Below are 60,948 nucleotides of genomic sequence, written 5' to 3'. Positions count from 1 at the left end.
CTTCCTGACTGATGTCTAGAGATGTTGCTTCAATATATCCACATAACTTTCATTTCTCATGATGCCATCAATTTTGTGAAGTGCACCAGTCCCTCCTGCAGCAAAGCAGCCCCACAACATGATGCTGCCACCCCCGTGCTTCACTGTTGGGATGGTGTTCTTCTGCTTGCAAGCTTCCCCCTTTTTCTTTTTTTATTTGTTTGACACTTTTTTGGTTCCTACATGATTCCATATGTGTTATTTCATAGTTTTGATGTCTTTACCATTATTCTACAATGTAGAAAATAGTAAAAACATAGAAAAACCCTTGAATGAGTAGGTGTGTCTGTGTACTGTATATGTTATATATTTTGGGCTCCCGAGTGGGGGCCCATCTCAGTGCTAGAGGCGTCACTACAGTCCCTGGTTCGAATCCAGACTATTCACATCCGGCCGTGATTGGGAGTCCCATAGGGCGGCACACAATTGGCCCAGCGTCGTCTGGGTTTGGTCGTGGTAGGCCGTCATTGTAAATAAGAATTTGTTCTTAACAGACTTGCCTAGTTCAATAAATATTTGTCTAATAAATATTTGTCTAAATATTTGTCTAAATGTTCAATAAACATTTGTCTAGTGTTTAGATATAAGCCTATACTTATCATGTCACATGTCCTCTTTGAAGCAAACATTTGATCAAATGTCCACTAATAAAAGCATTTATTACTGTTTTTAGATCGATTGTAGATCTTTTAAGATGTTCCAAAAAGGACAAAGAAAGAACACAATCGCCGTCGTTTAGTCAAAGCTGCTGTGCTGTTGCACTGGTTTTGACTCACAGGTCAACTTGGATGGGCCTTGTATTTTCAGTACACTGCACAAAACTAGTGCACTATATAGGTAATCGGGTGCTGTTAGGGACGGAATCAGTGTTTCTGTTGCTTTTTTTTAAAAATATTGAGGGGTGGACAAGTTTTACCTCCTGTTTACTGATCCATGTTTTGTGTGCAGTTGTGCAGCCTATAATGACCGAGGGCTACATGATTGTAATAATAGAACATAACAAAATAAATGTTGTTTTCTTCCTTACCTGACCCCATTCCACTTTCCTAATTGCATCTGATCTCCTCCTTTAGGCCTACCATCACATCTGTCACAATCAAGTCGGTGTCTGAAATGGCATTCTGTTCTCTATGTATTGTAGTGCACAACTTTTGACCAGGGTCACTAGTGGCTGGTAGCCTGGCAGGTAGCCTAGCAGTTAGGAGCATTTGGCCAGTAACTGAAAGGTCTCTGGTTCGAATCCCTGAGCTGGCAAGGTGGAAAAATCTGCTGTTCTGCCCTTAAGGAAGGCAGCTAACCCCCAACAACAACTGGTCACTGTCAATTAAGGCAGGTAATTAATTGCATCCACCTGGTGTCCCAGATCTATATCAGTCCCTGATTAGAGGGGTTAGAATGAAAAAACTGGCTTTGAGGTCCAGAGGGAATAGAGTGCAGTTTTGAACATAATCTCCTTTGTGTGAAAATACAAAACAAACTTTGAGCAAATGTTTGATCCTCACATTGTTGCAGTGTAATATCAAACTACAGGTACAGTGCCTTGCGAAAGTATTCGGCCCCCTTGAACTTTGCGACCTTTTGCCACATTTCAGGCTTCAAACATAAAGATATAAAACTGTATTTTTTTGTGAAGAATCAACAACAAGTGGGACACAATCATGAAGTGGAACGACATTTATTGGATATTTCAAACTTTTTTAACAAATCAAAAACTGAAAAATTGGGAGTGCAAAATTATTCAGCCCCTTTACTTTCAGTGCAGCAAACTCTCTCCAGAAGTTCAGTGAGGATCTCTGAATGATCCAATGTTGACCTAAATGACTAATGATGATAAATACAATCCACCTGTGTGTAATCAAGTCTCCGTATAAATGCACCTGCACTGTGATAGTCTCAGAGGTCCGTTAAAAGCGCAGAGAGCATCATGAAGAACAAGGAACACACCAGGCAGGTCCGAGATACTGTTGTGAATAAGTTTAAAGGCGGATTTGGACAAAAAGATTTCCCAAGCTTTAAACATCCCAAGGAGCACTGTGCAAGCGATAATATTGAAATGGAAGGAGTATCAGACCACTGCAGATCTACCAAGACCTGGCCGTCCCTCTAAACTTTCAGCTCATACAAGGAGAAGACTGATCAGAGATGCAGCCAAGAGGCCCATGATCACTCTGGATGAACTGCAGAGATCTACAGCTGAGGTGGGAGACTCTGTCCATAGGACAACAATCAGTCTTATATTGCACAAATCTGGCCTTTATGGAAGAGTGGCAAGAAGAAAGCCATTTCTTAAAGATATCCATAAAAAGTGTTGTTTAAAGTTTGCCACAAGCCACCTGGGAGACACACCAAACATGTGGAAGAAGGTGCTCTGGTCAGATGAAACCAAAATTGAACTTTTTGGCAACAATGCAAAACGTTATGTTTGGCGTAAAAGCAACACAGCTGAACACACCATCCCTACTGTCAAACATGGTGGTGGCAGCATCATGGTTTGGGCCTGCTTTTCTTCAGCAGGGACAGGGAAGATGGTTAAAATTGATGGGAAGATGGATGGAGCCAAATACAGGACCATTCTGGAAGAAAACCTGATGGAGTCTGCAAAAGACCTGAGACTAGGACGGAGATTTGTCTTCCAAAAGACAATGATCCAAAACATAAAGCAAAATCTACAATGGAATGGTTAAAAAATAAACATATCCAGGTGTTAGAATGGCCAAGTCAAAGTCCAGACCTGAATCCAATCGAGAATCTGTGGAAAGAACTGAAAACTGCTGTTCACAAATGCTCTCCATCCAACCTCACTGAGCTCGAGCTGTTTTGCAAGGAGGAATGGGAAAAAATGTCAGTCTCTCGATGTGCAAAACTGATAGAGACATACCCCAAGCGACTTACAGCTGTAATCGCAGCAAAAGGTGGCGCTACAAAGTATTAACTTAAGGGGGCTGAATAATTTTGCACACCCAATTTTTCAGTTTTTGATTTGTTAAAAAAGTTTGAAATATCCAATAAATGTCGTTCCACTTCATGATTGTGTCCCACTTGTTGTTGATTCTTCACAAAAAAATACAGTTTTATATCTTTATGTTTGAAGCCTGAAATGTGGCAAAAGGTCGCAAAGTTCAAGGAGGCCGAATACTTTCGCAAGGCACTGTAACTGCCAAAATAATTAAAACACTTGAGTAAATAAGGGATACAAAGTATATTGAAAGCAGCTGCTTCCACATAAGTGTGGTTCCTGAGTTAGTTAAGCAGTTAACATCCCATCACGCTTAAGATCATGTATAAAAATGCTGGGCAGGCCATTATTTTGGCTACCATGGCTATGCCACATAGGATGACAATGCCTCCATTCACAGGGTAGGACTAGTCACTGAATGGTTTGATGAGCATGAAAACTATGTAAACCATATGCTCAGTCACCAGATCTCAACCCAATTGAACACTTAAGGGAGATTCTGGAACGGAGCCTGAGACAACGTTTTCCACCACTTTCAACAAAACATCAACTGATCAAATGTATCATGAAAGAATGGTGTTGCATCCCTCCAATAGTTTCCAGACACTTATATAATCCATGCCAAGGTGCACTGACGATATTCTGGCTCGTTGTGGCCCAACGCCCTATTAAGGCATTTTATGTTAGTGTTTCAATTATTTGGGCAGTTACCTGTTCTATAACTATGCTCGCAGGAAAACTGAAAATATATTCCAAACATCAGAGTAGTAGAACAAAACTGTTAATCACAATATTTATTGTCGCTTGGACAATACAAAACTAATCACAGTAATAAATATTAATTGGAATGGAAGCACATTCATTGTGTTCTAGCATTGCCGTGACATTAGTTCATGTGTAATTCTCTTTAAACGGATAGTTCAACTAAATTCCAAAATGACATATTGGTTTCCTTGGCACTTAGCCTGTATGCAGTCTAAGGACAAGATGGGGCGAAAAATGCAGGGATATTGACTTGCATTTGGAGACCAGTTAATCCAAATTAAAGCATGGATTGCTTTCTTAATTTGTCCATAGACTGCTTATAGGGTAAGGAAACCAATATGTAATTTTGTAATTTGGGTGACTATCCCAATGTGTGATTAATACCTGTATGTATTTACATGGTAGTTACATAGGCAGTTGTAGTATAATTACAGTTTTAAGAAATTACGTGAATCTGGTGAGGTGAATAAACCAGTGAAAGCATACAAAATGTACATCTAGCGATTTTGTAAGAGAATAATCAACATTTCTACATCCCCTAAAGAAATCTACAGCAACGGGTGCTAGCTGTATTTAGACCTGGATACAAATATTAGTTTTCTTTCAAATACTCTACTCGATTGAGCTTGCATGGCACGATGGAAGCAATGGAATATTGCTAAAAGTGCAAACTCTGCCAATTTGGCGCTCCAGGCAGGCTCAATCAAACGCTCAAAGATTTCAAATATTAATTGAACCCAGGTGTGGCTGTGTCTCATCATCTATCTATGTTTTCTCAACCATGAAGTTTGTATTGCTGTAGCATGGTTCAGTAGTCTCACAGTCACTTGTGGTTTTGACCGACCATTGATCAAAATCCTCCAAGAAGTAACAAACACCAGGAATATCCGACGGAAAGTTTGGCGGAAGATCCTGTCTGGTCCGGGGAATGAAGACGAACTCTGGACAATCTTTCAGCAATCTGGAAACTCAAAAGAACAAATGAACCATTATGAATGTAAATATAACGTTTTAGTGTGTGCTGCAGATAGAAATGGGGGCTATGGGGCTCTCTATTCAATCAACATTGGATCCTGTTTCCTGTGCAAGGCCACATAAACTATTTATCTTGTACTGTGAGAACGTGTGTATGAATGTATTGTATAACACAGTTGCTGAAACCAAAAAGCAACTCAACTGGATAGGAAGTTATACACGTTCTCTTGAAACACACGAACAATGTTGTTTTGCCTTTCTTACAAAAAATATACAGTAACATATCAACCAATTACACTGTAATTACACTATAACATATTGTTACAGCTTACTTTAGTAACTGCATTATAATAATAAAGAGCACCGCAGTTAATATGTAACAATGTTGTTAATGTAGTAATTACAGTGTTATTACACAGGTGCAAGAAGGACTTTATGGAAGTGCTACCAAATACCCAGGTAATGTTTGGACACACTTTTTAGAGGCCCCAATGCCAGGGCTATTCTATTACAGTCCGAGAGAACAACCATACACCTTCTGGTTTTCATTCTTTCCTTTCAATCGGGGACAGATTCAGACTTGGGAATGCAGGTGGGTGAACTTTCTGGCCAATCAAGTGTTTTGTGAAACTGTTTTCAACTGTGTCCATAAAGAGACCACACTGAACATCCAATAATGTTTGTAGTAAAGACCTTGGCTTTAGTGACTATGACAAATGTTGGGCAGCCAAATTAGGGTTCAAATTCTATGACCAAATAGTACAGATTCAGGCAAGACCTGTAGACAACATAGGGTTTAATGGTCTATCTTATGATGAATGCCAGTGCATCTTTTATTATCACAGTGAGTCAGGTAGTTTGTCATTTGAAGAGCACCACACAAAACATAATTTACTGTGTGACTTTTGTGATATACAGTGTGATTCAAGTGAATGAGACATTAAAATAATACATTATAAATACATACATGCTAATGACAAGTCCAATGATGCATTATAACCACATCATAATGATACATGTGATCATCAATGCAAAGTGTAAACACAAGACTTTTCAAAATATAATATTTTTTAAATGTAAAACATTAGCTAGTGTCTGAGCTTAGGGAGATCTGGCAGTGAAATTGACTATAAAATATTTTGGAATTGCAGAAGTTTTAAGTCACCTGTGGGTTGTGGGGCTAACGTTGATTCTTCCAGGTACGCTACAGGACTCAAACTTATTTGCCAATGTGACGTTGTTGCCAAACAGACAGTAGCGCGGCATCATCACGCCAACAACACCGGCCAGAACTGAGCCAGTGTGCAGGCCAATTCGCATCTGTAAATAAAAATATATAATTTGTGCTGAGGGGAAAAACTACAACATTAAATCAAAGCTTTGTTGATTATATTAAGTTTTCCTTTGAAGTGACAGCTATAAGGTGAAATCAACTAAAATCCAATATAAATATTTGTATATTCGAAAAGTAAGATTTCCAAGACACTCTTTAAAGAACAATCAAGTCATTGCAACTCATATCTTTTCGGGAAATCACATTTATATAGCAATTTTCCAGATGCTCAAAGCGCTTTCATAGTAGGGAGGAAACTCACCTCATCCACCACCATGTGGCACCCACTTTGGTCATGCAAGGCAACCATTTGTGCCGGAAGGCTCAGCACACATCAGAAAGCATGGTGTAGAGGTGAGGGGTGACATATGCCAATTAGGAATGACAGGGATGATTAGGTGGCCATGATGGAAATGGGGTCAGGACACCCCTACTCTTTCGAGTGAAATTGTAATGACCGTAGAGTCAAGATATCCGTTTAACATCCTCTCCGAAGGAGTAGGGCAGTCCCATGATAGACAGCAGAGAGCGTTGGATTGCAGCATTATATGTGTGTGTTCTGTGTGTGTGTTCTGTATGTGTGTTCGAGAGGCAGCGCCTTCTTGACCACACAGGGCACAAAGTTGTGTTTTAGAAGTTACCTGAATGTGATTTAGGCCTGCTTTTTGGAGCATGCTAACCAAAGGGGTATACAAAGTAGAGGTCAACCGATTATGATTTTTCAATGCTGATACCGATTATTGGAGGACCAAAAAAGGCCGATACCGATTAATCGGACAATTTTTTTATTTATTTGTAAAAATGATAATTACAACAATACTGAATGAACACTTATTTTAACTTAATATAATACACCAATAAAATCAATTTAGCCTCAAATAAATAATTAAACATATTCAATTTGGTTTAAATAATGCAAAAACAAAGTGTTGGAGAAGAAAGTAAAAGTGCCATATGTGCCATGTAAGAAAGCTAACGTTCAAGTTCCTTGCTCAGAACATGAGAACATATGAAAGCTGGTGGTTCCTTTTAATATGAGTCTTCAATATTCCCAGGTAAGAAGTTTTAGGTTGTAGTTATTATAGGAATTATAGGACTATTTCTCTCTATACCATTTGTATTTCATTCATCTTTGACTATTGGATGTTCTTATAGGCACTTTAGTATTTATTGCCAGTGTAACAGTATAGCTTCCGTCCCTCTCCTCACCCATACCTGGGTTCGAACCAGGAACACATCGACAACAGCCACCCTTGAAGCATCGTTACACATCGCTCCACAAAAGCCGCGGTCCTTGCAGAGCAAGCGGAACAACTACTTCAAGGTCTCAGAGCGAGTGACGCTTGAAACGCTATTAGCGCGCACCACGCTAACTAGCTAGCCATTTCACGTCGGTTACACCAGCCTAATCTCGGGAGTTGATAGGCTTGAAGTCATAAACAGCAGAACTGCTGGCAAAACGCACGAAAGTGCTGTTTGAATGAATGCTTACGAGCCTGCTGGTGCCTACCATCGCTCAGTTAGACTACTCTATCAAATCATAGACTTAGTTATAACATAATAACACACAGAAATACTGGCAACTGCTGGCAAAACGCACGAAAGTGCTGTTTGAATGAATGCTTACTAGCCTGCTAGTGCCTACCATCACTCAGTCAGACTACTCTATCAAATCAAATCATAGACTTAGTTATAACATAATAACACACAGAAATACGAGCCTTAGGTCATTAATATGGTCAAATCTGGAAACTATCATTTCGAAAACAAGATGTTTATTCTTTCAGTGAAATACGGAACCGTTCCGTATTTTATCTAACGGATGGCATCCATAAGTCCAAATATTCCTGTTACATTGCACAACCTTTAATGTTATGTCATAATTACGTAAAATTCTGGCAAATTAGGCGGCCCAAACTGTTGCATATACACTGACTCTGCGTGCAACGAACGCAAGAGAAGCTACACAATTTCACCTGGTTAATATTGCCTGCTAACCTGGATTTCTTTTAGCTAAATATGCAGGTTTAAAAATATATACTTGTGTGTATTGATTTTAAGAAAGGCATTGATGTTTATGTTTAGGTACACATTGGAGCAACGATACGCACCGCATTGATTATATGCAATGCAGGACACGCTAGATAAACTAGTAATATCATCAACCATGTGTAGTTAACTAGTGATTATGATTGATTGATTGTTTTTTATAAGATAAGTTTAATGCTAGCTAGCAACTTACCTTGGCTTACTGCATTCGCTTAACAGGCAAGCTCCTCGTGGAGTGCAATGTAATCAGGTGGTTAGAGCGTTGGACTAGTTAACTGTAAGGTTGCAAGATTGAATCCCCCGAGCTGACAAGGTAAAAATCTGTCATTCTGCCCCTGAACGAGGCAGTTAACCCATCGTTCCTAGGCTGTCATTGAAAATAAGAATGTGTTCTTAACTGACTTGCCTAGTTAAATAAAGATTAAATAAAGGTGTAAAAAAAAAAAAAAAAATGGGCCAAATCGGTGTACAAAATTACCGATTTGCGATTGTTATGAAAACTTGAAATCGGCCCTGATTAATCGGCCATTCCGATTAATCGGTCGTCCTCTAATACAAAGCAGGATCTATGAGTTAGCCAGCTACTTTGGATAAACAACCAGAAATAACTATTGATTTTCTAGTTCATTAGGAAAGCTAAACTTCTCCTAAAGAGCGGGCTAACTCCTTGATCCTGCTTTGTAGTGTACCCCTTGTTTTGTGTTCAATGACGCTAATGATTAACTGTAGCAAAGTGAACGAATCCAATTCATGGATCACTGACTCTTTGGGTCCATAATCTGTGTTTTTATCCCCAATTTCGTGGTATCCAATTGGTAGTTACAGTCTTGTCTCATCGAAACACTGTACACTGCAATGGGACAAGGACATCCCTGCCGGCCAAACCCTCCCCTAACCCAGACAACGCTGGGCCAATTGTGCTCCGCCCCATGGGTCTCCCTGTCACAGCCAGCTGCAACAGAGCCTGGACTCAAACCCAGAATCTCTAGTGGCTTTAGACCACTGCCCCACTTGGGGGGCTGGGAAGTAATCTTATACAATGTGTGACTCTATCGCGATCAATTGATCTAATCAATTTCTGAAAAAGAGAATATGTATAATTAAATTGAGAGTTTATATAAATTGTCATAATAAAACATATTTGGTAGCGGAAGAACCTTTGGGGAAATCGAGTCTAGAGTTCCAAAATTATTATTATTATAATTAAATAGCCTACCTAAAAGATGTAATGAGTTCTGTCAAGGTCTGTCAAGTTAAACAAAATAATAAAATCAATTATAAAAGCTGGTGGTGTATTTAATATAGGCTATCTCAATAAACAATAACTAATCAAATGTGAAAAGGGGAAAATGGGGAAAAAGGGGAAAATGTTGGAAACCCTTATTGTATTGTGTACATTGTATCCATTACCTCTATTTCTCCTGTTTCAGAACCATTACCATTCTTCAGCCCCATGTACATCTCTGTCTGTGTGTGTGAATAAAATTACTCTGAGGTCGCCTCATTCCCCTCTTAATGGGGCAGGTGCTAGCGTGTCATAGATCAGCCCAAATGGAGAGTTGCTCTCTTTCAGATGAAAATATTGTCATTCTTGATATAAATAAAAACCAGCTACCAGGGAACAACTTTATCTACATTTTGAGCAAATTGCATAACAGTAGAAAAGCGTGAAAATCTATTTTGTGTACAAAACTGTCCAGGCAACTTCCTGTGCTACTCAGTGCCGTTCTGAAAGGGTCTTTCCATTGATGGTTTCACACTGTGAAGAAGGTAAGCCGTAACACTCACCTTGATTGGCTCGCCAGTGGGCGTCCTGACCTCATCGGACAGCTCCATCATCTTCAGCGCCATGAGGGCAATCTGCACTGCGTGAGTCTCGCTCTCCTTGTGCAAGCCACCAGCCACACAGTACGCATCACCGATAGTCTCCACCTAGATACAGTAGAATAGAATAGTTTAATATCCCATAGGCAAACTACATGACATACAGTTGACTTCATCACAAGACTTGTATAATATCTTGTTTAATACTATTAAACTTTTTTTATTTAAGACCTGCCCCCATGGTCTACAGACCCTGTTCTTAATTTATACATTGACTGTATAGAGAGAGAATAATAGTTGTATGGTGTATGCATAGTACTTTATGTTGAAGGATTGTTTTTTTTAGCCCTTTTAATTCCTTGATTTGTGCGCGTTAGACCATTCCAATTCATAACCTCCTAATGAGAAGCACAAGTAATGGAAAACACGTCAAATCAAGTGAGCAAAAACTACTGTACCTATTTTAATTTGTCACACAGTCTTCCCCTACGGGTAGAGATGTTGACACATTCGAACACTAGCACATTAAAACAATCAACAGGGCCAATTTAATCAGTGTGAATTAGCATCAAAATAGTTCTTCTGGGAGGTGTTTTACTCTGGAGCAGGAGAGCACTCGACAGTTGTGTGGTAGTGGTTGAGGTGAACAAAGTCGAATGTCCCAAATGGCATTCTATACAGTGTTTGTAGTGCAATATAAAGGGACTAGAGTGCCATTTGGAAAGCAGACAAAATCTATTTTTGGATCGGGAGTGGAAACAGAGGTCCTAAAGGAACCTCTGACTTCCCAGTACTTTACGAAAGATCTGTCAGACATGCTGCTCTCCTCTGTTATACTTCAGTGACACACTGATTACATTAACCAAGCTCCCCGCAGATTACAAGACAGTTGGCTGAGAGCAAGCAAGTTTGGCCATGAGACAAGTACAGTCTGTTCTTTAAGAAATAATAAACCCAAATAAAATGGTGGAATTGTGTCATTTTTGTCCAATACTTGTGGAATCTATGAGAGAACGCAACGAAAATTACTTTTCTACCATGAACTTAAAGTACTTTTGTGCCTAAATCACAGAAGAAGAAACAACCATGATCTTTCCCCTTTTTGGAGCCTGTGCATCTGTTTTATATGGATCCTACTCTTATTCTGGAGTAGACCTTTTAATTATTGATGACTTAAGAATACACAACTATTATTCTCTCTAAATTGCTTTGGTCAAGACATAACTGTTGAGTATTGTCTATATTAATACATTGATGAATTATTGCTAAATTATGCAAAAGCATGAGGTAGACAAGCCTCCACTCTCAAATGATTCATATCAGTAAACACGTTCTTATGAAACGCTATCGAAGAGCAACATGAAGCATATCTTACCTTAAGACCTCCATGGCTAATTCAATTCAAATGAAGCTGTATTCATGATGGGATCAACATAATATGGGAATGCCAGCAAGGGTCTGTAGTCAACAACATAAATTGTTGTTCTAAAAATAAACGGTTGATATTAACATAAGATTATATAGAGGGCCTTATTCATTCAATCCAAAACCGGTAACAAGGGTTGTGGAATAAGACTATAGCAACATTTGGGCACATTTGGAGTCCATTTCTCAATAATGTAAATTTTTGCTGTATAAAAAACCTAATCTTGCTTTCTTACACTGTAAGGCCATTTTTGCTGTTCCATTTTAACTGCTGTTTTACTGAGTAATTATATTATAACCTGGTACTTTCTGGTACTTAATTGGGAGGAATTCCACACACTACATTGTACCAAATGGTGGGTGGTGCATAGTGTTTCAATTAATTCAATCTATCCCCATAAACAAATGTATTCTGTGGTTATTATTATGAATTTAATTTCACCTTCATCATTCCAAGTAATTACCAGGCACTTTGTAAAATAAAGCATAACCACAATGTTTAGTTGTATCCGGTAAATCTGATTTTGATTGAGTTTCCTTGGGCCTTGCTGTAACACACCTTGTATACATCCAGCTCCCCGCAGTGGTGGTCAAAGCGTGTGTACAGCTCATTGAGCATGGTGACCACCTGCATAGGCGTGCATCGTGAGCACACGGCCGTGAAGCCTACGATGTCCGAGAACAGCATGGTGACATGCTCAAACTCCCTGGCATCCACCGTGTGGCCTTGCCAAAGTTCCTGGGCCACCGTCCCCGGGAAAATGGTGAAAAGCAGATCCACTGTCCTCTTCTTCTCTTCCTCCAGGGCGAGGTGAGCGTGCTCCAGGGCCGCCTTGGCCTTGCCTAGGCGCTTCTTCAAGCCATCTTGGGCCTTGGCCTGCTCGCCCACCAGGACCACGTCACGCAGGGCGTTGTGGATGGGGATGTCAGACAGGTAGAGGCCACGGCCAGTCAGCTCCTCCAGCTTGTCTACGCACGGCGAGCCCAGGAAGAGGATGACATTAGACTCTGAGATGCAGATCATCTGGCCTTTCAGGTCCATGAGCTAGAAGAGAGGGAAACAAGACATGAGATAAATGGCTTTGTCCGGGTACTCCATGCTAAATGGTACATACACAGTCATGTCCAAAATTATTGGCACACTTGATAAAGATTAGCAAAAAAGACTGTATAAAATAAATTATACAAATAGTGAGCTACATTGTATTCTCAAATACAATTGTTCAGAGAAAGAGATTTTGTTTAACAAGTCATTAAAAAATATATATGGGCACCCCTTGTTTTCAAAACTCCACCACCCTCCCCTTGCAAGGATAACGGCACGGAGCTTTTATCTAAAATGTTTTATGAGACTGGAGAACACACTGGGAGGGATCTTAGACCATTCCTCCATACAGAATCTTTCCAGATCCTTTATATCCTTCATCTGCTCTTGTGGACTGATATATTCAATTCAATGCCCTCTTCAATTCAAACCACAGGTTTTCAATGGGGTTCAAGTATGGAGACTGAGATGGCCATTGCAAAATGTTGATTTTGTGGTCAGTTAACCATTTCTTTGTGGATTTTGATGTGTGCTAAGTGGTTATTTTCCTGCTGGAAGATCCACTTGCGGCCAAGTTTCAGCCTCCTGGCAAAGGCAACCAGGTTTTTGGTCAAAATGTCCTGATACTTGGTAAAGTTAACAAGGGCCCAAGGACCAATGGAAGAAAAATAGCTTTGCTAACCAGTATTGGCAATTGAATTGGAACCAGTGCTATGGTCAGATGACATGAAAATAGAGCTTTTGACACTCACACCAGTGGTGGGTTTAGCATCAAAAGAACGAATCATTTGTAGAAAATAACCTCATACCTACTGTAAAATATTGTGGTGGATCTTTGATGTTATGGGGATATTTTGCTTCCACTAGTTCTGGGGCCATTGTCAAAGTCAATGGCATCATGAACTACCAAGTACCAGGACATTTTAGCCAAAAACCTGGTTGCCGCTGCCAGGAGGCAGAGGACTGTTAAGAATACAAGATCAAGTGGATCTTCCAGCAAGACAATAATCTCTAGCAGCACAGCAAAATCCCAAAATCAACAGCCTGATCAACTCTATGCAAAGGACATGTGTCGCGCTGCATGAGGCGAATGGTCACACCTAATTCATTTATTTCTGTTGACAGAATATCTTTGTAGTTCTACAAATGGTCTGACTCACTGGAAGAAATAAGAGACTTTGATGGGTGAACTGATTTGACATAGTGCCTCCAATTCAACCTGGTTCTCAGAGCATTTCATATTATTCTTAACGTAAATCCAAGACACATTTAATATGTTATGTTTGGTATGGTATATATTCATTTGTTGATGTCCATCAGCCATTTTGTATGACATGTTATGAATTACAATTCATATTATATGTTACGAATTTGCAAATGTCCTTTTTGTTAACAATTTGCAAAATGTACTATATGTTACGAATTTGCAAAACGTATGACATGTTACGAATTCTAGCTAGGTGGCTAACATTTGCTGGCTGGCTAACATTAACTAGGCTAGGGGTTAGGGGTTAAGGTTAGAGTTAAGTTTAGGAGTTAGGTTAAAGGGTTAAGGTTAGGATTAGCTTTAATAATTATGGTTAGAGAAATGGTTAGATAAAAGGGTTACGGTTAGGGTTAGGGGATGTGTTAGCTAACATTCTAAGTAGTTGCAAAGTAGCTAAAATTAGTACCTAGTTGAAAAGTTGCTAATTAGCCAATGTTGTCTGTGATGAGATTTGAACTTGCAACCTTTGCGTTATACGCCTACCCATCCACCGTGACCAACCTCCCTACTTTTTTTTATGCCTTAAGTAACCATCCGTCTTATGTAACCATACCAAACGTACCATATCATATTCATTTTAGTGTCCCGGATTTAGATTTACTATGTTACGTCTAGTCTATGAGACCCGGCTGTCCAATTCCATCCTGGGCTTATATTGTTCTCTACCTCAGGGGGAGCATTCCGCTAATTAGCACATACTAATTAACAACGTGGCATTTTGCCTTTCTGAAGGGCTATTTTTAACATCAAACCTGCATTAGACAACCTTAACCTTGTTAGGCATTCGTCTCAACTCCAAGGGGTCATATCCAGCAGACCTGAGTTCAAATGGTTTTGCAAATCAAAGACTTTGAGTGTTTGCTTGAGTCAACAGAAAGTGGATGTTTCAAGGGATACAGTATTTTCCACCTAACTTTGCACTGAAAAGCAATAGTGGGACCTCCACTCAGGCGTCTTTCTATGGCTGCTATGTTAGGTTAGCTTGAGCCTGCCTGGACTGCCGAATAGGTGGGTTTGCACTTGGTTCCATTGAACCAGGCGAGCTCAATGAAGCATCACTCAAGACTTCAAATACTATTTGAACCCAGGTCTGATATCCAGTCAAAACAGGGTCATACCCTCCCTGTGTCATCGGCCATGGAGCCCCCTTGGTGCTTTATCCGAATGATGAACTGTGTGTTCAGCATAGTCAAGATGCCTTGGAAGGTGCACCTGATCTGGGGTGTGACGATGGCAAAGTTCTCCTGGAAGGCAGCGGGCCGCCTCAGGCCATCCTTCCGGCTAAGCCTCTTCCGGAGGCCGTCCCCGATTTGCAACAAGCCCAGGTCCTGATCCAGAAAGAGGTGGAAAGGGAAGGTGGAGGAGAAGAGCGAGGTGGGCATGGTCCCAACCGACGTGGCCCTCATGGGACTGGGGCTCAGGCTCTTGGCATCCTTCACCACCACCGAGTAGAGCAGGCTGGGCTGCCGGGGCCCAGCTTGGAACTGCAAGGGGCCTACGCTCTCCTTGGTGCCTCCTTGAAGGTCCATCTCCATGTCCATGAACACCTCCACGGTGGTGTCGTAGAGCAGGCGGGCAGCCGCCTTGATGACCCCAGGGAAGAAGAACTCCGTGGTCTGCCCGGGGTTGAAGTAGTAGACGGTGTGCAGACCCAGATCCTTGTCCAGGCACAGCACCGACGCTGTTTCGTTGTTTACATTATCTGTTATTCTGTCTAGGTTGGCTTGCAGAGCGGCTGGTTCTGGCGGGTTTGGGACGATGCCCTGTTTCAACAGGACATTGAAGCTGTTCAGGAAGTCACTGAGGGCTCCCCCCACCACCCGCAGAATATGGCTGTCCTCTTCGAAGCACGTTTGGAACAGCTCCTCGCCAAGGGAGACTTTCAAAGCGTCCATGTGAATACCTGGTCGTAAAAGGAGAGCAAATGTAATAGAATAGAATAACATGATGTAAATAAAAATACAATACAATACTGTAGATAAGAATAGAAAACAATAGAATAGAATATTTGTATTGTCCACACAAGGTACAAATGTGTCTTGTTTCACAGAGGCATGAATATAACAGATGTTAACAACACCCACAACGGAATAAAAGCAACTCATGTTCAGTGTTGTTTGAATTTGATCACCTTCACAATACCTGTTTTGAGAGAATAATTCTTCATGATCTCCAGTAAATGCTCTGGTCGATCAAAGGTCCTATCTTGACAGATGTCTGCATAACACACGGAAGGGCTGTGGATAGAAATGACATCAGTGTTATATTAGTAAGCACTGCACTCACCACATGAATGAATGGGTTTAGATATCCTATTCCATGAAATCCAATGTAATGTTATGAAAAACTGTTTCTTAACCAAAGGTTTGACTATTTTTCCTATTCCTTGTATTCTCTTCAAAGCCATCTTGCTGATTGACCATATATAGGTCGTTATGCATGGGGCATCCATGCATGGCACGCAGTCAATAGGTATTCAATAAGAATAATAGCTGACCGCATTCAATTGAACATAACTGAACATAGTCATTTCTTATAATCATGACCTTTGACAATAATTAAATATCAGGGCAGAATAGTTTAAATCGTTAATTTCGCCAGCATTTATTGGACTTAGTTCTTACCATTTCTTGTCTAACGTATGCTGTTTCATCATTTGCAGAAAGGCAGTATGCAGTCTTTGAAACTGGAAAACAACAAGTCCAGAAGTTTATTGACAATATATGTGTATAAGAAATCTTATAGTTTGGCCCATTGCAATCACATTAACACAACAGCAAACAAATCATTTGGTTCGAGATTAGTTCCGATAGGTTACTGTACATGTTCCATGGTATAAACTGCTCTCTTCTGAGACGACACTCAACAACGGTGCACAACAGTCAATTCTGATTCTATTTTTGAGACATTTATTTATTGTAGCACAATCTCAATTTACCTCGGGACATACTAACTTGCGGATGCTCTCCCCTAATGAATGAAGATTGACTCTAGTCTTGCTTGTCTTCCTTTGAGGTAGCACCTCCGATACATGTCCATACACATCCTTGGAAATTGCCAGTACATCCCCGGTATGGTCACTTGTACGTTCCTCAAAGTCTCCGGGTTCGTCCACACGACCAATACCGGCGAATGGACATTCTCCAGAGATTTTCAGGTCTTTCAATTTTGTGCAAAACATTCTTAGTGGTTTATCCTCTTCTCTTTGTTACATGCAAATGTCTACATTTGGACACGCAAACTCCTGCCTCAGTTAGAAATTCCATTCCCACATCATGGCATTCACAAGGGAGCGAGGAGAAAAAATAGATTATTTTATGCGCATCCTCTCGTCTGGACAACTGTCTTTCTCCACTTCGTATGTTATAAATGATCCGCACCTACGCCAGCAACCACACACAATATTCATAGGAAATTACATGGCAAAATATGAGTGAAATACTATTACCACAAACCAATGAAAACCGACAGAAGAGTCCACCTGGCCAATCGATGCGCGAGTAGGTTGAGCTCTTAAAAAATGTATCAGTATGCAATACCTTGTAGGCTGCTACTACGGCATAAATCAATAACTAATTCACCATTTGTCACATAAACATCAAACTAGATATGATTTATTCTATAAATGTCTAGTATACTTTTACAACCTTTGCCTTGAATAGAAATCCAGTTTTGATTTGACAGAAATACATAAAATCTCAAAAATTGCATTTAAAGATGAAGAAATCTAATTCAGTGATTGTCTGAGAAAAAAGTTAAAATATGCATTTATTTGCAATAACTTTAAAGAAATGTTAATTTCAAGTGCAATTTGCTCTATCTGAAGTTAGACAAGGTTTACAATCTTAAATTGTATACCAAATCACTGTTTGCATTTTTAGTGCAGCAGTTACACATTTAAAGTAGTTACAAGGTACAACAGTAATTTATTTAAACGTCTCTAATTTAACAGCAAAGAGGCCCCTTCCAATCATGTTCTATTTTGCCTTTGTTGAAATCCTTCCTTGTCATCCCCAGACAAGCTGAATGGTACCATCTCTGGCACTCAGAGCATTCTATCTGCAGTGTTAAAAACATAAAACAGGGTTATGTTTATTTACATGCAAATTACAGTTCTGGAATACCCAAATTCTGTTACATGCTTTTGCAATAAGGAACATTTTCAAAATGAATTGGATTTTTGTTCAATTGCTCAATGGACTTTAAATGACATGCATTTGACCACAACCCTGACAGAAGCACACATAACTGTGGTGTTAATCATCGTTGAGTATTCAGGCAATATAAATAATATCGTAATAAAGGCATACATTTGCAAAAAATGTATGCGTTGATAAAAAAGGTTTAAAAATCAACATGCCAGAGGATCTACCCATTGGACGTAGGCTCGGCTGGGAGTTTATCATCGTTGGAATTGTATATTCTGCTTTACCACTAAAATCAGGTTCTTCAAAAGGTTATTCGAGGATCCATTGAAAGGGGTCCATTGAGGAACCATTTTATAGGGTTCTTTGGAGAACTTAGAGAGGTTCCCCCACAGTTTTATTTTGAAGAACTCCTAAAGGATACTCTAGGAACCTTTTATTTTTAGAGTGTAGGAAGAGTCTTGGTGGTTCAAAACTTCTTCCATTTAAGAATGATGGAGACCACTGTGTTCTTGGGGACCTTCAATGCTGCAGACATTTTTTGGTACCCTTCCCCGGGTCTGTGCCTCGACACAATCCTGTCTCGGAGCTCTACGGAATATTCCTTCAACCTCATGGCTTGGTGTTTGGCATGACATGCACTGTCAACTATGAGTCCTTATATAGACAGGTGTGTGCCTTTCCAAATCATGTCCAATCAATTGAATTTACCATAAGTGGACTCCAATCAAGTTGTAGAAACATGTCAAGGATGATTAATGGAAACAGAATGCACCTGAGCTCAATTTTCGAGTCTCATAGAAAAAGGTCTGAATACTTATGGAAATAAGGTATTTCTGTTTAACTTTTTTAACACATTTGCCAAAATTTCTAAAAACCTGTTTTCGCTTTGTCAATACGGGCTATTGCGTGTAGATTGATGAGGAAAACATTGTATTTAATCCATTTTAGATTAAGGCTGTAATGTAACAAAATGTGGAAAAAGGGGTCTGAATACTTTCCGAATGCGCTGTACCTGTCTGCACTAACAGTACTTTGACAAAGTGCATCACGTCCTAATTATTGTTTCCAGGTGCATCCCAACCCTCAAAACAAGACACACCTGGAGACAAATTAGGGTGGATGCTTTAATCTTATGCAATTTACAGTAGTGTGTGCATACATTTTCATACAGGTGGCCCCAGCAGGATTCAAACCCACAATCCTAAAACTGCAAGCACCATGCTTTGCCAACTGAGCCACATATGACATGTTCAAATATATTTACATAATTACATAAATAATAATGTATCTCCCCTGGGTTAATGCCTAGCTACAGTGGGGCAAAAAAGTATTTAGTCAGCCACCAATTGTGCAAGTTCTCCCACTTAAAAAGATGAGAGAGGCCTGTAATTTTCATCATAGGTACACTTCAACTATGACAGACAAAATGAGAAAAAAAATCCAGAAAATCACATTGTAGGATTTTTTATGAATTTATTTGCAAATTATGGTGGAAAATAAGTATTTGGTCACCTACAAACAAGCAATATTTCTGGCTCTCACAGACCTGCAACTTCTTCTTTAAGAGGCTCCTCTGTCCTCCACTCATTACCTGTATTAATGGCACCTGTTTGAACTTGTTATCAGTATAAAAGACACCTGTCCACAACCTCAAACAGTCACACTCCAAACTCCACTATGGCCAAGACCAAAGAGCTGTCAAAGGACACCAGAAACAAAATTGTAGACCTGCACCAGGCTGGGAAGACTGAATCTGCAATAGGTAAGCAGCTTGGTTTGAAGAAATCAACTGTGGGAGCAATTATTAGAAAATGGAAGACATACAAGACCACTGACAATCTCCCTCGATCTGGGGCTCCACGCAAGATCTCACCCAGTGGGGTCAAAATGATCACAAGAACGATGAGCAAAAATCCCAGAACCACACGGGGGGACCTAGTGAATGACCTGCAGAGAGCTGGGACCAAAGTAACAAAGCCTACCATCAGTAACACACTACGCCGCCAGGGACTCAAATCCTGCAGTGCCAGATGTGTCCCCCTGCTTAAGCCATTACATGTCCAGGCCCGTCTGAAGTTTGCTAGAGAGCATTTGGATGATCCAGAAGAAGATTGGGAGAATGTCACATGGTCAGATGAAACCAAAATATAACTTTTTGGTAAAAACTAAACTCGTCGTGTTTGGAGGACAAAGAATGCTGAGTTGCATCCAAAGAACACCATACCTACTGTGAAGCATGGGGGTGGAAACATCATGCTTTGGGGCTGTTTTTCTGCAAAGGCACCAGGACGAATGATCCGTGTAAAGGAAAGAATGAATGGGGCCATGTATCGTGAGATTTTGAGTGAAAATCTCCTTCCATCAGCAAGGGCATTGAAGATGGGCTGGGTCTTTCAGCATGACAATGATCCCAAACACACCGCCCGGGCAACGAAGGAGTGGCTTCGTAAGAAGCATTTCAAGGTCCTGGAGTGGCCTAGCCAGTCTCCAGATCTCAACCCCATAGAAAATCTTTGGATGGAGTTGCCCAGCAACAGCCTCAAAACATCACTGCTCTAGAGGAGATCTGCATGGAGGAATGGGCCAAAACACAAAACCTTGTGAAGACTTACAGAAAACGTTTGACCTCTGTCATTGCCAACAAAGGGTATATAACAAAGTATTGAGATAAACTTTTGTTATTGACCAAATTCTTATTTTCCACCATAATTTGCAAATAAATTCATTTAAATATCTTACAATGTGATTTTCTGGATTTTTTTTTTCATTTTGTCTGTCACAGTTGAAGTGTTCCTATGATGAAAATTACAGGCCTCTCTCATCTTTTTAAGTGGGAGAACTTGCACAATTGGTGGCTGACTAAATACTTTTTTGCCCCACTGTATGTAGGCTATAATGAAGTGTTAGTCACCATTAGTGTTCTGCATGTGTATGCCGCCAACTTGTATTGGCAGCGCAGTGACAACTCCCCATTTTCTAATGGAAAGCCCCTCAGACCATCTCCCCATCCTAATCACACTTCTTATCTCCACTGCCAAGACTGCCAAGTCACAGGCGTACTCACACACGCGCGCACACACCTCGACTCCCTAGCCAAGCCTGCCCCCTCCCCCTCATCATATGCCCTTCTTGCATGTCCACTTCCATGGCCAAAATCTGATTTAGAATCCCACAGCTATAGCCGAAAAACTCCCACACACTGTAGGCTGATTTTCTGAACCAGAATACTCTTGGAGTAAGAAGTATGTTCTCCACTGAAAGTGATTTTTAATCCAGGCCTTGGCTGTTTCCAGTGAACGGGACTTCATGGCCAATACATTGATTCGTTCACTTATGCTATTGGAACAGAGCCAATACTGATACGTCTTGCACATGCTTGACCAACTGGACTGGTCAATATATGTTTTATACCATAGTGCTGCATGTGAAGGTTGCTAAGGAATCAGAAATGTAATGTAGCCCACACCACAGTCCAGTGTGTTTACACAGAGTAGGCTATGTCCTTCTGTTTCAACCATTACCAGACTCAAACACTCCAGCAGACATGAGTGGTTGTGGGGTCCCGAAAATAGAGTTTAACTTCAATAATTTAATCACAATTTTACTTACTGTATACCACGGTTACCTTACCAATGCTGTCACAAGCCCATACTTTTAAGATTACTGATGTCAAACTAAATGCTTATCATCTTAACGTCATGCTTATTTTGTGTAAGATTTGAGAGTCTAAACTGGTCAAATAAAGGGTGAATGATAATAATGATGGGGCTGCGGTTCTGAATTCTCTGGAAGCCTCTTCTCTATAGCTAAAAATCCGTAGCTTGTGCACATGTATGGTATTCCCTACTTTACAGACTGAAGAATGTGAAGGGAATGTGTCCATAAAAATATGTGAGTAAAGTAGAGGTAACGCCTCGATCACACCAACAGCGTCATTGCACAAAATGGTATACATCATCATCTGGATATGTGTGCAACAAAAGGTCAACATCACATTCTGCTACCATTTCGGTCAAGAGGTTTGCGCATATGTTCAACAAATACAATGTATACACCACACAGAACGCACTGCAACTGCCTCTGCAATCCAATGCTGCAAGGCAAACGTAGCTTTCCATTGGAAATTAATGTACTTATGGTGTACTAAACTGCAATGACGCTGTTGGTGTGATCGAGGCGTAAAGAAATGCATGCACAGAATGTGATACAGATTTTTTGCTTTGGGGAAAAGGTTTTCATGGGCAAAATAGGGGTTATGTACGGAATCACAGCCTCCACCTAATAATAATCATAAATTAGTTCTCACATTTTAAAATGTCAAACTATATCACTGCTTCACTGTCGAAGCACCTTTTCCATGTATTTCATAACTTAAGTCTGTATTTACAACATATCCTCCTAAAATGGACACTGACCAGTGGAATGTTGTGGGATCCCATAAATATCTTTCTCTACTACAGAGTCAAAATCATCACTCACTCCAAAACAAACAATGTGTCGACTAGCCTACCACGCTAGCACATGGTCAAGATGATAAACAAACATATCCGCAGTGTAGAATAGTCCAAATAAAGCCAAAGAACAGCTACTAGACTCACACACTTGTGTTTACATAAAGCCAGCTGTGAAAAGTTGTGATATTCTAAAATGTTTTACTTCCTTTCTTTAAATCTCAAAGTTTGTTTGGCACATATTTGTTGAAATTCACCAATCCTAGCTTTAATTTGAAAATGCATGTGTGCTGCTGCACTCAGTCCGCCACATGAAGGTGAATATAATTCAAAATCAGTTGGAATAGATTTTTGATTTTAGTAGGGCCCAAATCTCTCCTCTCCCCTCCTTTACAAGAAAAATATGGAATTGATTGAGGAAAGTATCTGGCTTCAATATTGTGCTTCCCAACTCTGATTAGATTTAGCTGGTGACTCCCTAAATTAAGCTTGTGTTGAGAAAACACAGAGGTATTGCTATATGTATGTAAAATGAAATAGCCTGGCATTGTCGCTCAAAAAACGCTCTCAGTTACTCTGAAATAGTTTTCCCCCTAAGACTCCAGCAATATGAGTGAGAGTGTTCTGTCTGTCTGTCTGTCTGTCTGTCTGTCTGTCTGTCTGTCTGTCTGTCTGTCTGTCTGTCTGTCTGTCTGTCTGTCTGTCTGTCTGTCTGTCTGTCTGTCTAATCTGTCTGTCTTTCTGTCTGTCTTTCTTTCTGTCTGTCTGTCTGTCTGTGCTTGAATAAGCGTTTGCATGTCTGTTTCCCTCAGCAAATAATCTGCATATCATTTTCCCTATGTGCATAAAGACATTGATTATTTTTTTATTTTTTTATTTTTATTTTTTTTAATTTTACCCCTTTTTCTCCCCAATTTCGTGGTATTCAATTGTTGTAGTAGCTACTATCTTGTCTCATCGCTACAACTCCCGTACGAGCTCGGGAGAGACGAAGGTTGAAAGTCATGCGTCCTCCGATACACAACCCAACTAAGCCGCACTGCTTCTTAACACAGCACGCATCCAACCCGGAAGCCAGCCGCACCAATGCGCCGGAGGAAACACCATGCACCTGGCCACCTTGGTTAGCGCACACTGCGCCCAGCCCGCCACAGGAGTCGCTGGTGCGCGATGAGACAAGGACACCCCTACCGACCAAGCCCTCCCTAACCCGGGCGACGCTAGGCCAATTGTGCGTCGTCCCACGGACCTCCCGGTCGCGGCCGGTTACAACAAAGCCTGGGCGCGAACCCAGGGACTCTGATGGCACAGCTGGCGCTGCAGTACAGCGCCCAGTACAGTGAAGGTCATTCAGTGGCATCAATGGTGAATAACCATCACAAAACTACAGAAACCCATTAGGTCTTAACTTGTGACACAACAACCGAGTCACTCTGAAAACCACATAGCTATCTTGACCTTAACGTTTCATCAAAGCAGCTGGCCGCTGTTCTGTCATTCTGTCCTTGTCCATGCCAGGGTTTGTTCTGAGCATATCACAGTTGTGTACTGGGCCTGTGATCAAACAGAACGGTAACCTTTTCCGTTCTGTACCAAGGCCCCTGCACTCTGTATGCCCAAGTCATGCCTTGTTCCAGCTTCCAAATTGAACTTGAAAGATTAAGCCCAATCAGAACAACCGAAGAATACTTTCTAATTGCCCAGAGTTAAGAAGGAGGTGACTGAAGTGAATTGTTTCCAGGTGAATGGACCCAATTAGTATATGGATGATGTCAGAGAAAATGGATGCCGTGTGGGGGCCAATTTCTCAGAGTCCTTGACCTAGACTGAAAGAGCCAACCAAATCCCTAAATAGGAGATTTTGTGCTGAACACCACCAAGGCAGAATCCCCTGTCTCTCCAGCATTTATCCTGCTTCATTTAGGCTCAACATTTTAGGGATATGATTCTGTACACTGCAGCTAGGAATTTGGTGTGTGTGTGTGTGTGTGTGTGTGTGTGTGTGTGTGTGTGTGTGTGTGTGTGTGTGTGTGTGTGTGTGTGTGTGTGTGTGTGTGTTTGTCCACAATTATTCACAGCTGAACACCATCCATAGGGAATAACATTTACCGATGTCCATACAGCTTTGGCTCTGCATCTCAATTTTGAAATAACGAAAACCTTATTTTCTGCGGTGCTGTGCCAGTCTATTCCTTCAGGCTAAAGGATTTAACGCTAAAACAGAACAAAAATCAGGGTCAATATAGAGCAAAGTATTAGTTTATATTATTTTTCCAGTATACTATGCTCCTGAATGTTTTCATACAATTTTCATGATATAAAATCAATGGTGAAACCCGTGCTGGCGCCAGAAGGAATCAGTTGCATGGGGATTTGATTACTATTGTTGTGGGCCTGTTTTTTTTACGAGACCTCCTGTGGGTGTTATAATAAAGACCATAGGCAGCTCGTGCATTTCAAGTTTAGGGAAACGTACAATTTATCCTACCATTTCGATCTATCTGTGTGCCAGTTATGACTATTTTTATATACGCATTTTCGTGGAACAGCTTAATTTCAATAATAACGTTTTACTGTCACGTGGCATAAAAATATGAATTAAAATGGTAAAAAATCTGAAATGTATGCAACTTATGCAAGAGCACCAGCCTTCGCCATGTGGACACATTGATAGCCTACACTGTGATCCATTGGCAGCTAAAGAAATTAGCGCACGAAACTCAGAGATAGCCTACAGGCCAATGCAGCAGCCTATAACTTCCATCATCAACTAAATAAAATACAAAGGCCTAAAGCTGACAAAAAAAAACAGTAAAAAATATCCTGATGAAAATACAGTTTCTTTCAATCACGTTCATTTCTCTGCTCTGTTTGTCTGCCTCCCTTTATATTTTTTATATATATTTTTATTTATTTAACCTTTATTTAACCAGGCAGGCTAGTTACGTAAGAACAAGTTCTGATTTACAACTGAGACTTGGCCAAGATAAAGCAAAGCAGTGCAACAAAAACAACAACACAGAGTTACACATAAACAAAGGTAAAGTCAATAACACAATAGAAAAATATATGTACAGTGTGTGCAAATGTAGACGAGTAGGGAGGTAAGGCAATAAATAGGCCACAGAGGCGAAATAATTACAATTTAGCATTAACACTGGAGTGATAGATGTGTAGAGATACTGGGGTGCAAAAGAGCAGGAGGATACGTAACAATATACGGATGAGGTAGTTGGGTGTGCTATTTACAGATTTTCTGTGTACAGGTAAAGTGATCGGTAATGATGCTTAAAGTTAGAGAGGGAGATATAAGACTCCAGCTTCAGCGATTTTTGCAATTCGTTCCAGTCATTGCCAGCAGAGAACTGGAAGGAAAGGCGGCCAAAGGAAGTGTTGGCTTTGGGGATGACAAGTGAAATATACCTGCTGGAGTGCTTGCTATGGGTGGGTGTTGCTATGGTGACCAGTGAGCTGAGATAAGGCGGGGCTTTACCTAGCATAGACTTATAGATGACCTGGAGCCAGTGGGTTTGGTGATGAATATGTAGTGAGGGCCAGCCAACGAGAGCATACAGGTCGCAGTGGTGGGTAGTATATGGGGCTTTGGTGACAAAACAGATGGCACTGACTACATCCAGTTTGCTGAGTAGAGTGCTAGAGGCTATTTTGTAAATGACATCGCCAAAGTCAAGGATCGGTAGGGTAGTCAGTTTTACCAGGGTATGTTTGGCAGCATGAGTGAAGGAGGCTTTGTTGCAAAATAGCAAGCTGATTCTAGATTTAATTTTGGATTGGAGATGCTAATGTGAGTCTGGAAGGAGAGTTTACAATCTAGCCAGACAGCTAGGTATTTGTAGTTGTCCACGTATTCTAAGTCAGAGCCGTCCAGAGTAGTGATGCTGGACTGGCGAGCAGGTGCGGACAGTGATCGGTTGAAGAGCATGCATTTAGTTTTACTTGCATTTAAGAGAAGTTGGAGGCCACGGAAGGAGAGTTGTATGGCATTGAAGCTCGTCTGGAGGTTAGTTAACACAGTGTCCAATGAGGGGCCATAAGTATACATAATTGTGTCGTCTGCGTAGAGGTGTATCAGAGAATCACAAGCAGCAAGAGCAACATCATTGATGTATACAGAGAAGAGAGTCGGCCCGAGGATTGAACCCTGTGGCACCCCCATAGAGACTGCCAGAGGTCTGGACAACAGGCCCTCCGATTTGACACACTGAACTCTGTCTGAGAAGTAGTTGCTAAACCAGGCGAGGCAATCATTTGAGAAACCAAGGCAGTCGAGTCTGCCAATAAGAATGTGGTGATTGACAGAGTCAAAAGCCTTGGCCAGGTCGATGAATATGGCTGCACAGTAATGTCTCTTATTGATGGCGGTTATGATGTCGTTTAGAACCTTGAGCGTGGCTGAGGTGCACCCATGACCAGCTCTGAAACCAGATAGCATAGCAGAGAAGGTACGATGGGATTCGAAATGGTCGGTGATCTGTTTGTTAACTTGGCTTTCGAAGACCTTAGAAAGACAGGGTAGGATAGATATAGGTCTGTAGCAGTTTGGGTCTAGAGTGTCACCCCCTTTGAAGAGGGGGATGACCGTGGCAGCAGGGGTTGCAACAATTTCGGCAGATAATTTTAGAAAGAGACGGTCCAGATTGTCTAGCCCGGTTGATTTGTAGGGGTCCAGATTTTGCAGCTCTTTCAGAACATCAGCTATCTGGATTTGGGTGAAGGAGAAATGGTGGGGGCGTTGGCGGATTGCTGTGGAGTGTGTCAGGCAGTTGACCAGGGTAGCCAGATGGAAAGCATGGCCAGCCGTAGAGAAATGCTTATTGAAAAAAGTGTATTTATCGGTGGTGACAGTGTTTCCTAGCCTCAGAGCAGTGGGCAGCTGGGAGGAGGTGCTCTTATTCTCCATGGACTTTACAGTGTCCCAGAACTTTTGAGTTAGTACTACAGGATGCACATTTCTGTTTGAAAAAGCTAGCCTTAACTTTCCTAACTGAGTATATTGGTTCCTAACTTCCCTGAAAAGTTGCATATCACGGGGGCTGTTTGGTGCTAATGCAGAACTCCACAGGATGTTTTTGTGCTGGTCAAGGGCCGTCAAGTCTGGGGTGAACCAAGGGCTACATATGTTCTAAGTTCAATAGTTTTTGAATGGGCATGCTTATTTAAGATGGTGAGGAAAGCACTTTTAAAGAGCAACCAGGCATCCTCTACTGACGGGAAGAGGTCAATATCCTTCCAGGATACCCGGGCCAGGTCGATTAGAAAGGTCTGCTCGCTGAAGTGTTTTAGGGAGCGTTTGACAGTGGACCCATTACGCACCAGGCAATGAGGCAATGAGGCAATGATCGCTGAGATCCTGGTTGAAGACAGCATAGGTGTATTTAGAGGGCAAGGTGGTCAGGATGATATCTAAGAGGGTGCCCATGACAATTTGAGTGAGATTGAGGGCATCTAGCTTAGATTGTAGGATGGCTGGGGTCTTAAGCATGTCCCAGTTTAGGTCACCTAACAATACAAACTCTGAAGATAGATGGGGGGTAAACAATTCACATATGCTTCAAAACGATCGTAGTATGTTTTCAGTACCTGATTCAGCCACTGTAAGTGTCCATGTGTTGTTTATATCTCTCCCTTTTTCACCGATCCAGAGGAGCAGGTAGCTGCATTTTTCCTGTTCTCCTCTGTCCTTCAGAGGACCCGTGGACATTAGCTCCAAATGTACTTACGCCATGCATTGGGTAAGTTTGTAGACTCCCAGTCCATTCGAGGTGAAGGAACTCCAGAAAAATCCATCTTGTAAGACCTTTTATTCTGACACTGTCTTGTTTTGCACTCTTTGTACAAAATAATACAATGTAGAACTACAGGATATTTCTTAACGTAGCTCTTTATTAGCTAGCTATAACTGGCATGTTCGCGTATCGCCAACCAGGATCAAACTGACCATGACCTAACCATTTGGGTGGTCTTTACCAATCATAGCACAGTATGATATGGTGGTAAAATGCATGCAATTACAATTCAGTATGTTTACACATATGAATATTACATATTTGTTTTATCAGTGACAGCACCAGTAGAGACATACAATGTAGTGGAGGAGTTTGCTGATGTTTTTACAGGAATAGGATTATTCCCATGAGAATGTACCATTCACCTTGACCCAGATGCAACCCCTGTGGTCTACCCACCGAAAAAGATTCTCCATGCTCTCCAACTCTTTCTTCAGACGGGCACAGAGAGCAAGGGGAATCCTTCTCGGTGGGTAGACCACAGGGGTTGCGTCTGCGTCAAGGTGAATGGTACATTCTCCTGGGAATAATCCTATTTTGCACACTTTATACAGGGCATAGCAGGTGGCTGACGGGTGTCCAGGGCATAGCAGGTGTCCAGGGCATAGCAGGTGGCTGACGGGGGTCTATAACAAGCAGCAACGGTGAGAGACTTGTTTCTGGAAAGGTGGATTCAGACACAGCTAGGACATCTGGGTTGGCGGAGAGTGCTAAAACAGTGAATATAACAAACTTAGGGAGGAGGTTTTTAATGTTTTTTAATGTTAACTTGCATGAAGGCTTTTACGGTTACAGAAGTCAACAAATGAGAGCTCCTGGGGAATGAGAGTGGAGCTAGGGGCTGCAGGGCCTGGGTTAACCTCTACATCACCAAAAGAAACAGAGGAGGAGTAGGATAAGGGTACAGCTAAAGGCTATAAGACCTGGTCGTCTAGTGCGTTCGGAACAGAGAGTAAAAGGAGCAGATTTCTGGGCGGAGAAGAATAGATTCAAGGCATAATGTACAGACAAGGGTAGGATGTGAATACAGTGGAGGTAAACCTAGGCATTGAGTGAAGATGAGAGAGTTTTGTCTCTAGAGGCACCATTTAAGCCAGGTGAGGTCACCGCATGTGTGAGGGGTGGAACAAAAGGGCTAGCTAAGGCATATTGAGCAGGGCTGGAGGCTCTACAGTGAAATAAGACAATAATCACTAAACAAAACAGCAATAGACAAGGCATATTGACATTAGGGAGAGGTATGTGAAGCCGAGTGATCATAAGGTCGAGTGAGTGAGTAGCTAGGCGAGCTGGAGACACGGCGATTCAGACAGCTAGCGGGCCGGTGCTAGCAGGCTAGAAGATGGGCCTCCGAGGGATGTTGCAATGGAAGAGCCTGTTGAAACCCCCCCGGATGGTTACGTCGGCAGACCAGTCATGATGGATCGGCAGGGCTCCTTGTCGGCAGTAAAAGGGTCCAGGCCAATTGGCAAAATAGGTATTGTAGCCCAATAATTGGCTGATTGACCACTTTAGCTAGCCGGGAGATGGGCCTAGCTCCAGGCTAGCTCCAGGCTAACTGGTTCTTGCTTCGGGACAGAGACATTAGCCAGGAGTAGCCACTCAGACAGAAGCTAGCCAGCTGCGATGATCCGGTGTAAAGGTTCAGAGCTTGCTGTAGGAATCCGGAGATGTGGTAAAGAAAAAGCAGTCTGATATGCTCTGGGTTGATATCGCACTGTGCAGGAATTGACCGGGCTGAGGTTGGCTCATGTCCGAGTTAACGGTGATGACAGCTAGCAGTGGTTAAAACTTCTTGCGACTAGCAATCCCGGATCCGGGAGCGTAATCATAGCCTCAAACGAATTAGCATAACGCAGCGGACATAAATACCCCTAGAAAATGTTCCTATTCATGAAAATCACAAATGAAATATATTGAGACACATCTTAGCCTTTTGTTAATCACACTGTCCTCTCAGATTTTCAAAATATGCGTTACAGCCAACGCTAGACAAGCATTTGTGTAAGTTTATCGTGGCATAATGCTATGCTAGGCTCTGCTGGCAGCAGGCAACATTTTCACGAAAATAGGAAAAGCAATCAAATTAAATCATTTACCTTTGAAGAACTTTGGATGTTTTCACTCAGGAGACTCCCAGTTAGATAGCAAATGTTCCTTTTTTCCAAAAATATTATTTTTCTAGGCGAAATAGCTCCCGTTTGTTCATCATGCTTGGCTGAGAAATCGACCGGAAAATGCTATCACTACAACGCCAAACTTTTTTCCAAATTAGCTCCATAACATCGCCAGAAACATGGCAAACGCTGTTTAGAATCAATCCTCAAGGTGTTTTTAACATTTATATTCAATAATATATCCGTGGAGGCAATTGGTTTCTCATAAGAAGCGATTGGAAAAATGGCTACCTCAGTATTTTACGCAAGATTTTCACCATGTGACCACTTGCTAAATGTGGTCCCTTACGGCTATTCTTCAACAGAAATGCGTAAAAGACGTCACAATGCTGTAGACACCTTGGGGAATACGTAGAAAACGTAAGCTCATTCGTAGCTCATTCACAGCCATATAAGGAGTCATTGGCATGAGGCGGTTTCAAAAAATGCGGCACTTCCTGATTGGATTTTTATCTGGGTTTCGCCTGTAGCATCAGTTCTGTTGCACTCACAGACAATATCTTTGCAGTTTTGGAAACGTCAGAGTGTTTTCTATCCAAATCTGTCAATTATATGCATAGTCGAGCATATTTTCGTGACAAAATATCTTGTTTAAAACGGGAACATTTTTCATCCAAAAATGTAAATATCGCCTCCTAGTCGTAAAATGTTCTGACTACTAGCTGGTAGCTAGTTAGCTGGCTATCTCCTGATGGGGGGTCCGGTTCTAAAGTGTAAAAAATAGCAAATCCGTACCACATTGGGTGAGAGTATGTTCAGTCCGTAGATGGAAATTGAGATTAAAAATATATACGAAATATATACGAAGAAAACAATATAAACATGGGATGGGACAGGACAAGACAAACAGACGTCCAACTGCTACGCCATGGAACTATATCTGTCTTGACTTGATTTATCACTAGTGATGTGCAACATTGTATCAACTCAGCAGGTTGGTGTGCTTAGGCTCAACATTTTCAACATTATCAGGACAGAGAAACCACACACATGCCATTGCTCACATGGAACACTTCACTCCATAGCGGATGATATTACCACTCCTATTTGCCATATCTTCAATTTAAGCATACTAGAAAGTGTTTGCCCTAAGGCCTGGAGGGTAGCAAAAGTTATTCCTCTACCTAAGAATAGTAAAGCACTCTTTACTGGCTCAAATAGCCAAGGAATCATCCTGTTACCAACCCTTAGTAAACCTTAGTAAACAAATTGACACCGGACTTTCAGCACACTTATAGGGAATGACATTCAACAAGCACAGCACTTACACAAATGACTGATGATTTGCTGAGAGAAATTGATGATAAAAATATTGTGAGGGCTGTTTTGTTAAGACTTTAGTGCGACTTTTGATATTATCGATCATAGTCTGCTGCTGGAAAGATGTATGTGTTATGGCTTTACACCCCCTGCTACATTGTGGATAAAGAGTTGCCTGTCTAACAGAACACAGAGGATGGCATTTAATGGAATCCTCTCCAACATAATCCAGGTAGAATCAGGAATTCCCCAGGGAAGCCCATTACTTTTTTCAAAAAGACTTACCTCGGGCCTCAGAAGTAATATAGAAATATGTAATTTAAATTATGTTGATGAATGCAAACAATTCAGTTTGTAAGAAGTTCTCAATGGATCCTTTGACTCCCAGAATAACAGATTTTTTTTGCCGGGTTGACTATCTTGGCTACATATTTTATGAATTGAATTGAACTGAATTGTATAGAAGAAAGCAACAAGTTAAGGGCCATAATATTTTGATGACAGTGGTCCTATACAGCTCACATTATTTTGCACTAATTGATAATGCTAAATGGTGAATAGACATTACTCAATGTAGTCATGCTTTAGTTTTGCAGACTCTTATGGTCCATCGATGACTTGGACCAGGGAATCATGGAGGTCAATGTAATTTGGTGACAAAAGGAGGGTGACTTCTTTCTTAAAATGAAACTGACCTGCTCTGTCAAATCTTCACAATTATAGCAAATAAATTGTCATCAGTGGCCCATGAGTCACTGTGGAAGCTTGGAGTTAAATGGCCTAGAGACAATTCCATTGGAGCAGCCATTTTAAAATCTGACATAAAGCACTTTTCAGAGTTTAAATAATAAACAAGCAGGGAAGGAGGGGCCGGCACTTGAAAGTTTTCCCATCTCTCCTTGGGAAAGGAAGCATTTGGACGGCATCCTTTGTTTCTCCTCATAACAGATACAGAAGCCAGGGAAACTGTTTTGGGACTCTTTTTTTCTATTTCAACTTCACTCACAAAGCCTCCAAATAAGCCAAACGATCAATTTGAATTATTGAAGCATCCGTTGGCTGATGCTGCACACTCTATTTTTGGAAGCAATGGGACCTTAGATTAAAGAAGGCCTCCTGGGTATTTTAGCTAACATGTTCATGAACAAAGACATACATCTATTTCATTATACCACTTTTGCTTTTGTTAGTTTCCAAATCCTAATATGTAGAGCATTTAAGAGTTCAGCCTGTTAGGTGTGCTCATGTATGTGTAGCGGAGGTGGTTGAGTAAATGATGATGAGAAACCTTGCCTGAGACATAAAGATTTGCGTAAGCTCCCCAAGCTAATACCCTATAAGCTTTAGCTCAGGGGCCTAACACAATCTGGTGGCGCAGGCTAACTATCTGCACTGATCCCCAGATATTGTAGCTTTACTGAAGTACATAAACAGAACAAGTCCAAGACTTCAAAGCACAACTAATTAAGATAATAAAACAGCATCAATTACATTGTGAAACCCTATCTTACGCCTTATCTTTCTTGTCCTGATCAAATGCAAGGCATTATTTGTATTAAGAGAGTCTGTGGACTAAAAGCATCATCTGTTGGGGGTAGGCCTAATTAACAGTCAACAAAACTTTTGGAAAAAAATGTAGCGCCATCTGTTTTCTTTCGCCTCAAGGATTCTATCCCAGATTAAACAAGATCTAGATGATAAAGGAAATAGGATAAATCACTATAATGTTGGGAGGTTATCAGTAGGTTAAAAAAGATTTCATATGGTGTCAAATGGAAACTGAGGGTCATAGTTTGGTTGTTGTTTAGGCAGCCTGGTCTCATAGACTAGACATAACATAGTAAATGTAAATCCAGGACACAAAATGTGTATGATGTGTTATGTTTGGTATGGTTACATAAGACAGATGGTTACTTAAGGCAAAAATGAAAATAGGGTGGTTGGGTAGGTGTATAACATGAACGTCTAGCAAATCTTCAAATCTCATCACAGACAACTTTAGCGTGAAGTTAGATGGCTAAGTAGCTAACATTAGCCAGCTAGCTAATGTTCGCTACTTAGCCACCTAACTTCACGTACAGAATCAGATGAAATGCTCTGATTAGGGGGAAGATTATAGCAAATCCCTGACTGTCCTCAAAAGTTTTTGAGGCCTCTGTGATGTTAATGGAATAGGCTACAGTAGACTATTCATGTGATACCGCAAAGGTAAAAGTACAACAAATGGACTTTTATATATACATTTTTTATCTTCCCTGAGGGAGGTCCTACCTCAGGAGAATTCCTATTCACCCACCTACTGTAGGGGAATGTAGCATGTTTTTACAGTACACCAAGGTCCATGTTATGAATTGACATAAGGTTTTCATGTTTTTCTTAGTGACAATAGGGGAGGGAGGATAAGTTGATCGAGAGGAAACTAAAATGGGGTGAATCTCAAATGTTTCTTGATTCCTCTAATCCTTGATTAATTGCCTCTTCCTCAAAACACATTTGAGGAAAAGATCCAAGTGGTGGAACCTAGAATCTTCTCCTCAAATGCGTTTTGAGAAAGACACTATCAGTGGTGGAAAAGTACCCAATTGTCATACTTGAGTAAAAGTAAATATACCTTAATAGAACATTACTCAAATAAAAGTGAAAGTCATGTAAAACCCTACTTGAGTAAAAGTCTAAAAGTATTTGGTTTAAAATATACTTAAGTATCAAAAGTAAATGAAATTGCTAAAATATAACTAAAAGTAAAAGTATAAAAATGTCAAATTCTTTATATAAAGCAAACTAGACGGCATAATTTTATTGTTTTTTTTTACATTTACGGATAGCCAGGGGCATGCTCCGACATAACACTCAGACATAATTTACAAACAAAGCATGTGTTTAGTGAGTCTGCCAGATCAGGGGCAGTCGGGATGCCCAGGGATGTTCTCTGGATTTGTATGTGAATTAGGCAATGTCCTGCTAAGTATTCAAAATGTAACGAGTACTTTTGGGTGTCAGGGAAAATGTATGGAGTAAAAAGTACATCATTTTCTTTAGGAATGTAGTGAAAAGTTGTCAAAAATATAAATCGTGAAGCCAAGTACAGACAAGTCCTGTAAAATCCTACTCAAGTAGAACTACTGTTACTTTAATGAAATTGTAATCAAGTAGAGGTAAAAGTACAGGTGTAAAAAGAAACTACTAAAGTAAAAGTAAAAAGTAGCACATTTAAAAAGTACTCAAGAGTAAATGTTACTACTTCTAAAATAATTTGCTATTTCAATTTTGATGCTTATTTTTTTTCTCCTTTTACAAGAATGGAAGTTCATGTGAAAAGGGTGTGCCAATTGAATGCAAGCTTCACAAACAAATGAATATCAACATTTTTTACTTTTCTATATACTACTGTATATGTAATATTGTTTACATATAATGCTTGACAGGGTAAATGTTCCATAAAACACCAGAAAATAACCAACAAGATAAGATCCAGCACAGCTGATTTTAATATTACATCTTCAACTTTACATACACAAAGGTTCAAATGAATATTCAAAAGGCATATTTTTTGTGGAACTACCTATTGAACACTTAACTCAGTTCACTTCTCTCTGAAGTTGCCATTCAGTTTCAGTAGGAGCTGATTTTCTAATTTAATTGAGTCTATCCTGGCCCGCTTTGCAGTATTCCAGCACAGCTGAAAAGACGTTCACAGGCGGCAGATGCAGGCAGGCCTGTGTTGAGTTTGAGGGACAACTTCTTTATGTATGGAAACAAAAAAAAGTAAATACATTTTGTCCGATGGAATTGCAAGACACCCATCCAGCTCCCCTGTACCTTCTGACCGATTGTTTGTCAGTGATGAGAAGAAATCCTCTTCATCAGATGAATGCTGCCTTAGATGCTCAGTCTCATCCTGTGTGATTGTGTCAAGATAATTCTTCGGGTACGCAAAACCTGTACATTGGAAAGAACACAACATTCACATATTCAGTGTTTCAGGAAACTCTGTTGTATGTGGCTGCCAACACAATCATATTATTGACATTGCAATAGCTCTAACACAGACTTCCACACTTGTTATTCTCAGATACTGAAATGGATTGTTGTTCAAATACATTCAGACCTAACAAATTATTTAATGTTGAGGTGAGCCCATGTCTGGTTGTACCCACACATAGTTACAGTTGAAGTCAGAAGTGTACATACACTTAGGTTGGAGTCATTAAAACTCGTTTTTCAACCACTCCACAAATGTCTCCACAAATTGTTAACAAACTATAGTTTTGGCAAGTCAGATAGGACTTTGTGCATGACACAAGTAATTTTTCCAACAATTGTTTACAGACAGATTATTTCACGTATAATTCACTGTATCACCATTCCAGTGGGTCAGAAGTTTACATACACTAAATTGACTGTGCCTTTAAACAGCTTGGAAAATTCCAGAAAAGGATGTCATGGCTTTAGAATCTTCTGATAGGCTAATTGACATAATTTGAGTCAATTGGAGGTATACCTGTGGATGTATTTCAAGGTAAGGCCTACCTTCAAACTCAGTACCTCTTTACTTGACATCATGGGAAAATCAAAAGAAATCACCCAAGACCTCAGAAAACAAATTGTCTGGTTCATCCTTGGGAGCAATTTCCAAACGCCTGAAGGTACCACTTTCATCTGTACAAACAATAGTACGCAAGTATAAACACCATGGAACCATGCAGCCATCATACCGCTCAGGAACGAGACGCGTTCTGTCTCCTAGAGATGAAGGTACTTTGGTGCAAAAAGTGCAAATCAATCCCAGAACAACAGCAAAGGACATTGTGAAGATGCTGGAGGACAGAGGTACAAAAGTATCTACATCCACAGTTAATCGAGTCCTATATCTACATAACCTGAAAGGCTGCTCAGCAAGGAAGAAGCCACTGCTCCAAAACTGCTATTAAAAAGCCAGACTACTGTTTGAAACTGCACATGGGGACAAAGATCGTACTTTTCTGAGAAATGTCCCTTTTTGACAACTAACCAGTTCACAAGCTACTGATCATTGCATACATACGCAACACAGACATGATTGTAGTGGTGCCAGAAAATGATATTAGCTCTCATGCAATTCGTCTTATAATTGGCTTTCAATAAGGGAAAGTTTTAAGAAGGTGTGGTGCCAAATGAATCACAACAGCAGTTCAGGGTTAAGCATCCAACTCTGGTCCCCAGGCCACTCGAGCGCCTGTTTGTTATGCGCTACAGAGACTACAGTCAGTGACATGGCAATTAAACTGGATTGTTTGGGGAAATTATGTGATGATGTGTGAGGCTGTTATTGGCACAAGCCAGCTGGCTCATCGAGAGGGGATGAATATTGCTATTCTGGTCAATCCACGCCAATCTGCCTCCATCTCTCTCATTGTGAGTTAGGCCAGGGTAGCTGCTTGGTGGGAGGGGTGGCTCTATGTTAAATGACAAAGGTCATTTTGGTATGGTTAAGCCACTTTTATTTTATTGTTTACCATCTGAGAGATGAATACAGGTCGGTGGCAATATCTTATTGCTCTATTAGAGTTTATTGTCAGTGTGCATTACTAACACTATGCACAGTACTGACTCTCCTGCACTGTGCTTTCAAGTATCTTTGATTTGTACTGATTTGTTCACACTCACATTTAGGAATCGACAGCCCTGTTCTGTGCACCAAACAACTTCTCTGCCAGGTTAACCCTCAGCACTGAACGGGTCAAGCTACAAGTTAAACAATTTCTAAATCAAGTATCAACTCCCTTCACCCCGGACACACTGCTGTGCAAATGGTACTTCCAAAAAACGCAGTGCAGAAAATCTACTCTCTGCATTTTAAGGACATCCAGGACTTTCAGTTTTTCATTTATTTCACCAAGCATAAATAATTTATTGGGTTGAATGTACTGCACCATATTACAAAACACTGTCTAGAGTTTGTCCCAGCCAAAAATGGACTTGTGTTCTATCAGCACAGCAAAGCTGCCCTCTGCTGATCAGACCTGTGTTGAAATATAATTTTCTTGAGCCTGCCTGATGTGCCAGATGGGTGGGGTTTTCACTTACTATTCTATAGGAAAACCAGTAGCACTTTATTTTACGGTACATAAATGACCAGGTATTTACTAAAACAATAACATGATAAAATGGTAATTATATATTTGTAATAACCGATACATTTCATTGGGAATAATTAAAACATTGAATTCCCATTGGGAATAATGGTAAAAAGTATCATTACATTGGGTCTCTACGTGCTTGCTACTGTTGACTTGAAGATTAAAATATCAGGAGGCATAAAATGTGATGCATTAAATTAAAATAATTTTGAATTTTAAGCTCAGCAATGTTTGTATTGTATCGGTCTATCAAATAAACAAAATATTATTATCACTGTAAACAATAGTGTATGATGCTGAAATGTCATGTTTTTTTTAAACATTTTATACCACATCTGCAGCGTAAGTACAAATACCGTAGATATGTAGTTACTCTACATAGCTTCATCACTAGAAAGCTCCTTGAGCTGCTTTACTGTAGCAGACCATATCTGAAACCATGGGTCCATTTATTCTGCCTGGGTTAGTACAGTATGTATGGCTGCCATATACAGGCCTGAAGCAAAACTGTGAGGATAGCATACCAGCATGTTTAGACATTCCTTTTCAGCAGTTCTGGCCCAAAATATGTTCCAGCACTTTTTGTACATAGTCCCTGCATTTTAAGGGACCAAAATTATTAGGACAAATTAACTTATGTGTTAAAGTAGTCAAAAGTTGAATATTTGGTCCTATATCCCTAGCACGCAATGATTACATCAAGCTTGTGACTACAAACTTGAATGCATTTACGGTTTGTTTTGTAAATTAATGGTAAATAATGTATTGTGTCATTTTGGAGTCACTTTTATTGTAAATAAGAATAGAATATGTTTCTAAACACTTCTACATTAAAGAGGATGCTACCATGATTACGTATTGTCCAAATTAATTGTGAATAAAGTTACAGATGCACAAATATCCGACCCCCAAGACAAGCTAACCTCTCACTATTACAATAACAGGAGAAGTCATTATTTTTGGGGGGGTATGACATTTGTGCGTTTGTAATTTCAAAAAGGTTCACCTGATATAGATGATAATACCCTCAATTACAGCTGACAGTGTTCATTTTAACATTATGGTCATTGTATCATTTAAAATCCAAAGTGCTGGAGTATAGAGCCAAAACAACAAAAATGTGTCACTCTCTTTTGGAGCTCACTGTATGTATTTTCTATTTCCTCTCTCTCCATCTGTTACTCTCCCAACCCTTTCATTTTGTGCCCCCCAAAATGATAAAAAAAATAGAACATGGGAGGAAGATTGACAATGTATTAGCTGAGATGAAAGAGTAAGAATACAGACGAGAGCGGGAGACTTCTCGTAGCAAGACGACATTGACAGAGATGGTCGCCTCACTTCGAGACCCATGCAGTATTTAGTTTTTTATGTATTATTTCTTACATTGTTACCCAAATACATTTTAAGTCTTATTACATACAGCCGGGAAGAACTATTGAATATAAGAGAAACGTCAACTTATCAACATTACGACTAGAGGTCGACCGAATATGATTTTTCAACGCCAATACCGATAGTGATTATTGGAGGACCAAAAAAAGCCGATACCGAGTAATGGGCCGATTTTTATATATATGCTTGTAATAATGACCATTACAACTGTACTGAATTGTCACGGCCGTTGCTGGAAGAAGACCAAGGTGCAGCGTTGTGAGCGTACATTTCTTTATTTTTAGAAATGACGCCAACAAAACAACAAAAGGAAAATCAACTGTGAAGCTTACAGTGCATTAGTGCCACAAACAAAGTTAACTTCCCACACTGAAAGGAGGGTAAGGGTTACCTAAATATGGTTCCCAATCAGAGACAACGATAGACAGCTGTCCCTGATTGAGATCCATACCTGGCCAAAACATAGAAATACAAAATCATAGAAAACATAGAATGCCCACCCCAAATCATACCCTGACCAAACCAAATAGAGACATAAAAAGGCTCTCTAAGATCAGGGCGTGACATGAATGAACAATTTTATTTTAACTTAATATAATACATCAATAGAATCTATTTAGTCTCAAATAAAAAATGAAACATGTTCAATTTGGTTTAAATAATGCAAAAACACAGTGTTAGAGAAGAAAGTAAAAGTGCAATATGTGCCATGTAAAAAAGCTAACGTTTAAGTTCCTTGCTCAGAACATGAGAACATATGAAAGCTGGTGGTTCCTTTTAACATGAGTCTTCAATATTCCCAGGTAAGAAGTTTTAGGTTGTAGGGATTATAGGACTATTTCTCTCTATACCATTTGTATTTAATTTCCCTTTGACTATTGGATGTTCTTATAGGCACTATAGTATTGCCAGCCTAATCTCAAGAGTTGATAGGCTGGAAGTCATAAACAGCGCTGTACTCCAAGCCTTGCAAAGAGCTGCTGGCAAACGCAGGAAAGTGCTGTTTGAATGAATGCTTACGAGCCTGCTGCTGCCTACCACCGCTCAGTAAGTATGCTATATCAAATATCAAATCATAGACTTAATGATAATATAATCAACACACAGAAATACGAGACTTAGGTCATTCATAAGGTCAAATCCGGAAACTATAATTTCAAAAACAAAACGTTGATTCTTTCAGTGAAATAAGGAACCTCTCTGTATTTTATCGAATGGGTGGCAACCTTAATTAAGTCTAAATATTGCTTTACATTGCACAACCTTCAATGTTATGTCATAATTATGTAGAATTCTGGCAAACGAATTGCGGTCTTTGTTAGGAAGAAATGGTCTTCACACAGTTCGCAACCAGCCAGGCGGCCCAAACCGCTGCATATTTATTGACTCTGCTTGCACTGAACGCAAGAGAAGTGACACAATTTCCCTAGTTAATATTGCCTGCTAACATGAGTTTCTTTTAACTAAATATACAGTTTTTTTTTTTTTTAACTAATATGTTTATTCTTTTCCAATAAAAAAAATCTAATAAAAAAGACAGCAATACTAACAATGACATTCATTGTACTGTTGAATGGGATGGCCAATTTAGAGGACAAAACAAAACTTAACTCACACATACACAAAATAAAACTAAATCCTATTAGGTGGTACATGTATAGGAAGACAGCATATAGTCATTACAAGCAGTGTAGTTAAGCCAAAAATAAATATTGAGTGGAATACAGCACAGAGTAGCAGCAGATCGTCAACCCAGTTATGAAGCGGGACTAGACCATTTATCCAGTATCGGCTGCCATATTTTGTAAAACATTGGACTTCTATTGGAGGTATTGTATCAAATCTTTTCCATATGTATTACATTCCCTAAATCCCGTAACCGCATTTCAAATGTAGGTACAGTCTCCAATTTCCAAAATTGCAATATGAGCTTTTTGGCTAATAGAGTACAAAGAGAGACAGCTTTCCCTTCGTGGTTATTTCCATCAACTGTACCAAACAGAGTGATCAATGGGTCTGGGGCTAGAACTCTGTCAAAGGCTCTAGATAAGTAATCAAAAATGAGAGCACAGTAAACATGGAACTTAGGACATGTTCAGAATAAGTGGGTCAACGTCCCCTCATCCTGCTTGCACCTCTCACACAGGGGTGAGGTGTCCGGGAATATTTTATGCAGTTTTACTTTTGAGTAACGTAACCTGTGTATCACCTTAAACTGTACAAGGTTGTGTCTGGCATTCCCTGAACTGTGGTTTATATTCCTGAGAGCTTCTACCCAGTCCTCATCTGAGATTTCTGAACCAAGTTCTTGTTCCCAAGCCCTTTTAATGGTGTCTGTGGATACCTCTATGTGGGCCTGTAGCACATTATACAGTCTAGAGACCGACCCTTTTGAATGGGGTTTGACAAGGATCAAGCTATCTAAAGTAGGACTATTTGGCTTCATGCCATACTGTGGGATATGGGTCCTTACGAAATTTGTGATTTGTAGGTATATGAAAAAATGTGTTGTTGGCATGTTGAACTTTCCCTGTAATTGTTGAAATGAAGCTAACTGACCATCTATGTATAGATTACCAATTGCTGTGAGCCCCTTCTCCCTCCACTGTGAAAACACCATATCATCCAATGCAGGGTGGAAAGCATGATTCAGGCAAATCGGGCTGTCAATGTACACAGTGGGTATGTTAAGAAAATACCTAATCTGTTTCCAGATCCTAAGCGTATGACAAATGACTGGGTTAGAGTCATAAGTAGACATTGGAAGAGGTAAAGAAACCTGGGTAGGACAACCATTTTAATAGCGTTTATACGACCAACAAAGGAGATAGGCAGAGTTTTCCAAAAATCTATATTTTGTTTAAGCTGATATACAGTGCCTTGCGAAAGTATTCGGCCCCCTTGAACTTTGCGACCTTTTGCCACATTTCAGGCTTCAAACATAAAGATATAAAACTGTATTTTTTTTTGTGAAGAATCAACAACAAGTGGGACACAATCATGAAGTGGAACGACATTTATTGGATATTTCAAACTTTTTTAACAAATCAAAAACTGAAAAATTGGGCGTGCAAAATTATTCAGCCCCTTTACTTTCAGTGCAGCAAACTCTCTCCAGAAGTTCAGTGAGGATCTCTGAATGATCCAATGTTGACCTAAATGACTAATGATGATAAATACAATCCACCTGTGTGCAATCAAGTCTCCGTATAAATGCACCTGCACTGTGATAGTCTCAGAGGTCCGTTAAAAGCGCAGAGAGCGTCATGAAGAACAAGGAACACACCAGGCAGGTCCGAGATACTGTTGTGAAGAAGTTTAAAGCCGGATTTGGATACAAAAATATTTCCCAAGCTTTAAACATCCCAAGGAGCACTGTGCAAGCGATAATATTGAAGTGGAAGGAGTATCAGACCACTGCAAATCTACCAAGACCTGGCCGTCCCTCTAAACTTTCAGCTCATACAAGGAGAAGACTGATCAGAGATGCAGCCAAGAGGCCCATGATCACTCTGGATGAACTGCAGAGATCTACAGCTGAGGTGGGAGACTCTGTCCATAGGACAACAATCAGTCGTATATTGCACAAATCTGGCCTTTATGGAAGAGTGGCAAGAAAAAAGCCATTTCTTAAAGATATCCATAAAAAGTGTCGTTTAAAGTTTGCCACAAGCCACCTGGGAGACACACCAAACATGTGGAAGAAGGTGCTCTGGTCAGATGAAACTAAAATTGAACTTTTTGGTAACAATGCAAAACGTTATGTTTGGCGTAAAAGCAACACAGCTCATCAGCCTGAACACACCATCCCCACTGTCAAACATGGTGGTGGCAGCATCATGGTTTGGGCCTGCTTTTCTTCAGCAGGGACAGGGAAGATGGTTAAAATTGATGGGAAGATGGATGGAGCCAAATACAGGACCATTCTGGAAGAAAACCTGATGGAGTCTGCAAAAGACCTGAGACTGGGACGGAGATTTGTCTTCCAACAAGACAATGATCCAAAACATAAAGCAAAATCTACAATGGAATGGTTCAAAAATAAACATATCCAGGTGTTAGAATAGGCCAAGTCTGTCAGGTGCGTGAATGAGGACCCAAAAGCGAATTAACAAAACAGAGTTTCTTTAATGACGAAACACACGTAGGCTCAGATGGACAGGCAGATTCCGACAGGACAGGACAAGGTTAGATGAACAGGCAGATTCCGACAGGACAGGACAAGGTTGCAGCAAACACGATGATAGTCTGGTTCAGGCATGAGTAACACAAACGAGAATCCGACAAAGACAGAAGCAGAAACAGAGAGAGATATAGAGACCTAATCAGAGGGAAAAAGGGAACAGGTGGGAAAAGGGGTGAACGAGGTAGTTAGAGAAGACAAGGAACAGCTGGGGGAAAGAGGGGAAGAAAAGGTAACCTAATACGACCAGCAGAGGGAGACAGGGTGAAGAGAAAGAACAGGAACAGGACACAACATGACAATACATGACAGTACCCCCCCACTCACCGAGCGCCTCCTGGCGCACTCGAGGAGGAAACCTGGCGGCAACGGAGGAAATCATCGATCAGCGAACGGTCCAGCACGTCCCGAGAGGGAACCCAACTCCTTTCCTCAGGACCGTACCCCTCCCAATCCACTAGGTACTGGTGACCACGGCCCCGAGGACGCATGTCCAAAATCTTACGGACCCTGTAGATAGGTGCGCCCTCGACAAGGATGGGGGGGGGGGGGGAAGACGAGCGGGGGCGCGAAGAACGGGCTTAACACAGGAGACATGGAAGACCGGGTGGACGAGACGAAGATATCGCGGAAGAAGAAGTCGCACTGCGACAGGATTAATGATCTGAGAAATACGGAACGGACCAATGAACCGCGGGGTCAACTTGCGAGAAGCTGTCTTAAGGGGAAGGTTCTGAGTGGAGAGCCAAACTCTCTGACCGCGACAATATCTAGGACTCTTAGTTCTACGCTTATTAGCAGCTCTCACAGTCTGCGCCCTATAACGGCAAAGTGCAGACCTGACCCTCTTCCAGGTGCGCTCGCAACGTTGGACAAAAGCCTGAGCGGAGGGGACGCTGGACTCGGCGAACTGAGATGAGAACAGCGGAGGCTGGTACCCGAGGCTACTCTGAAAAGGAGATAGCCCGGTCGCAGACGAAGGAAGCGAGTTGTGGGCGTATTCTGCCCAGGGGAGCTGTTCTGACCAAGACGCAGGGTTGCGAAAAGAAAGACTGCGTAAGATGCGACCAATAGTCTGATTGGCCCGTTCTGCTTGACCGTTAGACTGGGGGTGAAAGCCGGAAGAGAGACTGACGGAAGCCCCAATCAAACGGCAAAACTCCCTCCAAAATTGAGACGTGAATTGCGGACCTCTGTCCGAAACGACGTCTGACGGAAGGCCATGAATTCTGAAAACATTCTCGATGATGATTTGTGCCGTCTCTTTAGCAGAAGGAAGCTTAGCAAGGGGAATAAAATGAGCCGCCTTAGAGAACCTATCGACAACCGTAAGAATAACAGTCTTCCCCGCTGACGAAGGCAGTCCAGTGACAAAATCTAAGGCGATGTGAGACCACGGTCGAGAGGGAATGGGAAGCGGCCTGAGACGGCCGGCAGGAGGGGAGTTACCGGACTTAGTCTGCGCGCAGACCGAACAAGCAGCCACAAAACGACGCGTGTCATGCTCCCGGGTGGGCCACCAAAAACGCTGGCAAATGGAAGCAAGCGTACCCCGAACGCCAGGGTGGCCGGCTAACTTGGCAGAGTGAGCCCACTGAAGAACGGCCAGACGAGTAGGAACGGGAACGAAAAGAAGGTTCCTAGGACAAGCGCGCGGCGACGGAGTGTGAGTGAGTGCTTGCTTTACCTGCCTCTCAATTCCCCAGACAGTCAACCCGACAACACGCCCCTCAGGGAGAATCCCCTCGGGGTCAGTGGAGGCTACTGAAGAACTGAAGAGACGAGATAAAGCATCAGGCTTGGTGTTCTTAGAGCCCGGACGATAAGAAATCACGAACTCGAAACGAGCGAAAAACAGCGCCCAGCGCGCCTGACGCGCATTAAGTCGTTTGGCAGAACGGATGTACTCAAGGTTCCTATGGTCAGTCCAAACGACAAAAGGAACGGTCGCCCCCTCCAACCACTGTCGCCATTCGCCTAGGGCTAAGCGGATGGCGAGCAGTTCGCGGTTTCCCACATCATAGTTACGTTCCGACGGCGACAGGCGATGAGAAAAATACGCGCAAGGGTGGACCTTGTCGTCAGAGAGGGAGCGCTGAGAAAGAATGGCTCCCACGCCCACCTCTGACGCGTCAACCTCGACAACGAACTGTCTAGAGACGTCAGGTGTAACAAGGATAGGTGCGGATGTAAAACGATTCTTGAGGAGATCAAAAGCTCCCTGGGCGGAAACGGACCACTTAAAGCACGTCTTGACAGAAGTAAGGGCTGTGAGAGGAGCTGCCACCTGACCGAAATTACGGATGAAACGACGATAGAAGTTCGCGAAGCCGAGAAAGCGCTGCAGATCGACGCGTGACTTAGGGACGGGCCAATCAATGACAGCTTGGACCTTAGCGGGATCCATCTTAATGCCTTCAGCGGAAATAACAGAACCGAGAAATGTGACGGAGGAGGCATGAAAAGTGCACTTCTCAGCCTTCACAAAAAGACAATTCTCTAAAAGGCGCTGGAGGACACGTCGAACGTGCTGAACATGAATCTGGAGTGACGGTGAAAAAATCAGGATATCGTCAAGGTAAATGAAAACAATGATGTTCAGCATGTCTCTCAGGACATCATTGACTAATGCCTGAAAGACAGCTGGAGCGTTAGCGAGGCCGAAAGGAAGAACCCGGTATTCAAAGTGCCCTAACGGAGTGTTAAACGCCGTCTTCCACTCGTCCCCCTCCCTGATGCGCACGAGATGGTAAGCGTTACGAAGGTCCAACTTAGTGAAAAACCTGGCTCCCTGCAGGATCTCGAAGGCTGAAGACATAAGAGGAAGCGGATAACGATTCTTCACTGTTATGTCATTCAGTCCTCGATAATCTATGCAGGGGCGCAGGGACCCGTCCCTCTTCTTAACAAAAAAAAACCCCGCTCCTGCGGGAGAGGAGGGGGGGACTATGGTACCGGCGGCAAGAGCTACAGACAAATAATCTTCGAGAGCCTTACGTTCGGGAGCCGACAGAGAGTATAGTCTACCCCGGGGGGGAGTGGTTCCCGGAAGGAGATCAATACTACAATCATACGACCGGTGTGGAGGAAGAGAGGTGGCCCTAGACCGACTGAACACCGTGCGCAGATCGTGATATTCCTCCGGCACCCCTGTCAAATCACCAGGCTCCTCCTGTGAAGAAGAGACAGAGGAAACAGGAGGGATAGCAGACATTAAACATTTCACATGACAAGAGACGTTCCAGGAGAGGATAGAATTACTAGACCAATTAATAGAAGGATTATGACAAACTAGCCAGGGATGGCCCAAAACAACAGGTGTAAAAGGTGAACGAAAAATTAAAAAAGAAATGGTTTCGCTATGATTACCAGAGACAGTGAGGGTTAAAGGTAGCGTCTCACGCTGAATCCTGGGGAGAGGACTACCATCCAAGGCGAACAAGGCCGTGGGCTCCCTTAACTGTCTGAGAGGAATGTCATGTTCCCGAGCCCAGGTCTCGTCCATAAAACAGCCCTCCGCCCCAGAGTCTATCAAGGCACTGCAGGAAGCTGACGAACCGGTCCAGCGTAGATGGACCGACAAGGTAGTGCAGGATCTTGAAGGAGAGACAGGAGTAGTAGCGCTCACCAGTAGCCCTCCGCTTACTGATGAGCTCTGGCTTTTACTGGACATGAAGTGACAAAATGACCAGCGGAACCGCAATAGAGACAGAGGCGGTTGGTGATTCTCCGTTCCCTCTCTTTAGTCGAGATGCGGATACCTCCCAGCTGCATAGGCTCAGCACCCGAGCCGGCAGAGGAAGATGGTAGTGATGCGGAGAGGGGGGCAACGGAGAACGCAAGCTCCTTTCCACGAGCTCGGTGACGAAGATCAACCCGTCGCTCAATGCGAATAGCGAGTTCAATCAAGGAATCCACGCTGGAAGGAACCTCCCGGGAGAGAATCTCATCCTTTACCTCTGCGCGGAGACCCTCCAGAAAACGAGCGAGCAAAGCCGGCTCGTTCCAGCCACTGGAGGCAGCAAGAGTGCGAAACTCAATAGAGTAGTCTGTTATGGATCGATTACCTTGACATAGGGAAGACAGGACCCTGGAAGCCTCCTCCCCAAAAACAGATCGATCAAAAACCCGTATCATCTCCTCCTTAAAGTCCTGATACTGGTTAGTACACTCAGCCCTTGCCTCCCAGATTGCCGTGCCCCACTCACGAGCCCGTCCAGTAAGGAGAGATATGACGTAGGCGATACGAGCAGTGCTCCTGGAGTAAGTGTTGGGCTGGAGAGAAAACAAAATATCACACTGGGTGAGGAACGAGCGGCATTCAGTGGGCTCCCCAGAGTAACACGGCGGGTTATTGATTCTGGGCTCCGGAGATTCGAAAGCCCTGGAAGTGGCCGGTGGATCGAGGCGGAGATAGTGAACCTGTTCTGTGAGGTTGGAGACTTGGGTGGCCAGGGTCTCAACGGCATGTCGAGCAGCAGACAATTCCTGCTCGTGTCTGCCTAGCATCGCTCCCTGGATCTCGACGGCTGAGTGGAGAGGATCCGAAGTCGCTGGGTCCATTCTTGGTCGGATTCTTCTGTCAGGTGCGTGAATGAGGACCCAAAAGCGAATTAACAAAACAGAGTTTCTTTAATGACGAAACACACGTAGGCTCAGATGGACAGGCAGATTCCGACAGGACAGGACAAGGTTAGATGAACAGGCAGATTCCGACAGGACAGGACAAGGTTGCAGCAAACACGACGATAGTCTGGTTCAGGCATGAGTAACACAAACGAGAATCCGACAAAGACAGAAGCAGAAACAGAGAGAGATATAGAGACCTAATCAGAGGGAAAAAGGGAACAGGTGGGAAAAGGGGGTGAACGAGGTAGTTAGAGAAGACAAGGAACAGCTGGGGGAAAGAGGGGAAGAAAAGGTAACCTAATACGACCAGCAGAGGGAGACAGGGTGAAGAGAAAGAACAGGAACAGGACACAACATGACAATACATGACAAAGTCAAAGTCCAGACCTGAATCCAATCGAGAATCTGTGGAAAGAACTGAAAACTGCTGTTCACAAATGCTCTCCATCCAACCTCACTGAGCTCGAGTTGTTTTGCAAGGAGGAATGGGAAAAAATGTCAGTCTCTCGATGTGCAAAACTGATAGAGACATACCCCAAGCGACTTACAGCTGTAATCGCAGCAAAAGGTGGCGCTACAAAGTATTAACTTAAGGGGGCTGAATAATTTTGCACGCCCAATTTTTCAGTTTTTGATTTGTTAAAAAAGTTTGAAATATCCAATAAATGTCGTTCCACTTCATAATTGTGTCCCACTTGTTGTTGATTCTTCACAAAAAATACAGTTTTATATCGTTATGTCTGAAGCCTGAAATGTGGCAAAAGGTCGCAAAGTTCAAGGGGGCCGAATACTTTCGCAAGGCACTGTATTTTCATGTCCCAATTCGCTTTCAATAGCTGATCAAGGTCTCTTGTAACTACAATGCCAAGGCTTGTGAACTTGTCCATCACTGTTCTAAACGGGGTAGATTGCAGAAATTGCATATCCACAGGCTGTGATATTGGCATCAACTCACTTTTTTGCCAGTTTATCTTGTAGCCAGAGAAGGAGCCAAATGTGTTTATCAAGTTAAGTAAGGGTGGAATAGAAGTTTTAGGCTTGGACAAAAACAAAAGAACATCGTCTGCATATAGGGAAATGTTGTGCTGTGTGTCCTTTATTTTAACAGAAGCTATATCGGCACATGCCTGAATGCGAGTAGCAAGGGGTTCCATGGCTATAGCGAAGTGAGCAGGTGAAATAGGGCACCCCTGTCGGCACCCCTTGAACAAGCGGAATGACTGCGACATTTCTTGATTGGTTACTTCAGACGCCATTGGGTGTGCATAAATAATACTTATCCAATTAATAAATTCCTTTCCAAACCTGAAGTGCTCCAGAACCGACATCATATACTTCCACTCAATCCGATCAAAAGCCTTCTCTGCATCAAGAGCTATTACCACGGCCTCAACCTTATGATCGTGATACATTACGTTGAAAAGGCGTCTCAAATTGTAGTATATATGTCGGCCCGGGATAATACCTGTCTGGTCAGGGTGTATGATGTCAGAAATATATGTTTTCAATCGGTTTGCCAATATCTTTGTCGACACCTTGTTTTCTATGGGGAGTAACGACATAATGCGATAAGACAACATCTACATGGAATCTCTATCTTTTTTCAAGGTCAGTGCTATTGTAGCCTCATACAGTGTTTGCGGGAGTTTGGCATTTTCTTTGGATTGTTTAAACATTCGCAACATACAGTGCCTTGCGAAAGTATTCGGCCCCCTTGAACTTTGCGACCTTTTGCCACATTTCAGAATTCAAACATAAAGATAGAAAACTGTATTTTTTTGTGAAGAATCAACAACAAGTGGGACACAATCATGAAGTGGAACGACATTTATTGGATATTTCAAACTTTTTTAACAAATCAAAAACTGAAAAATTGGGCGTGCAAAATTATTCAGCCCCCTTAAGTTAATACTTTGTAGCGTCACCTTTTGCTGCGATTACAGCTGTAAGTCGCTTGGGGTATGTCTCTATCAGTTTTGCACATCGAGAGACTGACATTTTTTCCCATTCCTCCTTGCAAAACAGCTCGAGCTCAGTGAGGTTGGATGGAGAGCATTTGTGAACAGCAGTTTTCAGTTCTTTCCACAGATTCTCGATTGGATTCAGGTCTGGACTTTGACTTGGCCATTCTAACACCTGGATATGTTTATTTTTGAACCATTCCATTGTAGATTTTGCTTTATGTTTTGGATCATTGTCTTGTTGGAAGACAAATCTCCGTCCCAGTCTCAGGTCTTTTGCAGACTCCATCAGGTTTTCTTCCAGAATGGTCCTGTATTTGGCTCCATCCATCTTCCCATCAATTTTAACCATCTTCCCTGTCCCTGCTGAAGAAAAGCAGGCCCAAACCATGATGCTGCCACCACCATGTTTGACAGTGGGGATGGTGTGTTCAGGCTGATGAGCTGTGTTGCTTTTACGCCAAACATAACGTTTTGCATTGTTACCAAAAAGTTCAATTTTAGTTTCATCTGACCAGAGCACCTTCTTCCACATGTTTGGTGTGTCTCCCAGGTGGCTTGTGGCAAACTTTAAACAACACTTTTTATGGATATCTTTAAGAAATGGCTTTTTTCTTGCCACTCTTCCATAAAGGCAAGATTTGTGCAATATACGACTGATTGTTGTCCTATGGACAGAGTCTCCCACCTCAGCTGTAGATCTCTGCAGTTCATCCAGAGTGATCATGGGCCTCTTGGCTGCATCTCTGATCAGTCTTCTCCTTGTATGAGCTGAAAGTTTAGAGGGACGGCCAGGTCTTGGTAGATTTGCAGTGGTCTGATACTCCTTCCACTTCAATATTATCGCTTGCACAGTGCTCCTTGGGATGTTTAAAGCTTGGGAAATATTTTTGTATCCAAATCCGGCTTTAAACTTCTTCACAACAGTATCTCAGACCTGCCTGGTGTGTTCCTTGTTCTTCATGACGCTCTCTGCGCTTTTAACGGACCTCTGAGACTATCACAGTGCAGGTGCATTTATACGGAGACTTGATTGCACACAGGTGGATTGTATTTATCATCATTAGTCATTTAGGTCAACATTGGATCATTCAGAGATCCTCACTGAACTTCTGGAGAGAGTTTGCTGCACTGAAAGTAAAGGGGCTGAATAATTTTGCACGCCCAATTTTTCAGTTTTTGATTTGTTAAAAAAGTTTGAAATATCCAATAAATGTCATTCTACTTCATGATTGTGTCCCACTTGTTGTTGATTCTTCACAAAAAAAGACAGTTTTATATCTTTATGTTTGAAGCCTGAAATGTGGCAAAAGGTCGCAAAGTTCAAGGGGGCCGAATACTTTCGCAAGGCACTGTAAGTGGAGATAGACTTGCTGTATGGAAATTGTACTATCTCTGTGTTAATTTCCTCTAAAGTTATCCCTGCATCGAGTGCAGCAGCTGCCCCCCTGTCTAGTTTAGGAAGTTCACATTCAGCGAGAAAGCATTCCATAGTTTGTGGATCAGTAGCATCACATTTTGAATAGTATAGCTCTGAGTAAAACTGTGCAAAGCATTTATTAATATCCTGTGGATCTGTTACTATTTTACCCTTCTTGTCTTTTATTTTGTGAATAGCTCTAGATGCCTGTGCATGCCTTAGCTGTCTTATAATTTATGTGGTTTGTCACCCAGTTCAAAATAACTTTGTTGCGTTCTAGCAAGTAAAGAGCCCACCCGTTTCGAAAGGATGGTATTGTATTCATATTTTAACTTTGTGATCTTCTCAAGGACTGTATACGAGGAATTCGTCCTAAAAACGTTCTCTCTAACTCTCTAACTCTCTTTCAATTTCTCTCAGCCTAGTATTGGCGCGTTTCTTCCTCTCTGATGTATAAGAAATAATGTAAACTCTAATCACAGCCTTTAGAGATTCCCAAAGGGTGGAGTCGTCAACATCCCCCGTGTCGTTAGTTCCGAGGAAAAAGGCAATCTGCTCCTTCAAATACTGACAAAAAGCCTCATCTTTCAACAGGTATGCGACTAAGCGCCACGGTCGCCGACCTGTCGACATATTGTCGAGTTTCAGCACCATGGACAGAGGAGAGTGGTCCGTAATTAGAATAGGGTGATAGGTAACCGACTCAGCTGCTGAAATTAGTTTGGAGTCCAACAAATACTAGTCAATTCTGGAATATGATTTATGAACGGATGAAAAGAAAGAATAATCCCTGTCTGTTGGGTGCGTCAGTCTCCAAATATCGACAATGTTAAGGTTTGTATTTATTTAGACAGACACTGGCATTTGATTGTTGAAGTGACCTTGATAGGTGTTTATCTAAAAGAGGATCTAACGGACAGTTAAAGTCCCCTCCAACAATAACACTTGTATCCGAGATATTTGGTATGTCCTTAAATACCCTTTGGAAAAATAATGGATCATCGAAGTTGGGTCCATATAAATTGACCAAGGTTACTGGTTTCGAATTCAGTGTACCAGCCACAATAATATACCGACCATTGGGATCTGAAATCGAGGATGAGTAAACAAAATTAATGTTTTTCCTTATCAGGATTGCTACCCCTCTCGCTTTTGCATCAAAGTTAGACTGGTATATCTGACCGATCCAGCCGACTCATAGTTTGACCTGAGCGAAGCGTTTAATATGAGTTTCTTGAAGAAACACTATGTCAGCACCCAGTGATTTAAGATGAGGAAAAACCTTAGCTCGTTTCACCACATGCCCTACGCCATTACAGTTCCAGCTGACTATCTTTATTCCACCTGGTCTTCTCTATGCTCTGTCACTATGTGGCTTTTCTTATTTCAGAGCAAATTGTTGCTGTCATGCAAAACCCAGAAGAAAAACGTCCCACCATGCGGGAGCTTGTCATGCCACCTGTATTAATAATAAACGTGAACATAAAACACAGACCCCATCCCCCCTCCCGTCAAATTTTCTGAGTGACTTCCTTGGCTAACACAGAAACCTTAGGGTGTCTAGACATACAGCTTGAACTAACTCGCCGTCTATAGATGCTCCGCATATAAACTAATATTAAATAACACTTAACTCTCACGTTAGGGGGTGAGTGGCGCTAAACATGATATGCTAAACAAGGCTATATTAGCCACAACATCTCACCTATCATTTAAGTCCCAATTTATGATCTTCTAATCGAAAAGACATAGTCCGGAAATTCAAACACATTCCTGGCCTGTATTTGGTCATTTAGCCGGCTGACACAGCCGTTCTGTATCCTCAGCCAGGGAGCTTGCTTGTCAAGAACAGATCGCCTCTTTTGGGTTGTCAAACGTACGTGTTGATCCTTCAACTGTCACCTTAAACCGGGCTGGGAAAAGGAATCCGTATCGGATGTTGGCCGCCCTGCATTTGTTGCGTACTTCATCATACTCTTTCCGTTGGTTCCTCACCTCCAAGGTAAGATCTGGGTAGAAAGAAACCCTGGCTTCGTTGTAGTTAAGGGGGAACTTTTGACTAGCCAGCTTGAGGATGAGATTCCTGGTCTGGGGATAGTTTGATTTGATTTGATTTAGTCCAGCCGTACAATGAATGGACTTGGTGGCCCGTCCTTGGCCGGCTTCGTTGCCTGAGATCTGTGTGCGCGGTCGATCCGGATGGACGTTTTGAAGTGTTCACTCCCCAGCAATGCCTGTATCAGCTCCGAGACATATTCAGTGGGTTTCCCTTTCTCAGTGTCCTCATGGATCCCACATATTCGATGTTCTGGCGTCTTGAATGCAGCTCGAGCATTTCCAGTCGGGCTTTCAGGGTTTTGTTGTCATTTTTGAACGTTGCGCATTGTTTCTCTATGTCCTGTAGCCTGGCCTCGTGATTGACTGTCGTATGCTCAACCTCATGCACCATTCCCTTAGTTGCCTTCACAGTTTCGGCCAAAGTCCCAATACTCTTTGAGATATCAGCCAACCTTGTGTCCACCTTCTTGCTTAGTGAGTTTATGGCAGCCAGTATGTCACTTTGAGTAGGCTCTGTGGGGAACTCTTGGAAGCTAGCCTCTTCAGCTAACTCCTCGTGGGTCGGCGACGTTGAAATTGGTTCGTTGTCTATCTCATTCAAATTATCTTGTTTAGCGCCCCCTTTTTTGGTGCCTTTTCCCTTTGTCATATTTGTTTGAAGTTATAGGTCGTGAGAGGTTAAGATAAATACTAATTTGTTTCAAAATAGAGCAGAGCTCTAGCAAAGCACGTCTACTCCATAGCACGCTCTCTAGCCCCCCCAAACAATTTTTTTTTTAAATAAAAAAATACTTGTGTATTGATTTTAAGAAAGGCATTGATGTTGATGGTTAGGTACATTGGTGCAACAATTGTGCTTTTCTTCCCGTTTGGCGAAGTAGGCTGCGATTCGATGATAAATTAACAGGTACCGCATTGATTATATGCAGTGCAGGACAAGCTAGTTAAACTAGTAATATCATCAACCATGTGTAGTTAACTAGTTATTATGTGAAGATAGATTGTTTTTTATAAGATAAGTTTAATGCTAGCTAAAAACTTACCTTGGCTCCTTGCTCCACTTGCGTCACAGGTGGTCAGCCTGCCACGCAGTCTCCTTGTGGATTACAATGTAATCGGCCATAATCGGAGTCCAAAAATGCAGATTACCGATTGTTATGAAAACTTGAAATCAGCCCTAATTAATCGGCCATGCCGATTAATCGGTCAACCTTTAATTATGACCAGGAATATGACTTTCCTGAAGCGGATCCTCTGTTTGGACCGCCAACCAGGACAATAGACCTAATCCCAGAAGCCGGCCCAAAACAACTGTGTTCAGAAGAGGCAGACGGAGCGGCCTCCTGGTCAAGCTCCGTAGACGTGCACATCGCCCACCGCTCCCGAGTATACTACTTGCCAATGTCCAGTCTCTTGACAGCAAGGTAGATGAAATTTGAGCAAGGGTTTGCCTTCCAGAGAGACATCAGGTCCACAGACGATGCAATCGCCATCACGCTGCCCTCTGCCCTATCCCGTCTGGACAAGAGGAATACCTATGTAAGAATGCTGTTCATTGACTACTGCTCAGCATTCAACACCATAGTACCCTCCAAGCTCATCATCAAGCTGGAGGCCCTGGGTCTGAAGCCTGCCCTGTGCAATTGGGTCCTGGACTTTCTGACGGGCCACCCCCAGGTGGTGAAGGTAGGAAACAACATCTCCACTTCGCTGACCCTCAACACTGGGGCCCCACAAAGGTCTGTGCTCAGCCTCCCCTGTAATCCCTGTTCACGCATGACTGCATGGCCAAGCACGCCTCCAACTCAATCATCAAGTTTGCAGGTGACACAACAATGGTGGGCTTGATTACCAACAACAACAAGCCTACAGGGAGGTGGTGAGGGCTCTGGGAGTGTGGTGCAAGGAAAATAATCTCTCACTCAACGTCAACAAAACAAAGGAGATGGTCATGGACTTTAGGAAACAGCAAGGGTGCACCCCCTATCCACATCGACAGGACAGCTGTGGAGAAGGTGGAAAGTTTTAAGTTCCTTGGCGTACACATCATTGACAAACTGAAATGGACCACCCACACAGACAGTGTGGTGAAGAAGGCGTAACAGTTCCTCTTCAACCTCATGAGGCTGAAGAAATGTGGCTTGTCACCTAAAACCCTCACAAACTTTTACAGATGCACAATTGAGAGCATCCTGTCGGGCTGTATCACCACCCACAACCGCAGGGCTCTCGATGTCACAGAAAGGCCAAAAAGATCATCAAATCATTGGCCACTTTAATAAATGGAACACTAGTCACTTTAATAATGTCACATTAATAATGTTTACATATCTTGCAATACTCATCTCATATATATATATATGCTGTATTCTGTACTATTCTACTGTATCTTAGTCTATGCCACTCTGACATTGCTCGTCCATATATTTATATATTCTTAATTCCATTCCTTTACTTAGATTTGTGTGTATTGGGTATGTTGTAACAACTGCTAAACACGTGTATGTGACCAGTAAAATTGGATTAGATTTCGATTTGAGAGGAAGTCTGTTCCCGGTTACACTCGCTCATCCACTGCTCCCACTTCACGTCCGAGGAGTCACGGAAGTTCCCGATGTCCACCTTACTTACCGGTCACCCGAGTGCCCACGCGAATCACCGGGGTCAGTCATCTCGCCTCCTCCAGAGCCCAATCTTCTGGGAAGGGCTAGATCGTCTCTGGATGAACGTTTACACAGGTTGAGCACCAGGATCTTTCTGTATTGCAGGACTACAGGCCATTATACAGTGCCTTGCGAAAGTATTCGGCCCCCTTGAACTTTGCGACCTTTTGCCACATTTCAGGCTTCAAACATAAAGATATAAAACTGTATTTTTTTTGTGAAGAATCAACAACAAGTGGGACACAATCATGAAGTGGAACGACATTTATTGGATATTTCAAACTTTTTTAACAAATCAAAAACTGAAAAATTGGGCGTGCAAAATTACTCAGCCCCCTTTACTTTCAGTGCAGCAAACTCTCTCCAGAAGTTCAGTGAGGATCTCTGAATGATCCAATGTTGACCTAAATGACTAATGATGATAAATACAATCCACCTGTGTGTAATCAAGTCTCCGTATAAATGCACCTGCACTGTGATAGTCTCAGAGGTCCGTTAAAAGCGCAGAGAGCATCATGAAGAACAAGGAACACACCAGGCAGGTCCGAGATACTGTTGTGAAGAAGTTTAAAGCCGGATTTGGATACAAAAAGATTTCCCAAGCTTTAAACATCCCAAGGAGCACTGTGCAAGCGATAATATTGAAATGGAAGGAGTATCAGACCACTGCAAATCTACCAAGACCTGGCCGTCCCTCTAAACTTTCAGCTCATACAAGGAGAAGACTGATCAGAGATGCAGCCAAGAGGCCCATGATCACTCTGGATGAACTGCAGAGATCTACAGCTGAGGTGGGAGACTCTGTCCATAGGACAACAATCAGTCTTATATTGCACAAATCTGGCCTTTATGGAAGAGTGGCAAGAAGAAAGCCATTTCTTAAAGATATCCATAAAAAGTGTTGTTTAAAGTTTGCCACAAGCCACCTGGGAGACACACCAAACATGTGGAAGAAGGTGCTCTGGTCAGATGAAACCAAAATTGAACTTTTTGGCAACAATGCAAAACGTTATGTTTGGCGTAAAAGCAACACAGCTGAACACACCATCCCCACTGTCAAACATGGTGGTGGCAGCATCATGGTTTGTGCCTGCTTTTCTTCAGCAGGGACAGGGAAGATGGTTAAAATTGATGGGAAGATGGATGGAGCCAAATACAGGACCATTCTGGAAGAAAACCTGATGGAGTCTGCAAAAGACCTGAGACTGGGACGGAGATTTGTCTTCCAACAAGACAATGATCCAAAACATAAAGCAAAATCTACAATGGAATGGTTCAAAAATAAACATATCCAGGTGTTAGAATGGCCAAGTCAAAGTCCAGACCTGAATCCAATCGAGAATCTGTGGAAAGAACTGAAAACTGCTGTTCACAAATGCTCTCCATCCAACCTCACTGAGCTCGAGCTGTTTTGCAAGGAGGAATGGGAAAAAATGTCAGTCTCTCGATGTGCAAAACTGATAGAGACATACCCCAAGTGACTTACAGCTGTAATCGCAGCAAAAGGTGGCGCTACAAAGTATTAACTTAAGGGGGCTGAATAATTTTGCACGCCCAATTTTTCAGTTTTTGATTTGTTAAAAAAGTTTGAAATATCCAATAAATGTCGTTCCACTTCATGATTGTGTCCCACTTGTTGTTGATTCTTCACAAAAAAAATACAGTTTTATATCTTTATGTTTGAAGCCTGAAATGTGGCAAAAGGTCGCAAAGTTCAAGGGGGCCGAATACTTTCGCAAGGCACTGTATTTCCACCTGTCCATTAAAAAGACCAGGTTCATCAGTAGGTACGAGTACTCTAGTGAGCCGTACAGAGATTTTCCAAACTCCCATTACTCGTACCCCTCTCCATGCTACCCTGTTGTGGGGTGACCAGGCCAAATGTCTCCGGATGCTCATTGACCCTGGGGCCGACGAGAGCTTTATTGACGCTACGTTGGTGTCGGAGCTGGGAATCTCTTAACTAAACCCCTCTCCATTCCCATGGACGTCAGACAGCTGGATGGGCTCTCTTTTGGCAGAGTCACCCGCAATACGATTCCTATCAACCTACTAGTATCAGGAAATCACAGTGAGTGTATTCAGTTCCTGCTATTAGAATCACCCCAATGACCAATGGCTTTGGGGTATTCATGGCTCCAGAAGCACAATCCCCTAATTGACTGGGCTACTGGTTCTATCGTAGGGTGGAGCCCGTTCTTCCATGTACGGTGTGTAAGTCGGCAAAGCCTGCCCCGGGACGTCTTCCTGCAAGCTTGGGAGAAGCCTCGGATCTCTCTGCCATTCCCGCGGACCTCTGGGAGGTCTTCAACAAGGCCCGTGCTACGTCTCTCCCTCCGCATCGACCCTACGACTACACCATTGACCTTTTCCCGGGCACGACACCACCTCTGGGGTGGCTTTACTCCCTGACGGGTCCAGAGACCCAGGCTATGGAGGAGTACATTGAGGACTCTCTCACTGCAAGGAGTATTCATCCATGTGCCTCTCCTGCAGGCACAGGGTTCTTCTTTGAGGAGAAGAAGGACAAAAACCTGAGTCCGTGTATCGACTACCGGGGGCTTAATGACATCACGGTTTAAAAAAAACGTTACCCTCTACCCCTCATCTCCTCGGCTTTCAAACCTCTTCTGGGAGTGACCATCTTCCCAAAGTTGGACCTTCGGAACGCCTATGTTAGAGGAATTTATTTCCTGTATGTTCATTAACCGATTCAATTAAAACACTCTGTCAGTTTTTAAGAATTTGTAAGATACTTATTTGCATAAAATGGACAGAGACCAGTCTTAAAATTAATCAGTAGCGTTTATTTCCCGAGAGCTCTGATCATAATACCATGTACATTAGTTTATATACCTCACATTTCGTCCAATAGAATCTTAGATGCATTTTAGATGTCCCTCCTCTTCTCCGACAAAGGCAAAGCAGCTTCAGAAGTTCATTCCAACCCCCTAACCCACATACCTTACACACAATATCTGGATTATCTCCTGAAGTCTCACCACAGTTTATTACCACTTAGCTCACAGATCCAGTCCCCCCCAGAGCCCCTTGTCGTTCCCGTTCAGCTCAAGAGCACGTCCTCCATGTCCGAGAGGTCCTTCAGCGTCTCCTGGAGAACCACCATCTCCTTCCTAGGATACATCATCGCTGCAGGACATATACAGATGGATCCAGACAAGTTGAGAGCAGTGGTGGATTGGCCTCAACCCACATCCAGAGTGCAGCTGCAATGTTTCCTTGGATTTGCTAACTTCTACCTCCGCTTCATCCGGGGTTACAACACCCTCTCAGCACTCACCTCTCCCAAGGTCTCCAGCAGCTGATCGGGCATTCCCACACCTCAAACATCGATTCACTACAGCCCCCATCTTAATCCATCCGGACCCGTCCCATCAGTTTGTGGTGGAGGTCAATGCCTCAGATGTCGGAATGGGGGCTGTCCTGTCCCAGTGTTCTGCCCAGGACCAAAAGCTGCACCCCTGCCCTTTTTTTTATCTCCCATCGTCTTATCCCTGCTGAGAGGAACTATGATGTGGGAAATCGAGAACTCCTTGCCGTAAAGATGGCGTTGGAGGAGTGGAAGCGCTGGTTGGAGGGGGCAGAACACCCATTCTTAGTGTGGACTGACCATAAGAACCTGGAATATCTCTGCACCACCAAGCGCCTCAACTCTAGGCAGGCTTGTTGAGCCCCGTTATTCACCCGTTTCAATTTCACTTTCTCCTAATGCCCGGGGTCCAAGAATGTGAAGCCTGATGCACTCTCATGTTTGTATAGCCCTGCTGCTACTCCGTCTGACCCTAAGACCATCCTCCACCTCCTGTCTAGCGGCTGCACTCGTCTGGGGTATAGAGAGCCTGCTCCTGGGAGGTCCGGCTAAGCAGTTGTTAGTCCCAGACTCTGCCCGTTCCCCGGTCCTGGAATGGGCACATTCCTCGAGACTGACCTGCCATCCAGGCTCCCGTCGGACCCTGGCTTTCATCCGACAATGCATTTGGTGGTCTTCCATGGTTCGTGATGTCTCCGCATCGGTTGCCGGCCTGCACTCTGTGCACAAAACAAGACTCTCCAAGCTCCGGCTGGCATTCTTCAACCCCTCTCTGTTCATCACCGCCCTTGGTCCCATATATCCCTGGACTTTGTTACTGATCTTCCTCCGTCAGATGGCAACACCACAATCCTGACGGTGGTGGATAGGTTTTCTAAAGCCGCCCATTTTATTCCCCTTCCCAAGTTACCCTCAGCCAAGGAGACAAATCAGCTCATGGTGCAGCACGTCTTCCAGATCCATGGACTTCCGGTCAACATGGTCTCCGATCGAGGTCCTCAGTTCTCGTCCTGGTTCTGGAAGGCATTCTACACCCCCATCTACACCCAAGTCGGAGCGAGCTAATCATGACCTGGAGACGGCTCTTCATTGTCTTGTCTCCGTCAACCCCACTACCTGGAGCCAGAAACTTGTGTGGGTGGAATACGCCCATAACACCCTTCCCTGCTTGGCCACTGGTCTCTCGCCCTTCGAATGTTCCTTGGGATATCAGCCCCCGCTCGTCCCTGAGAAAGAGGAAGAAGTCAGAATATCCTCTGCCCAGAAGTTTGTCCGCCACTGTCGACGTACCTGGAAAAGAGCCTGGGCTGCTCTTCTCAAGACCACATCCAGGTATCAACGACAGGCGGATCGCCACCGGACCCCTACTACACGCTATCTGCTCGGGCATAGGGTATGGCTTTCCACTCGGGACCTGCCTCTTCCGGTGGAGTCCCGTAAACGTTCCTCCGTTTCATCGGCCCTTACCCCATCTCTAAAATCCTTAGCCCTTCTGCTGTCCGTCTTATGTTGCCCCGCACCCTACGTATCCATCCCACTTTTCATGTGTCTAAGGATTAAACCTCTGTCTCACAGCCCTTAGTCTCCTGTTTCCTGTCTTGGATTTTCTTTGTCAATGTCAAAGTACACACAGTGGGGCAAAAAATAATTTAGTCAGCCACCAATTGT

General features: G+C 42.4%; 1 protein-coding gene across 1 annotated transcript; it reads right to left on the bottom strand.

The window, feature by feature from the left end:
- Positions 1–3,778: 3,778 nt before the first annotated feature.
- On the bottom strand, positions 3,779–17,205 carry LOC110497490 (guanylate cyclase soluble subunit alpha-1). The gene is made up of 8 exons (XM_021573620.3): positions 16,617–17,205; positions 16,303–16,364; positions 15,821–15,915; positions 14,797–15,581; positions 11,926–12,411; positions 9,906–10,049; positions 5,901–6,055; positions 3,779–4,721 (listed from the first exon to the last, which is right to left on the bottom strand). The coding sequence occupies exons 1-8, from the start codon at positions 16,857–16,859 to the stop codon at positions 4,526–4,528; spliced, it is 2,166 nt and encodes a 721-aa protein (XP_021429295.3). The 5' UTR covers positions 16,860–17,205; the 3' UTR covers positions 3,779–4,525.
- Positions 17,206–60,948: the final 43,743 nt, after the last annotated feature.

Source organism: Oncorhynchus mykiss, chromosome 19 (genome assembly GCF_057628025.1).
Source record: "Oncorhynchus mykiss isolate SJ-2025 chromosome 19, ASM5762802v1, whole genome shotgun sequence".
Taxonomy (NCBI): Eukaryota; Metazoa; Chordata; class Actinopteri; order Salmoniformes; family Salmonidae; genus Oncorhynchus; species Oncorhynchus mykiss.
The sequence above is the reverse complement of the archived record's forward strand: the minus strand, read 5'-3'. Positions and strand labels throughout refer to the sequence as shown.

Coding starts and splice junctions, on each gene's coding strand:
- LOC110497490 (XM_021573620.3), bottom strand. CDS start 16,859: ATGTTTTGCACAAAATTGAAAGACCTGAAAATCTCTGGAGAATGTCCA. Junction 15,916..16,302: donor CATACGTTAGACAAGAAATG/GTAAGAACTAAG, acceptor TTCTATCCACAG/CCCTTCCGTGTGTTATGCAG. Junction 10,050..11,925: donor GGGAGCTGGATGTATACAAG/GTGTGTTACAGC, acceptor TACTGTATCTAG/GTGGAGACTATCGGTGATGC.